Source organism: Quercus suber, unplaced genomic scaffold, assembly GCF_002906115.3.
Source record: "Quercus suber isolate HL8 unplaced genomic scaffold, Cork oak 2.0 scaffold_756, whole genome shotgun sequence".
NCBI lineage: Eukaryota > Viridiplantae > Streptophyta > Magnoliopsida > Fagales > Fagaceae > Quercus > Quercus suber.
In genome coordinates, this window is record NW_027070192.1 from 2978 (window position 1) to 74708 (window position 71731).

The 71731-nt window shown below is 34.0% G+C and overlaps 7 protein-coding genes across 12 annotated transcripts in view; 4 read left to right on the top strand and 3 right to left on the bottom strand.

Annotated features, from left to right (window-relative positions):
* Positions 1-1975: 1975 nt before the first annotated feature.
* On the top strand, positions 1976-9793 carry LOC112001493 (autophagy-related protein 18g). Its single transcript, XM_024033651.2, has 9 exons — positions 1976-2636; positions 3797-4255; positions 4724-5161; positions 5652-5897; positions 6016-6846; positions 6926-7083; positions 7978-8111; positions 8353-8877; positions 9164-9793. The coding sequence occupies exons 1-9, from the start codon at positions 2445-2447 to the stop codon at positions 9166-9168; spliced, it is 2988 nt and encodes a 995-aa protein (XP_023889419.1). The 5' UTR covers positions 1976-2444; the 3' UTR covers positions 9169-9793.
* A 3093-nt stretch (positions 9794-12886) lies between these two features.
* On the top strand, positions 12887-16226 carry LOC112001499 (histidine-containing phosphotransfer protein 1). Its single transcript, XM_024033658.2, has 6 exons — positions 12887-13183; positions 13488-13618; positions 13739-13807; positions 14675-14746; positions 15526-15598; positions 15982-16226. The coding sequence occupies exons 1-6, from the start codon at positions 13121-13123 to the stop codon at positions 16012-16014; spliced, it is 441 nt and encodes a 146-aa protein (XP_023889426.1). The 5' UTR covers positions 12887-13120; the 3' UTR covers positions 16015-16226.
* An 8744-nt stretch (positions 16227-24970) lies between these two features.
* LOC112001573 (receptor-like protein 31) lies at positions 24971-27473 on the top strand. Its single transcript, XM_024033753.2, has one exon. The coding sequence runs from the start codon at positions 25423-25425 to the stop codon at positions 26620-26622; it is 1200 nt and encodes a 399-aa protein (XP_023889521.1). The 5' UTR covers positions 24971-25422; the 3' UTR covers positions 26623-27473.
* Positions 27474-31500: 4027 nt separating this feature from the next.
* LOC112001500 (LEC14B protein) lies at positions 31501-40612 on the bottom strand. Of its 6 annotated transcripts, XM_024033663.2 has the most exons (12): positions 40346-40612; positions 39812-39868; positions 39028-39088; positions 38531-38939; positions 38084-38203; positions 36358-36435; positions 35247-35429; positions 34178-34255; positions 33807-33982; positions 32777-32938; positions 32448-32508; positions 31501-32003 (listed from the first exon to the last, which is right to left on the bottom strand). In XM_024033663.2, exons 4-12 carry the CDS (start codon positions 38921-38923, stop codon positions 31815-31817), a joined length of 1440 nt encoding a protein of 479 aa, XP_023889431.1. In that variant the 5' UTR covers positions 38924-38939; positions 39028-39088; positions 39812-39868; positions 40346-40612; the 3' UTR covers positions 31501-31814. The 6 variants fall into 6 exon arrangements, with proteins under 6 accessions (XP_023889431.1, XP_023889430.1, XP_023889428.1 ...); XM_024033662.2 differs by lacking the exon at positions 39812-39868; XM_024033660.2 differs by having other exon boundaries at positions 38531-39088; positions 40346-40611.
* Positions 40613-44269: 3657 nt separating this feature from the next.
* On the top strand, positions 44270-49700 carry LOC112001480 (pentatricopeptide repeat-containing protein At2g30780). Its single transcript, XM_024033634.2, has 3 exons — positions 44270-44879; positions 45808-47049; positions 49213-49700. Exons 1-2 carry the CDS (start codon positions 44448-44450, stop codon positions 46930-46932), a joined length of 1557 nt encoding a protein of 518 aa, XP_023889402.1. The 5' UTR covers positions 44270-44447; the 3' UTR covers positions 46933-47049; positions 49213-49700.
* An 8073-nt stretch (positions 49701-57773) lies between these two features.
* LOC112001486 (gibberellin receptor GID1B) lies at positions 57774-60629 on the bottom strand. Its single transcript, XM_024033643.2, is given in 3 exon segments — positions 57774-59094; positions 59097-59304; positions 60008-60629. Coding segments are annotated over 3 exon segments (1032 nt in total). The 5' UTR covers positions 60047-60629; the 3' UTR covers positions 57774-58309.
* A 10831-nt stretch (positions 60630-71460) lies between these two features.
* The window catches only part of LOC112001520 (protein SICKLE), a gene marked incomplete at its 5' end in the record, with an annotated part of 1011 nt that continues 740 nt past the window's right edge, over positions 71461-71731 (bottom strand). The window contains 1 exon segment of the mRNA XM_065766925.1: positions 71461-71731. This exon segment is cut by the window's right edge and continues 475 nt beyond it.

The following is a 71731-nucleotide window of genomic DNA, read 5'->3' on the forward strand; positions in this document are numbered from 1 at the left end:
TGGTCATAGGGGCTCATAAGGGTGGTCCGAGGATAAATGCCTCATCGGCTAACCAAAGCCGAGGTTCGAAGGGGTGGTCTGCCATCCAAGGGAATGTTCTAAGAAATTTTGTTGATATGGATAAGCATAATAGAAACCAAGGATAGAGGGAAGTCCTAAAAATATCTAAGGAAAAAGCTGCTACCACCGCATTGAACGCTCTGTAGCTAACCCTCTGACCGCATTAATGAGGAACTGATACCTAAACAATGGTTTTCAGCTTTACAGCTACTACTCAAAGACTTCATGAATGTGCTGATAGGATAAGTATCAACACCAATAATCTGACCTGCACATGGAGGGTAAAGATGCAAGGGGAAGATAGTATAAAATAGAAGGGATACCCTGAGAGAGGAGGATCAAGAAATTAAAAGAAAAACACTATAGCAATCAAGAATTGAACTTGTAATCAAACTTGAAAGAAATATAAAAGAACTGATCTCCTTAGACTGTGCCAAAGACGATTTTTTTTAGACTAAACCAGTTTATATTCATTTTCTTGTCACCTGAATCTACTTTACTTGTTATTTAATTCATTAAAGCCCATTTTTCCAACCCATTCTCTGTAAATTCATTGTATTGGGCTTTTTGGGCCTAAGTTCATTCATCCTTTGGGATAGAGACCCAAATTGCATCCTTACAATTACAATCTACATAATATACTTAAATTATATTTCAAATTCATCAAAATATAAATATCAATCAAACTAAAAATTAAAATAAGACTATATAAGTAAAAAAAAAATAAACTTATATACATGGTGGGATAAGTTAGATTGAAAAAAATTATCAACCGAACTCAAGATTCAAAATAAAATTCCAACCTACTGACCTATGAAAATCATTGGGTTGGTGGGTTTAATGCATACCCTTACATCTATGGATGTTTTGACCAAAACCAATCACAAATCTTTGGCTTGGAGCTTGTTTTAGCTTAACAAAATAAGGTTTGGATCCTTTGGGACATAATAACTTCAATGAAAATTATGATTAAAGACTTCTCAGTTATCTACGAATTACTTTATGGTTTAAGAATTTGTTTTTTTCTTTCGTTGTTGGTAAGTATGGTTAATAAGTTATAGCCAAATATGGTATGAAAATAATCTAAATTGTCTGGAACTCTGGATTATAGTTGAAGACATTTGGTTACTTAAAACACCCAACAACAAAACATAAATACCAACAATTACATTGTAATAATGACACCATTTTGTCCCTCAGTTGAATCAAACAGCCACATGCCAAAAATGACACCATTTTTGTCTCTTTTAGGATCTTATTTACGAAGAAAATTAGGTCATTATGAATTCATTCATTGACACACATTAAGAACAAAATTCTTCGAATACAAAAATGATCAAAAACTTCAACAATTCCACGTTAGGGTATGTAACATAGTCTCTCAAGTAGAGCAATTTCCAACCCAAAAATGGCGTCACCTTGACCCAAAGTTTGGGCAAAGTGGACACAAATGATATCATTCTGATAATTCATCACTAAATTAGCCCTGTATTCTAAACTAAAATTAAGGCAAAAAGTAGTGATTAATTACTGTATTCTAAACTAATACACCTGCCAATGACTGAACAGCCCAATCACAGCCCACACGGCCACACCTTCCACCAATATCATTATCAACTATCATCGGTGTAGGCCCATTTGTGAACTATAAAATATAAAAATTAAAACAAAAAATAAAAAGCATTATAAATCCAATTGTCCCATCGCAATAAATGAAAAGAAATTAGCCTTATCTACGATCTCATATTACAATTAAAGTATCAAAATCCTTATATATATTTATATATGTATATAATACTATTTTTATTAAAAAATAAAAAAAAGATATTCTTTTTTAAGCGCCGTTGTATTTAACTCCAACACCACCATTTTCCTTAATCTCCGGCATTTGAAAAAGAAAAAAAGAAAAAACAAAAACAAAAACAAAAACAAATTAAGCAAAAAATATAAATTGAAATTAAAAAATAATGATGAAAACAAAGAGTTAAATTTTCAGTGAAGAGAGAGAGATAGAGAAAGAGAGCGAAAGAAAGCGAGAGAAAGTACAATGAACTTAGATTGAAAAAAACTCTCACAGAGAGAGGGAGAGTTTTGGTTTCGAAGTCAAACCGAAAAGAAACGGAGAAGAAAATTTTTGTTTGTTTGTGTATGTGTGTGTGTTTGTTTGTGTTGCGATATTTTTTTCTGTCTCGCTGAAGTAATCGGATGAGATATCCGATCGTCAGCGGCGATCGGAGGAGATGTTCATCGTCGGCGGAGACAGAAGTGGAATTAGTTTTACCGTCGGAGGCGGTGGTGGAGGTGGCGGAAGGAGGCGGAGGACCGAGTAGCTCCGGCGAGTCGGTGGTAGTTGTTGTTGTTGTTGTAACTGTAACCGTTACTGTATGGTTGTGGTGAAGATGAAGAAAGTAAAGGCAAAGAACAACGGTTTGTTACCGAACTCACTCAGAATCATATCGTCGTGCCTCAAAACAGTTTCCACCAACGCCAGCACCGTCGCTTCCACGGTTCGCTCCGCCGGAGCTTCGGTCGCCGCTTCCATTTCCTCATCTTCTTCCGAGGATCACAAAGATCAGGTTCATATCTCTTTGAATTTTCGTTTTCTGTGTGTAAATTTTAGTCTTAATTTGATATAAGCCTCAAAGTTTGGTTCTGAATTAGTTAGATTATAGTGTTTCTGTGTATTTCTATGTTTAATTGTATCACAGAAATTTATTTTTAGTTTAGAACTGAAATTTTCATGATATGAACTTAGAGCAGTTGTGTTTAATTGTTAATACTGAGCTTCTTAGTAATGCTTAGGTATTTGACTCAGCTATATAGTGCTAGATATGAAAATCAAGGCGCCGAGTGAATTTTCTTTTATGTTTGGTGATGGTTTACTGGAAAGATTGGTGAAATGTGAGGAAATGAAAGTCATTGGATTGGTTTTTTGAAGTTGATTGTATCATTGTGTGTTTCGGTTAGCTCAACTAGTAAGTATAGTCTTGTTTTGTCAAATGAGGGACTTGGGATTGAATCTTGCCTGCACAATAAAGAAGTGGATTGTGAAGTCTCGCGTTGTCAAATGAGGGACTTGGGATCAAATTCTGCCTACCCAATCATCATTGAATGGTCGCTATAGGTTCAAATATGTGGATTATTTGGAGGAAGCATAATAGTCGCATTTTTTAGGATCAGGAGCATTTGGTGGATCAGCTCATAGCATTATTTACAGGGACACTGTTTGACTGGTCTCGTTCTTGGGGATTCACTTCTAGTGATTTCATTCCATTGTTCTTAGCTTCTCTTCTTTTTTGTACATAGTTTGCTTTCTTTCTTGTTTGTTTGAATATATTTTTGCTACTTCATTCTCCTTGTATGAAGTAGCCTTGATTAATAAAATTTTTCTTACCTATAAAAAAAAATTTGTTTGAACTGGGTTTGAGATATAATCTTACTTTGTGAAAGAAAAACTATTTGTAAACGTTTCTCCTGCAATTCTCTGGACTTCTAATTTTATATGATGGTGTTTGGTACTTTCTTTTGTTTTGCATTGTATCAATAATAGTACACAGTGCTTTATGATGTGTGTTTCCCCTGGCTTATGTGGACTGGATTTAAACTTGTTAAATGTCTTGATTCTGAAGACATTTTGTGGTGTTCAATTCTTGAGTCTAACTTTATGGCATATGCATCTGCTCCCCTTTTACTAAGATTGTGTTTATGAGAATGTGTTTCTTTTTTGGGTGAACAGGTAACCTGGGCTGGCTTTGATAGGCTTGAGCTTGGTCCGTCTGTCTTCAAACAGGTTCTCTTGCTTGGTTATCAGAATGGGTTTCAAGTCCTTGATGTGGAGGATGCCTCTAACTTCAGTGAACTTGTTTCGAAGCGTGATGGCCCAGTTTCATTCTTACAGATTCAGCCCTTCCCTGCATTGAATGATGGTCATGAAGGATTCAAGACATCACATCCTTTATTGCTGGTTGTTGCGGGTGAAGAAACCAATGGTTCAAACCTTGGTCAAAATCGTAGCCATTTGGGTGGCAGAGATGGTAATATGGAGTCCCGATCTGTAAACTCGGCCAACTGTCCTACTGCTGTCCGGTTTTACTCCCTTAGGTCTCATTGCTACGTTCATGTCCTGAGATTCCGGTCTGCTGTGTGTATGGTTAGATGCAGTCCTCGAATAGTAGCTGTTGGTCTGGCAACGCAAGTAAGATGGCTTAATCCTTGACATTTGGTTGACTACACAAGTCTAGAAGTACAGATATCTCAGTCAAAAGATATTTAACCATCCAATATATTTTAAATTTTGTATCTAGCTATTTATATCTGTCTTCAAATTCCCAACATATCTAACTGTGGTTGAGTTTGAAGTGAGAACCCCCATACATTTATCATGAGTCTGCAATCTGAATTTATTTTTCTGCATAATTCTGCTGCTGTTAAGGATATAGGTTCAGGCTGTTAATGAAGTGATGCATTTCAGTCAGTTCTTACTAGTTGGTTTATATTTTCTGAGTCCTTTGTGGTAGTCAGGACTTATGAAGATGAAGTAGATTTTTACTCTGTAGGTGTGTTGCACTATCATGATATCACTCTATTGAAGGCAGCATCCTTTGTAATATAAGGATTATTTTTACCACTTAATTGACTAAATCTTTTTTATATTTGGTGGCAGATTTACTGCTTTGACGCGCTCACTCTTGAGAACAAATTCAGTGTTCTCACTTATCCTGTTCCTCAGTTGTCAGGACAGGGGAGCAGTGGGGTTAATGTTGGTTATGGTCCGATGGCTGTAGGTCCAAGGTGGTTAGCTTATGCTTCCAACAACCCACTGGTGTCTAGCACTGGTCGCTTAAGCCCACAAACCCTCACTCCTTCTCCAGGAGTTAGTCCTTCAACATCACCTGGCAGTGGTAGTTTGGTGGCTCGCTATGCAATGGAGTCTAGTAAACAGTTGGCTGCTGGAATTATCAACCTGGGGGACATGGGATACAAAACTTTTTCCAAATACTATCAAGAACTGCTTCCTGATGGATCTAACTCTCCAGTATCACCAAATTCAGGCTGGAAAGTTGGTAGGCATGCAGGAGCAGATATGGATAACGCAGGGACGGTTAGTATTTCACTCGGGATATGAAGTATTTTAAGTATTTCATCTTATTTTATGAACATCATTGATCTCTATGTTAGGGCCCTAATAGTACAGTGAGATAGTATAGTGGAAATATTGTTTTCCATCCTCGTTGTTTTTGGTGCTTGCATCATGCTGGATTTCCTATATGATGATATAAAACTTATGTCAAATGCTGGAAACCAACAGTCTGTTTTACTTCAGGGATGTAACTTTTTGGTTTTTTGTCTAAACGTATTGGTTCTTCCTTATCATATTATGCAAAATTTTCATGATATTGTTGACCAGAATTTAAAATTTAAATTTGGAGTGAAAACTACCAGGAGAGAATGACTAATGTTAACTTCTTTCTTATTACAAGAAGTAGAACCCTAATGATTCATTTAATCTATAAACATGACAATGTCAAAAGGAGAAGAAAAGGAAGAAGTTTCATGACTATGTGAAATTCAGTTACAATGTTTGATTGCAGGTTGTTGTGAAGGATTTTGTTTCCCGAGCTGTCATATCACAATTTAAAGCGCATACCAGTCCAATATCTGCACTATGTTTTGACCCTAGTGGGACCCTTCTGGTTACTGCCTCAGTCTATGGGAATAACATAAATATATTCCGGATAATGCCATCTTGCACACGCAGTGGATCAGGTGCTCAAACTTATGAATGGGGTTCTTCTCATGTGCATCTTTACCAACTGCATCGTGGAATAACATCAGCTGTTAGTATACATTCAATTTAAAGATGATTATTGGTATCTAAGATTTGATTTTCTTGTAAGGCCCAGATTCTTGTGAGTATTTATTATATTCCTTTTCTTGTGTTTATTTATTATGCAGATCATCCAGGACATTTGCTTTAGTCATTATAGTCAGTGGGTTGCTGTTGTTTCATCGAAGGGTACTTGTCATGTTTTTGTTTTGTCTCCTTTTGGTGGCGATGCGGGTTTTAGAATGCTTAGTTCGCAAGGTGAAGAGCCCTCCCTCTTTCCTGCTGTGTCTGTACCTTGGTGGTCTACTTCATCTTGCATCACCAATCAGCAATCTTTTCCACCGCCACCACCTGTTGCCCTCTCGGTAGTGAGCAGAATAAAATATAGTAGTTTCGGATGGCTTAATACAGTTAGCAATACTACTGCTGCAACAGGGAAGGTTTTTGTGCCATCTGGTGCTGTTGCTGCTGTTTTTCATAATTCATTATCTCAAAGCCTTCAGAATTCTAACTCAAGGGCCAATACCTTGGAGCGTCTGTTAGTTTATACTCCATCAGGTTATGTAGTTCAACACGAACTTCTGCCATCAGTTGGGATCGAAGGATGTGACAGTGGTTCAAGGACCCAGTCAGCTTCATGGAGTATGCAGGAGGATGAGTTAAGAGTAAAAGTTGAACCTATTCAATGGTGGGACGTATGCAGAAGGTCTGATTGGCCAGAGAGAGAGGACTCTGTTTCTGGTACCAATTTTCATGGACCAGATGCTACTGATATTCAAAATAAATCAGGTTCTGGAGATAACTATGGAGTGGATTTTCTTTACATAAATGATGGCATCAGGGGGAAAAGTATGGCGAGGACTTATTCCGGAAAGCCTCATGAAAAATCTCACTGGTACCTGTCTAATGCAGAGGTGCAAATAAGCTCCGGCAGGTTACCAATATGGCAAAAATCTAAGGTATTGCTTGTGTTAAAGTTGCAATGCTCATTATCTTCTTCTATATTTTGGATGTCATTTCTTTATTTCATTGTTATAGATCTGTTTTTACACAATGGATTCTCCAAGAATTGATACAGTTGCCGGTGGAGAGTTTGAAATTGAAAAGGTCTCCATTCATGAAGTTGAAATAAAGCAGAAGGAATTATTGCCTGTTTTTGATCATTTCCTTAGCATAAAATCAGACTGGAATGGCAGGTAATGATCATTTATTCCATACTTCCTTTCTGGTTTTGGTTCCTCTTTATTAATTGGTTTTTTTATTCTAGCCATAAAATTTTGGTCTTTGTATCTTTGTAAAACATTCTGATTAAAATTGTTTTTGAGTTTTGAGCCTGTCTAGTGTTGGAAGTGTGTGATACTTCACTGTAATGTTAATTGAAAAAGGCATGTTATTGTAACCTTTTCCGAACTTCTATTAAACAGTTTTATTGTTGTGTTGATGTTGTGATTGCAAGAGAGGAATGGGTGTGGGATAAATTTTACTTTTACATTGAACTTGTAGGTCTAGGTGTCACTTTGTTGGTCCATATTTTCATTGATACCAAACTACTTGAGTTTTTTTTTTTCCTGCTGGAGTTAATTTTATATCGATAATTATTTTTGTAGCTACAACCATGCTTTTCCGTACAATATTACATCATAAACATTATGGCTTGGATGCTACAATTTACAGTAATTTGGTGATGTAAATCTGTGACCCTCATCTTGGGTTCGATCCCCACTAGGAGTTCCCTTGGATTATCTTATACACCAGTTCTGGCAGGTGGGGTCATGTATCCGTGGTTTTACTCCCTAGAGGTGGGTCCAAACTCCAAAGGGCCCTGCCTTGGTGAGGTTCCACTTCATCCAAAATAATAATAAAAAGTAAATGTGTGATCTTAGGGTCTAGAGGCATTTGCCAAGAAGGGTTCCATGTCATGTTGACTCTGATGTAGCATAGAATTATGATATGTCAGATGCTATCAGAATATGTCTAACGTCATAAAAGTCTTATCATTTTTCTGACTTCTGCTGAGACTGTCTGTGTCTGTTATCTTATGCTGATTGTTTGTGTTATTTATGGAGTAATTACTTGGTTGTTTGATTCAGAGGCCTTTCCAGTGGAGGATATCCTAATTCTACATCTGCAGAGCATCATCCAGGTGAAGGCAAGATCACAGAAGAAACTGTCATCTGTCACTCAAAGCCAGCATCACTTAGTTCGACCGAAAGCTCGGATGGGGGTAAGAAAGAAGGGCTTTTTTTTTTTTTTTCCTTGAAAGATAAAATGATATTTAGACTTCATCCATCAATATTGTGCTTGATTGAAAACAATCTATGTCAAACCACTGAAATGTAATGCATGATGTGCAATTCCTTAAATAGCATAGCCAACATGCAGTTCTGATTTTGTCTTTTACTTCAACAATTGAAGTCCACTTGAATACATATTTATTTAATTTTTATGAACAAAATTCCTGTCAGGTTCATCAAGAAGAATTGAGAATTTTCCTGACTTTGATCAAATAAATAGTGAGAAGTCGTATGCATACAGTTGTCAAACTTTGAATGAGATTTACCCGGAAAGAAGACCCCTTTTTGAACCTTCTGTACTGAAGCAGAATTCATCGGATATTGCATCTGCTCCGTCTGAACATCCAAAACCTGTTGGTTCTCAAGTTGACAGTTGTGTAACAAGAGATGCCCCATCTCCAAACACTGGTGGGATTGGGATCAGTGAAGTCTTAGTTTCAGGATCGGACCAACATGCTTCTAATCTGAATATTCTTGAAGAAGGGCATACAACTGTGCACTATCCTGCTGTAGATTTTGGACCATTAATTCAGGTGGGGCACTTTGAGGTAATGCAGGACAATGGGTGTGATGGGTTAACTGAGGTTGGTACTGGTGATGTTGATAGCAGCAGTAACCACTGTGAGAGGGAAAAGCCAGGGGAGGATGGGGAAGATGATGAAATGCTTGGTGGCATATTTGCCTTTTCTGAAGAAGGTAGAAACCTGAAACTATAGTCTCTCTGATTGTTTCTTTTTTGATAGATATGCGATAGAATTTAAAATCTATGGCATTCGTTCTATGATAATTGTTCTTTATCATAAGGACAAAACACCAATGGGTTTATATTTGGTGTAGGTAGGATTTGAAGTTTAAATCAAAATCTCTTATTCAACTATAAGAGCCTTTACTGGTTTAGCTAACCAGAACTCACTTAGATTTTATGACTACTAATTATGTGCAATCGTTTTCTTTTTCATTTTTTAATCATATATTTTTGCAGGTTGATGCATAAATTATGGAAAGCTTCTGGGATTGCACCGTTTTACAGAGTCATCTCATTAAGATGAAGAGAAAGTTCCAATAAGGCCTTCTAGAGTGGGGATGGTGTAGAATCTTTTCACAACCAAAGTGTAATGCAGTGTAAATAAGGAGTGACATGTTGGCAACACATTAAGCAGAAGTGTTGGCAGCGTATGTGATTAATCTCTCTCTCGCTCTCCCTCTATCTCTCTTTCTCATGTACATTCTGTAGATGGAAATTCATAAATTTGTGCAGGGTGCTAGTTTCTTTCAAGGGGGGTGAGTTTAAAAACTCTTTGGTAGAGTTTAATTCGGTCTTGAAGTTTCAGGGTAGACCGTATGTACAGCCGAATTGGTGTGAACAGGTTCTCTCCAGCTGTATAACTTTTTAAATTTTCTTCTGGAGGTAACAAAGTATGGAAAAATGAAAGCAACATCGATTAATGGACATTGTATTTATAGATGTTTTAATATTTCTTCTTAATAGCCGGTGGAAATTGCATACCACGGCCATTAGAATGTGTCGGAATTTTTTGTGCTCGAAGGAAGACCCTTAAATTAAAGTGGTGGGTATGAGGAATATATCTAATGTTCTGTGTTTATTTTGCTAGGAATTTGGCTTTCTTTTGCAGGCCTATATGTTGAAGCCGTTTAATTAAAATAGATATAATAGTATTAGTCAATATTTGTTGTTACAAAATCTAATCACCTTTTTTTTTTTTGGGTGGAAATCTGGTCACTTATTTAGAGAAGGATGGATAATATTTTAAGCTCTATAGTGGAGCCATTCTTTCTAATGAGAACTTTTTTGGATTTGGGGGGAAAACATGCGGAAGCTTTGGCTACAAAAACCCATACAATGCACTGAAGCTAAATTTGTCTCCTCTCTCTCTCTCTCTCACAAAAAAATAAATAAATAAATAAATTTGTCTCTCATGATGTGAGCCATTTAGCTCAACTAATTGATACATTTTTTTTTTTTTGTCTCCCATGGCCTTAATTGAAAATTAATATGATAAATACGAGTGAACAATGGCGAGGCTAAGAAATGTAATAAGAAAGATGGCGTGTTTCACACTTTCACGTTGAGGAAAAATGCAATCAAAGGGGAAAGTCCAATATGAAACACGCCATCTAGCTGGCTCTTACCTCTTGGAGGCCTTTTTGTGGTCTACTCCCAAGAGTTTTTAGGATCACATATTGGGTTCTTATGTTTTGTGGATTGTCCAATCCTTCGTGTGGATTGTGATGTGCAGCATCTTCCAACCAAAGAATTGCCTCAATTACTTTATTTAAGTTATCACCAAGCATAGGCAAAAATATCAAGGATGGCGACAGGGCAAGAAAAATAAAGATTGGAGGTATTTTGTCATTTAAAATGAAGCGGTTTCAAATTTCAACATTAATAAGTCAGTTGATTGAAGGCATTTTGCCATTTGTAATGAAGTGATTTCAATTTCAAATCTGATATAAATAATAAGGTAGAGTTGAAAGAGAAAGGAAGCCTGGTAGAGAGAGAGAGAGAGAGAGAGAGAGAGAGAGAGATTTGTAATTATAATAGAATGGTATAAAAATAATAATTTATAAATAGGATTGTATAAAAGAATATAACATGTAAGGCAAGATGGGTCAAGTAGAACTAGAATATAACATTTTTATCATCTCTAATCATATTGGCACCCAAAAAGGAAAAAAAAAATATCTTTCACAGTCACATTACTAAATACTAGGAAAATAAGGTATAACTAACTAGTGTTCAACAAAAAAGGTATGATTAACTATTTTAGTTCCATTGCTTCTTCTTTCAGATTTCTTGGAACAACTCTGTGAAAGATAAGATACCAATTAGAGTATAAACTTTGATTAGATGAGATTAGAATATTACTTTATCTTAATGCTTGCTACTTCTGCTAGAATTTATGCTATCAAACAAAGAATATCCCCCCTTTTTCTGTAACTACAACTTCTCTACGGATTTTAATAGACTTTGTAAAAGACTTACTACTTATATTAGAATTTATGTTAGCAAACAAAAAGATCTTTATGGTTCTTTTTATCATTATAAAAAAATTGTTGTTCTTTTTATCTAAATGGAAATCCATATTATTTTTATATAATAAAAAGCTCGCTAAATCATGTTACATGGAATATAAAATTATGGACTTCCTTCTTTTGAAAAATTAAGACGTTTTCATTTCAGCGTAAATTTATAGATATGAAAAAAAAAACATATTTATCTATTTATTTATTACTTTTATAATAATTTATTTGGGATTAGTGGAATTTTAAAATTACGAAACCAACTAGTTTCACACTAGAGGAACAACATTAATTGTTATAATAAGTGGAGAGTGAGATTTTCCTTATAAAGGAGAATAGGTAATTGCCTACTCATTTATTAGTTAGAACACTTCTACGATTAAAAACATTTAAGTAAATCAACCAAATGTATAAAATCAAAAGAAAAACGAAAATTTCACTTATAAATTTCAACTGTAGAATAATAAATAGAAACCACTTGTGTAATTTTTAGTGTTTTACTCTATGTTTTACCATGAATAGTATGTTATGTATAATTTTTTTTTCCCTCCAAGTGTGAACACGTCAACTTTTACTTTATATTTAAAATATATATATCATTTGCAGATTTGGCTGTTAAATTATTATTTTTTGGGGGGAGAAGATTTTTGGTTGTCAAAACTTAAAATTTTTGATTAGCAATTAGAAAATCCAACTAAAGAAAATATCCACGCTGTTATCTCCCAATTCATGCATGTCTTTCGGTTTTATTTGGAAACTAGTAAAATGAATTATGGTTTGGTCAGAAAGGATGATCTCAAAATTCTTATCACGAGTATAAGAAACATAAACAAAAGAAAATTGATGATGAAGTTAAAAGAAATTGTCAAATTACGGAAAATAGAGACAAAGAAGGTTAAAAGAGGAGATTAAGAGAGGTCTTATTAGGAGTTCGGAACTTCAAAAATTGAATAAAAATAACAAGTATATAAATGAACAGTTGATAAGTGATGGTGACAAAGTCAAAAAGATATTCGAGGAGACAAAATATTTTATTGAATTTTTTTTTTTAATTCTTCCAAAAAATTTAAAAAGTGGAGTATATCTTTAGAAGGGTATTTTTATTTTCTTCATAAATATGCTTATGTGAGACAGCAAAAAGTTGTGACTTTATCTTGTGAATTATAAAGGAATAAATATTATTTAATTTATTAGCTTATTATGGCCTTATTTTTTCTAAAATCACATAATTAAATTTAGTTAGAAAATTTAAAGCAAAACACCTAAAAAGTTATGTTTAAGTTGTACTTAACTAGTGTTAACTATTAAGTTATAAATTTTTTATGAAAAATGTTAACGAATATCTTGGGACATTGGTTTAGAAACTACTTTTAAGAATATTTTATGAAAAAAAAATGATATAGCAATTACTTTTTCTGAATTTTTTTTATATTTTTCATAAAAGTATTAATAAATTTGTTTTAATATAATTTATTAACAATTGTTCTAAAGGAACTAGTTAACCTAAACCGTTTTTTATTTATGTTTTTTAAAAAGAAAGAAAAAACTGTAACTTGTAATGTGAATAAAAAATAAAAAAAAATGAAATAGTAGTGAATAGGTTTCAAGTATCAGAAACCAAAATAGGTAAGTTCTGAATTACTGTCATTTACTCATATGAGATAAATCCCCATATATGGCAAGTCATTTACTAAATTTCCCAAAAATCTCTTTGAACGTTTTCCACGGGAACAGTCCTTATCTCAACATCGCTGACCACTGTTTTACTGTATCTATTTAGCCAAAACTCAGAGATTATAATAAGATCTGCTTCATCTCCACACTTTGTTTTCTGGGTCAGTCTCTATTGAGTATTGAGTGGGAAAGCTCAAAGCTTTGAGCAACAAAAGAAGCCATCATGGATGTTATGACACAATTGCAGAGACAGTGGCGTGAACACACAGCTTATCTACGTAAGGAGGTCAGTTTTTTTTTTTTTTGGATGTTTGTTATTGGAAATTGTTCAAGATATGATTGTGTGAAATTGATCTCTAGGTGGGTTTGTTCTGTTTAAGCCTAATTATTTGTTTCTTGGGAAAGTTTTGTTTTTTTCTTTGAAAGGATAAGTTTTGATATATCAGATGTTACCCAGAAGATAATTGAAGACATGCCGTGTTGAAAGACTTAATATTGATCAGAATATATATTTACTAGTTTCTTTATGTGTTTCTTTATCTATTTGGGTTGGTAGAGGAAATCTGATGGGTTTTGTTGGTGATGAAAAGGGATATTTGGATGACCAGTTTGAACAACTTCAGAAATTGCAAGATGAGAACAGTCCAGATTTTGTTGCTGAGGTTGTGTCTATTTTCTTTGATGATTCTGAGAAGCTCCTCAACAATATGGCCAGAGCTCTGTGAGTACTTGTTATCTATGTGGTTGATTTTGGAAAAAGTTTGTTTATTACCTTTTTTTAGGTAAAAGGAAATATTTCACTAATAGAAAAAAGGTTTTTATTTTTTTATTGCGTTTGTAGAGAACAGAAAGTTGTGGATTTTAAACAGGTAGATGCCCATGTTCATCAGTTCAAGGGTAGCAGTGCCAGGTATTTGCGAGTTTTTCTCTTTTACTCTCTATTTGTTTATTGCTGCATCAGTGTTACTCTCTTTTTGTTTATTGCTGCATCACTATTAATATTATGGTTCTTGGAAGAAACTGAAACTGGACCTGTTTATGTTTGGAAATTAAGGTTAATTCATGTAGAAAATATGGTTTTGTAACCCCTTTACTAGAGGTAGCAATTTGTGTTCACGTGTCAAGTTCGTGTCGTGTTAAGTCATGAATATTCGACTATATAGGTCAATACTAATCCGATATGTTTATTAAACGGGACAAGATTCCTCAACCCTAACACGACCCATTTATTAAACGGGTCAGTCGTGTCGACCTGTTATCATATTTTATCAAAATGAAAAGAAAAAAAAAAAATATATATATATATATATATATATATATATGAAAAACAAACAAATAAATATTTTTAATATAAAATTTAGAATTAACGAGTAGTTGCATCACAAATAATCATTCAAAACTAAAGCATTTCTCAATATCACAAATAACCAATCACAATATGTCAAAGAAAATAAATCACAACAACTAATAAGTATATACTTAGAGTTTGAAGGGTATATTAGTAAAATGTCATTTAATTAACTGGGTCAGTCAAGTCAAACAGGTTCTATGAGTTCAACACTAACCCAACCCCTTTATTAAACGGGTCAGCCGTGTCAACCCGAATATGACACGAACCCGTTAAGTCTTAACCCATAACCTACTAATTTCATGTCGTGTCGTGTCAGGTTCACTGGTCATGTCAAATTTTGTCACCTGCTTTACTTATATATTTTTCTTTTATGTTTTATGTTTTGAAGTGTTTGATTTAAACATTTGTCTTTCCTATGTCTAACAGCATAGGTGCAATGAGAGTAAAAAACTTGTGCATTGAGTTCAGAAATCATTGCGAGGCCCAGAGCCTTGAAGAGTGAGTTCATCTTCATTCTTTTTTCTCCCCCATCTGATGTAATGTTTCAGAGTTAAACCAATTTCTATTTTATGATTGTCTACACAAAACAGATGGTTCTGTACATCTTGACTCAATTATGTTCAAAATCCTAAATTCCTCGATGTGGCTCTAGCAAATTTTTATATGAAAGAATCTTGGAAGTTTTAAATGAAGAATATAAATCTAGTAAACAAGATGTCCAAATTTATGTAACACACTTGCTATCATAATTTCATTAGAGAATAGCTAAAATGATCCAAAAATTCAATATTAAGTAGGTCTTTAAGAAATTCTTTTAGTCTTCTAACTCTATTTGTTTAAGTCTTCAAATAAGGAGATTTTTATTTTGGTTTATCCAATATTTGGACTAGACTTAAGCATTCAGTTTTTCTGACATTAATTGGCATTGACTTCTCACTTGAAATCATGAGGGGCCATTTTCATATGAACCTTAGAGATGCTCTTTGATGGAAATAAATGGAAGTAAACTGTAAGATATTTTGTATATGATTTAGTTATTCTTGAATGTTGTCATGATTTCATATCCCTTTACTTTTGTTTGTATTTCCGGTTTGATTTAAACCAATAGCATTTGTTCCATATAATTGTAAATAATTACTAGGCTAAGATACCTATGGGCTTCACATTCCATTTTATAGATAAAAGGATCACTTACACAAATCCTAAACATGATGAAAGAGGCTGTGACCATGATTATTGCACCAAAGTGTGAATGACTCAAGATTGTTTTGGTGCAGGTGTGTGAGATGTTTGCGAAAACTGCAATATGAGTACTCTGTACTGAAAAACCAGCTTGAATATTTATTCAGGGTAAGTATTAAGTATTAACTTCCATTCAAGTGAAGTGGTGTGTGTTGCCAGAATGATTTTTATCATAAAGTGTCAATGCTTGCTTCATGGGGAAGATAGCCTTATATGTTTAAAATAAGCATTCAAAATTTCAAATTATCATCTATGTTGAAACTCCACTTTTTGGCCTTCTACAACCCCTTTTTTTTGTTGGACATCTAATATGTTTCTCCTCACAATGGGAGATAGCTTTGAATGCTTCCTTCTATTGGATGCTCAATAACATCTTTGAGCAGTAGCTTTGGCTAATTATCTAGTTTGTTTAACCATTAGCTTGTCAGTTTTGGTGGTAATAGTGTTTTTATTGTAAAATCTTATTATTTCCCTTTTGTTGGTCACTGTAGCTCGAGCAACAGATACGAGCCGCTGGTGTGTAATGGTGATGTCATCGCCTATAGGCAGAAACGAGGGGATATGAAGGATTGATGCTATAGATAATCTATATTGAGTTTTTGTGATGTTGAAATTAATCCTTCTAGACTTTCTGGAGGATTTCTCTAGTTTTATGTCTAGAGCTTACATAACTGGAAAGTGCTAATGTGAATAAATATTCTACCTTCTTTATACAGAACATACAGTTTCCTTTTGCTGTTCCTGTTCACTAGTTGAAATTTTTGTATTGGTTGTTTAGATGGTTGAAATTTCTGGTGGTTATTTTTGCTATCTATTAATGCTAATGGTTAATTTTGTATTTCTTTCTTTGATGGGTTAATATGAAGTTTAAACAAGCCTCCAAAAGTTATAGGATCATGTTGGCAGTTTAATTTTACATAACCGCAAAATTCTATGAAGGTGATTGTAACAATTTCTCTGTTGGTTCCTTGCTAGGATAGTGAGTCAATTACCTCAGATTCTTGGATATAATGATTGACCTCTAGTTTTAAGGTCCAAAAGAATGGAGATTTGATTCAGAAAATTCTCTAGAAGCTATTTTGGTGCATTCTTTTTATAAAAGCTATACACAAGTTATGAGATATAAAATATATTTGGTTTTGGATTGGTCTTTGGTTGGCAAATAAAGTAGAGAACCCAGCATAGCCTACAGACGGCTTTGGTGAGCAAATGGAATGGAGAGCCCAACAACTAAGGTTCGAAATCACACCTAAACTTATGGATCAGGCAAAGGTGGAGTCTGGTTCTACTATTTGTGCAATTCAACTTGGGTTACCCCTAATGTGCTACCTTTCTTGCGTCAATTTTCACACAATGACAATGTAATCTAGCAACCACGAGCCAATAGGCATCCTAAATTGTTTATGGTACAGTAAATATTGGTCATCAAGCTAGTAGAGTAATTGTGCAACACTACTATTCTTTTAAATGGAGTAAACAAAACTTCAAAGAAATAAAATTTCAACCGTGCCATAGATTCCTTTCCATTTCACTGTCTTATCTTATCTTTCTTTTTTGGAAAATAAAGCCCACCTGAAAATCGATCTGTATTTGATTGCTACATTACTTAGGTACAACATGGTACAGGGTGGTCCACACTTGAAACCCAAAATTAATAACTAGTGCAGCTAGCTCTGAGCCCTCCTGACATTTGCAGTCGAAAAATCTGTATAGAAAAATAAAATACTATAGCGGCAAGCAAAATCCAAACAACATAATTTATGTCAAAGATAAGATGATTTGAAAGTGATATGTATTATGTAGCATTCTCTCAAAACATTACTCTGAAAACATTTAATTTACTAAGGCTTTATGTGGAAGCCTTCTCTGCAGCCTGCAGTATTGTATTTAATTTAATTTACTAAGTTGTATTTGTATTTATTTTTGAGGCTGCTTTCATTATTGAACGTGGAGAAATGATGTTATATGGGCATGGGATTTTAATCATCAGCCTCACTATTTGGTTTCATGCTACCCGGAGGTCTCATACTAATATGGTCCAAGGATTACTTACAAGTCACAACTTAGCATCCTTGTAGATGACTCCAAATTTTTTGCCGAAGTGAAATGACTATTAGATTAGGGATACACAAAATATTGATTTTGATAATCTAAAACTATGCTTTAAATTTATTCATCTACGTTATAAATATGCTTTGTATCTATCGTCTATGATACACTAGTTAGTTTCACCTAACAATGCTCATGATTTCACTGTGTGGTCTGAAACAATAACCCAAATTTTTGAGCAATTGAACTTGGGACAAAATTGCTAAATGCCCTATTTGAGCAAAAATAGCGGCTGTTTACCCCTTTCCCAAACTAAATAGAGAAATGCCCCTGTTTTGTAACTCGACAATACCAAAGTCGAGTTTTGTAAATAACTTGCTCATATAATAGTTGAGTTATCCTCAGCTTTGTCCCTCGCTGGCATGCCAGTGTGGCATTTATTTTTTAATAATCCCTAAATAACTCGATTATTGGAAAATCGAGTTATGTTAAATTCAGACTAATTTATTCAAAATGGAGCAATGTTAAAGCTATTTTCAGACTGTGTGGTGTTAGGTGTACGGATTCAGTTGTATTAACGTAACTCGATTACTGGCATGGCGAGTTATAAAGAAAACTCGAACTCCTTAAAATCGAGTTATAGTTGTATAATTACAACTCATCCCCTCCCATTCACAGTGTCTTGCTTTCGTCTGAAGTTCTACTCTGCTCCACAGGTCCACAGCTGCTTTCGATCATCAAACTGAAATTTATATTACCTTAGGTAAAAAACTCACACCATAAGGCAATTGTACTTTCAGTTGATATTGTACTGAATTTTTATTGTTTTGGTAGAGTGAGTGTGAAGTTAGTACATTGGTATAATTTTGGTTGTTTGTTATAGTAAACGTTAGTCACAAGGGAATGAAATATTTACTATAGCAACATTTTGTATTGCACATAATCATCATTGGTCTGACATTAACAACAAAATTTTGTATTGCACACAATGTGTAGACATTAACAACAACATCTACTGTTTATGGTCAAATGTTAGTGTTAGTATTTCATTTTTAGCATGTAATATAGTACACAAATTTATATAGCATTACATTATTTACCAACAGTTGATGCACACTGTTAACTTGATCATTTAATATTATTGTATTCAGCGTCAATGTCTGGTTCTGGCAACCCGCTACTGTATAGGCCTCATGATGTGTTCACTGCCATAGGTCGTTGCTGGGTATTAGAAGATGAGTTTAGCTATCCAATCAATCCGAATCTGCGAAATAGTGCTTACGTTCACAATACCATGAGACAAGAGTGGGTTTGGTTATTTCGTGAATAGCAAATGTTTTATGATGAGTTGGTTGGTTATAAGTTGCCAGTGCCTCGGCGACTCGCATCGCAAATGCCTAGAGACACGATCGACGAACTTCGTAAAGCATTGAACCGCATAAGAAAAGAAAATAATCGAATGAAGATACGTCTTAATCGATATCGGACCCAAATCAAGATTCAAGAGTCAATGGAGGGAGTGTGGTATAAGCATGCATAATTCATGCAATCACTTCAAGTAATCGGGGCGTGGTGTAATTAGACTCCATTGCAATCAATGCTTAACTATGTTTTATATGTACGTGTGTCACTATTGTTGCATTTGTATTATGTAAACCTTATTATTGATTATGAGGAGCATGCATGTTATTCGCAATCTAGATTATTCCCACATAATGTATAAAAATTTAATATTTCCACATATGATGTTTTTCAATAAGCACCTACGACACAAAAAACATAAAATAACTTACACGATGTCTCCAATATGCATTCATTGCATATTGAACACTAACGCTACTACCATTATTAATTTAACCCGTAGACATAAGACACACACCACATAAGCATTCATTTTGACAAGTAGTCCTCGTAGTTAAGGACATTGTTACGTTCCGCAGAAGTGAGTTGCCTATTCGTTGCAGCGGCCAGCTCTTCCGCCAATTGTAGCATGTGATACCTGGACCTACACAGTATCATCAGATTGTTTTCTTTTTTTTTTTTTTTTTTTTTGTCACTGCACACTCATATTGGTGCATGTTTTGTCGTGGCTGTATGAGTGAGATACAGTCCACAAAAGGCGCTCCGAGTCGCACGAGATCATCGTGCAGAGCATTGGACTCGTTCACGCAAAAGTCCCACTCCCGCCATAGTCCGGCATAGTATTTCCTCTCGTCAGAATCTCTCTCCCTCTTATAGTTATCTGGAAAACGAGGAAGCATCCAATTGTGCATTGACATTGGAAAATGTGACTCTAGATCGGTATGTGTAGATGTTTTGTAAGGGTAGATGTAAATGAGACTTCGGTATGTGTAGATGTTTTGCAAAGGTAGATGTAAATGTATAGTTGTAAATGAGATTTTATATAGGGTGAGGGAAAGTGTAGAGGGAGAGTGAGACTAACGGAGAGTGAGACGTTGAGGTAGAGTACATGAGTGTACATGAGAGAGTGATGGCAGAGCGAGGGAGAGTATACAAGAGAGAGTGAACAGTTTCTGAGACGTTGGGGTTTGAAATAGTTAAGGAAAACAGGTTCAGAAAACTCGATTTACAAGTTACCGAGTTATATATGTATACATAATTGGAAAAAGCTACGTCTGTTTTGCCAGCGTGGCACAAAGTTCATACCAAACTCGATTATAGTAACATCGAGTTTTTCAATAGATATCGACTTCTCTATTGTCGAGTTACAAAACAGTGACATTTTTCTAAATAATTTGAGAAATGGGGTAAAAAGCCACTATTTTTGTCCAAATAGGGCATTTAGCAATTTTGTCCGTTGAACTTGATACAAGCAGACTTTTGTACTGAAAATATATAGCACAATTTAATAAAAATCTTTACCCCAAGGAGTTCTCTTTTTTCAAAAAACAATGTTCATGATGTGCTTTTTTTTTTTTTTTGGGGGTATTTTTTTCATCATAATTGATTCATTTCTAACGTTAATCAATGGGTATTAAAAAATATTGAAAAACCTCAGCAAATGAGAAATGACACATTCCGTCATTTTGCTATTTAAGGTTATACTAAATTCTGCATAATTGCAAAAGCAATTCAGTACGCGTTTTTTCTTTTTTGGAAAAACTTGAACTACCCTGAATTGCCAACTCATTCTTGTATGTTTTTGGCTTCTTTTTTGGCATTAAGTGTGGTGACACTGTCTTATCCAACGCAGTTTAGAATTATAATTTGTGAATAAATTATAGTTGGTAGAACATAAAGTTGGACATATGATTTTTATTTGTAATTTGTTGCATCAAAAAGGATAGTAATTTGTTTAAAAATTTTCAAGAAAATAAGATGTAATTTATCCTTAATAATTAAGCTTTTTTTTTTTTTTTTGTTTGAGAGATAATTACAATATGCTGCTATCTCCACAGTTTGAACCCTTTCTCCCCTAAATCTCCAAGCACTTTGTGCATGGGGAGGTGTCAATTCAACTACAAAGCCTTTTGGCTTAAAAATTAAGTTTAGAATAATGCTACAAGCACAATAATTTTATAATTTTTTTTCATAATTTTTGAATTAGTAAAAATTTAGCTACAAAATTAGTTGTAACATAAGACTACAACTTTACTCAATATCATTAAAATTATTACATATTTTGAAAATTTAACCGTTGAATTGCATGTTTTTTATGTTCTTAATACACATGTCAAATTTTGTGCCAATCAAATATTATTTACTATATGATCTAAAGATTATATTTTATGCATAATTTTGAACTACAAAAACTTGCAATTTAAACAATTTATTGATAAGATAGCTATTGATCTTTAATTCTCTAGAAATTTTGCAAGTATAAATGATATAATAAGAAAGTGTAATCTAATGGCAGCTTTGTCGAAATTCACCTCTAATAAAAAAATATTGTGTAAAGTTGTAATTTTAGGCTACAACTAATTTTATAACTAAATTTTGTCCATTAATTTTTACATGAATCCACCACCGGATCAATTATTATTTTCCACCAATTAAGAACTTATCCACACAAAAAAAGGTCCTCAACTGTTGTGAAAAAAAAATATAAATTAATTTTAAGGATAATTAATAACAAATCCATAAATAAAATGTAATTTTTATTTTTTCTTTGTATAAAAGCCATACAATGTAATTGGAACTAAATTATGTGCTCTAAAAGGAGGTTCGTTGTAAAGAAGGTAGCTTAGGTGGATGAAAAAGACAGCCCACCCAAATTACATAAATTCACATGTTGGTCCTAGTCTCATAGAAGAAGAGAGTGTAAATCCATACATAAAACTCCATAATAGTAGATGCAAGGACATGGCCATGGACCAGAAAATCCCTATAATGGGTGAGTATTGTGGTTGTTGGGGTTGGTGCAATCTTCACGCATGCCCATGCAAAGTTGAACATGGTGGGGCATATGATATAAAATGAGGGGGTTGAAGTTGCTGATCTGAATTACCGGCAAAGTTGTACAAGCTGGTTATATATTTTTTATGTGATTTTTGAACTAAACCTTGAAACGTTTTCTTATGAACTTATACAAGTGTTACTGTTAGACTTATGATTAGGTGATTAAATTTACCATAACAGTTTAAACTTTTGGGATAATCGGTAATTTAACATGGTATCAGAGCAGGAGATTCTGAGTTTGATCCCTGGCTTTACTCTATCTCCTATTTAAAATGTTTAAATCCCACTTGTTAGGCCCCCACTTATTAAGAGAAAATTTAAGCCCACAAGTGAGAGAGAGTGTTAGACTTATAGTTAAATGATTAAATTTACTATTTCCTAACAACTTAAGCTTTTAGGACAATCGGTAGTTTAACAATTATATAAATGCTTTTGACTTTTTTGTTTTATGTTTTGACATATTGTGTTATCAATTGTGATTCTAGGTGGTCTTATATAATTATGTGCAGAGACTTTTTCTTCTCTCCAAATCATGTTTCATTTTCTTTATGAATTCCTTTCCACCACATCCCTATTATGTATTTGTCCTGTTATAGTTGTCTGGTCTATCTTGTCTAGAAATAGCTTCTCTCATTGTACATTACCTTTTGCTTTAATGATTAACCACATTTTTTTGATGAGGCTCATTTGAAGATTAGAGTACAAGATACAATTTAATTTGTCCAACAAACTCCCTAAAAATTATAATAGTTAAGTGTAGTTTTACTGTTTAGTCTCTATTGCTTTTGTTGAGATAAGTACATATCGTGTGGTTTAACAAATAACAACCAATCTTGTGATCCAAGAAAGAAATCTGCCAAGTTCTACTAGCCATTGACATTTGACACCCTTAAGCCAATTACAGTAATAAAGCCTAATGTGTACTAAAAGAAAAGAAGAGCAAGTTCCTCAAAGGTCATTTGTCTCATTTTAGACTCTATCACACGGCAGAGCTTGTTAGGTTCTTCAGAGGGGATAGGTACCTTTTTGACCTTTTGCGAATTTAAGTTTAAATGTAGAGTGGACTCTGGACTTTTTTTTTTTGATAAGGGACTGTGGACAATTAGCATTAGAAGAATGTGCTACAGAAACTGACTTTTACGGTTCTTTGATTACTTTTACTAGTATAGCAGCTGTATGTAAATTTATTGCTTGGTACTAATGTGTATGTTCTTTCTTTGGGTCCAAGAAAGGGATGTGCCAGATGGCAACAGAATACTGAAAATTTGACTTTTACCAAGTTTTTTTACTCCACCTGATACCACAACAGTCCATTGTGGAAAAACTGTGAACAATTTAGTACTCTGGGTCTAAAGTTATGCCCTTTCAAGAGACTTAATAGTTACTATTAGTTAAATTAAAGAGCTCTAGGATTTCAATGTACAATGTACTGATATTTTCGAACACCTCTTTTAGATTCTGTTTTTTTTTTTTTTTTTTTTTAATCTGTTTATGATAATGTTATTATATCCGTTCTTCAAATGGTTGAGCACAGTTGGTGCATTTTGGATTTGGGTCAATGATTTGGTGGCCAACATACCCCCAGAAAAAGGCCAGAACCATCAGTGTCGATGGAAATATGGAAAAATCTAGCCGCATAATGTAACATCAACTTCTTTGCACTGAAAACTTTAGTTTTAAAATTACGTGAGCTGATGACTAATGTTTGCATAGACTTTCTCTTTTATTTTAGTTGTCCATTTCATCATGAACTTTCCATTTGCATGAGGTCCCCCAAAAAAAAGCTGAGTAGCTTTTTCAAACAATGGATGGATTGTAGTAAGGTGCATTTTCGGTTTTTAAATAACATTACACGTATTTTACACACTTTTTCATCCACACATATTTTAAAAATACAAACAACGTTACCAAATGACTCCAATTTTCTTGTCTTTTTATCACCTTTGATTTGTGTTAAAGGAAAAGTGGCCTCAAGTAGCTATTAATCATTCCTACCCAAAGAAGGAAAATTAAACCTGTAACTGTGGGCCTGTGGCCAACACCAAATTACAACCCAATTATATGATATACACCTTCTTTTTGGCAGAATTTCCTAGTTCTTCTTTTGCTAATCAGGTGTTTGAACTCCTAATGTATCCTACTAATTTTTTAGCAAATATCAAATAATCATCGAGATGAATCCTTTGAGTAATCACAAAGGCATTTGAAACATCCAGTAAGTCGCCCATGATCCAACAATGCATAGGAATTGATGTGGTATAGCATCAATTGGGAGTGGGACTTTTAAAAAACAAAAGGTACAAAAGGAACTTCATTCAACACTAAAAAGCATATAAACATAATGGTTAACAGCAAAAACAAGTTTGTTTGGGTACACATTGTCCATGTCTAAATCAACAACTATAGAACATCAGAACTACATTCATTCACATCTCAGAATACATCAGTGGTTTGTATCAGTTGTGACATTTAACTCACAGGTTACTTGGGCAATTATGGTCAGCTGGCTAGATAAATCATTAGAGTGAGTGATCACAAACACAAACAAAAGGGTATTGAAGTTTCAATTAAGAGACTTTCAATTCAACGAGAAACCACTTTTGATTTGCTTGCCCCCAACCCCACATTACCAAAATTGCACAAGTACCTTGTGAGTTTTACAGCTTACAACTTACAAGTACAAGTAAAGCAAACGAAACGACAACTAGTAGTATCACTTTCATGAAATACGAGACAACACTAAACAGTAAACACTTAATGCTTAGCTGGCACCACCTCACAGTCCTGCTCTCGTGTCACCCCATCACAGGGCAGTGACATTTAATCTGTATCACCTTCAGTCATCTTTATCACAGTCACGTGATCCCCGTCCTGAGTGTCCTGACCACCTCCTCCCGAACCTGATGACATGGCACCACAAACCTCAGGCTCGGACAACCGTTTGCACCCGAACCTCTTCCCAATAAAGAAACCAAATACTACCAAGAATCCACATGGAAAAAAAACCAAAAAAATTAATAAAAATAAAAAAATGATTTCTGACCGTGTTTCCTTCACAGTAATGAGTAAACCAAATACACACACTCGCAATAACAGTTCATTGCGTCTTCTCTCAGAAGCCACAATAATGAAAAAGCAAAGCTGTTGAGAGTAGTAAGTAGTAGAGCAACTAAAAAGAAGCTTCGTCATTGAAAGTTTTCAAGTATAGCTTGTTTTCCAAGCCACCCAATTTTCTCTTTCACTCTCTCTCTCCCTCTCTCTATCTCTTTTTTTCTTTTTGATGCTGAAAGTTCCGCCATTAATAAAAGCTCTCACCTTCTCACGCCGTTTCCCACGAGAAACCGGTCGGTTCCTTTCACGGAAAAGCATTCTCATTTCACTCACATTATCATTCTCACTCTGCTATAAAAATCCAATCTTTGACAAAACCCATATCACAAACTCACTCCCCCATCTCTTCTTCCATGGCCAGCCCAAGAGACTTCAGGCTTTTGGGTCTTCTGGGTCTGTGTTTTTTTCAGCACAATCTATTAGTGTTAGCGATTCTAAACCCAGTTGATTTTCTAGCTCTGCAATCGATTCGAAAGGCTTTGGAAGACTTGCCCGGATCGAATTTCTTTGCTTCATGGGATTTCACCTCCGACCCATGCAACTTCGCCGGAGTTTATTGCGATTCCGATAAGGTAATCTCTCTCAATCTTGGCGACCCGAGAGCTGGCTCTCCCGGGTTATCGGGTCGGATTGATCCTGCAATTGGAAAGCTCTCTTCTTTAGCTGAACTCTCCGTCGTTCCGGGTCGGATCTTCGGAGCTCTGCCCCAAACACTATCTCAACTGAAGAACCTCCGGTTTCTAGCAATCAGCCGGAACTACCTCTCCGGCCAAATTCCGGCGAGTCTCGGCGAGCTCCGGAATCTCCGAACACTCGATCTCAGCTTCAACCAGCTCGCCGGAGAGATACCCCGTACCATCGGAAACTTACCGGAATTAACAAACGTCATCCTCGGCCACAACCGGTTCACCGGTCCGGTCCCTCTGTTTCTCTCCCAAACCCTAACCCGGCTCGACCTTAAACACAACGACCTCTCCGGTTCAATCGGACCGGATTTACTACCTCCCTCTCTACAATACCTCTCAATCTCCTGGAACCGGTTCACCGGCCCAGTAGACCGGGTCTTAACTCAGATGAACCGGCTAAACTACCTAGACCTGAGCAAGAATCAATTCAGCGGTCCAATCCCGGGCCGAATCTTCACCTTCCCAATCAACAACCTCCAATTGCAAAGAAACCAGTTTTCCGGCCCGGTTCAACCGGCTGATCAGGTAACAATCCAGACCGTTGATCTGAGCTACAATAGGCTGTCCGGTCAAATCCCACCCACGTTCTCGACCGTACAGAATCTTTACCTGAACAACAACCGGTTTACCGGTCAGGTTCCGGGTAGCTTTGTGGACCAGTTACTAGCTGCTAGTATACAGACACTGTACTTACAGCACAATTATCTAACTGGGATTCAGATCAATCCAACGGCTGAGATTCCTTTGAGTAGTTCGTTGTGTTTGCAGTACAATTGTATGGTCCCACCCGTACAGACACCGTGTCCGTTGAAGTCAGGGAAACAGAAAACGAGGCCTACCGAGCAATGTAACGAGTGGAAAGGGTAAACTTGGAATTTCAAGCCTATATCTCAGGGGCAGAATGGGAAAAGATAAGAAAAAAGATAAGATTTTTATCATATTTTTGTTGTGGGGTTTGGGAGGGTTTTTGATTTATTTATTACTTTTGTGATATGAGTGGAAAGGGTAAACTTGGAATTTCAAGCCTATATCTCAGGGGCAGAATGGGAAAAGACAAGAAAAAAGATAAGATTTTTATCATATTTTTGTTGTGGGGTTTGGGAGGGTTTTTGATTTATTTATTACTTTTGTGATATAGAATAGTGGGTAAAAGTTTTAGGAATAAGGAGAGATTGTGGATAAAAAGAAAAAAAAAATGTTTTGCTCTACAAAAGAAAGTTTTTAATCTATATAGTGTAAGCTATTGAACTGAGTTATTTATTGTTATTGATTTATAGAAAGTAAAGTATTATTATATATTATGTTGTTGGCATTTATTATGTTTCAAGACCTGTTTTTTTAAACTAAGACATCAATTCAATAGGTTGTTTGATGTAGATGGGGATTTGATTACAGAAAGAGTTAATTTGTTGAGCTAGCTATGGTTCACACTACTGACTTTGAATGCGAATTGTCAGCACTTAAATGATATCTTACAATTGGGACCAGCCAATGGTTGAGGCAGCTTAAATTAAAGTTACGCTCAGATTATGCTTCCGCCTAGCACATTCTAGTTATTGAACTGACCATGACAGATTGTCCTTTAGCATTCATGTAGCCCACAGTAAACGGGGCATATCCTTTATTTGGCCCAAAGTGATTTGTAAAACACTTGTCTTCTGTAACTGTAAGCTAGCCGTTTCTTTGTAATTTCTAGGAAGAATCTTATCTGTTGGGAATGTTTGTGTTTTTTTGTTTTGAGTTAGCAGCCTGCTACTGTGTCTTCTTGTAAAAATATGTACAGGGCATGGGCTGATTTTGGTGATTTAGACTGATCTATTCATATTGGATAAAAGTGCAGTTATGTTTTAAGAAGAAAAAAAGAGTTTTCAAAAAGCTATAAACAAATAAGCTAATAAATTTCATAAAACGATCAAACCAAACTCACTTTCCTTTCATTAATATAAGCATCTGAATCTGATTCATTCATTCAAAAAAAAAAAAACTAGCTTTTTTTAACAGAAAACCAAGCTTAAATCAGTTCATTGCAGTTTAAAACCAAAGCATATAAGCTAGGCTCTTGTGCTTGTGCTTTGATTTATAATTTCTAAATGAAACTAGCTATTTCTAACAGAAAACCAAGCTTAAATCAGTTCATTGCAGTTCAAAACCAAGCATATACGCTAGGCTCTTGTGCTTGTGCTTGATTTATAATTGCCAAATGAAATTGTACTCGCACTGGCAGCTGGCATAGCACCTTTCGATATAAATTATCACATATGGGCTCCCAAAGTTGTTTTTGTTTGTTTCTAGAGTTTCCTTTCTTTTCCTGAGAAGAACTAAAAAAAAAAAAAAAACTGAAGAAAGTTTGTGGGGAAACTTTCATTGCTGGACCTATGCTTTTCAGCTTTTTTGATGCACGGCTTTTGTGTGAATGAATACCATCATTGAGGCCAGCTAGATGAGTGAACTAACATTCATATGCCACTTCTATTTTATGTGCCTTGTAAGCTTGTAAACTAGATAGTCCACTTGATCATATAAAAACGAGTTTTATTTTTTATAATTTAAAAAAGATTGATATATGCTAAGAAAAGCTAAATAACTAAATCACAAAAGAGACTGAATGATATTTCCAGATTTTGACCGACCTTTACAAGGTAAAGGGTCATATTGTGTAGCCAAAAACTTGGATCATCTATCTCTTTCTTATGTCCTGAGAGAAGGACATGAGATTAGGTGGGGTTAGATAATTATTTGGTGAGTTTGGGGCCTGTGGCATATAGAAGTGAGCAAATACTAGCAATCGCAAAAGGTCAAATAACTAAGCACATGCCAAAAGGTGTAAAAACGCATTCCCCATGAGTCCATGATGACTTCTTTTGGAACTGAAGGTCAAACCCAATTTTTTTTTTCAAGATTCTAGGTCTTTTATAATGCTTTTGGGAACTATGTAATCTTATATTTCTCAGAGTTTCTTTGGCTAGGAAACAGATTAATTCCCAGATCAAGGACTTAAGTTTCTGATTTAAGAAAATGAATTCCATGCAAATTATATAGCGAAAGTGTTTGCAAGAATACATAATGGTTGAAAATTGAGTATGAAAATGAGAAACATAATTAGCTTGTGCAGAAAGGCAGTGTGGGTTTAAAGATTATGAGTAATAATTTAATCACTAGTAAGCCACTGAGATATTGTTTGAAGCTTCTTTTTAAGTGAGGGCCCTTCCCTTTTATGTTCCCTCGTTATCCTAATATGGACTTTTAACTACTCCATGTTGTTACTTCCCTAGTAGGAATCGTCATTGATTATTATGTTAATTTATTTGTGTTGCTTCTTTGAAAATCTTTGACTATCACCTGAAGTAGGGTCCCTCTCATTGTTTATGTTCCCTCATCATGTTAAGCACCCCCTCCCCCGGTTAATCTATGTTGCTGAGCTTCCATCATAATTATCACACAATTGAGCCAGTCAAAATGGTGAATCCATTTGTAATCATTTAAAAAAATTTATTTCAGCTTAAATCTAATTTACAAAATTCTCCTTCCTAAATGTTTGATGAACCAACCACTCCTAAGGAGTGCCCCTGATTGGTCTTGGCCTTCTAGGACTTTAATGATTCAGCCTTCTTTTGGCTTGATAAAAAGAAACTACCATGTGTAATAAGCACTGTAATTTGCCCAAAGGGTAACATACTAAACCCATCTCCTTGAGGGAAGATTATCACTGTTTCTGGAAGAAAAGATAATATTAAGAAAAATGCCTTGAATTACCATACAAGAGATGCTAATCTATATTCTATACTACTAGCCAAATGGTAGAGATTTTTCTTCTTGTGTTTTTAATCAATAATTTTGTGGGATCAAAATTTTGGGATTACACCGTTGATGGTCTAGGACTTGAAGGAGAAAATTGAACAATTAAGATCAATACATGGTGCCAACTGCCAACAATCTTTTTAAGTCAAATGATATTTTATAGTGTCTTCAACGGAAACGTTCAAAGTTTGAAGGGTATGAATTACCATTCTCACTTAAAATATATCCAAAAAATATTAGTACTCAATTTGATATTCTATTTTATTTAATACCTGAAAATACAAAACATTTTAGTGACAGTTTAATGAGTTGGGCTTATAGGTTACATTACTCAGGCTAAACCCCTCTTTATCCCTTAAACATTGAGCCTCCAGTGAAATAAAATCATAATTTTTTTTATAGAGATTTTAGCAGGTAGAAAAAAAAAAGGCTAAAAAAAAAGGGGGGGGGGGGGGGAGTGGTGAAGGAGAGGGAAAAAGAGGAGTTATGATGAGAATTGTTTTGTAAGGTATCGAATGCGGCACATGATTGCTTAGTTTCTTTCTTTATTTATTTTTTTATTTTTTATTTTATCATATATGATTGCTTAAATATACTTTGGTTTTCATTAGAATGCAAATCCAGCACAAGCTAGGCATGCGAAAGCATTTAGTTTTACATCAATAATTGCTTAATAACTAGGGCACTCAAACATTCGTAGTAGACCAGGAAAAATAGAAGGACTGAAGCTTTTCTTATGTTGATTCGTACCAGTATTAGATTTAGAGCTTGTGGGTCATTTGTGTTCCATGGAATACAATTCCTTCTTCCAACTTTTTTTTTTTTGTTTTTGTTTTTTACTTTTTTCTGTACACCGAAAATATTATGGTTATTATTGGAGTGGCCCTACCATCGAATCAAATAATGAGATATTAATATTAGTCATGTAACGTTTTCTTTTCTTTCTTTTCTTTCTTTTTTTCTTTTTTTCCCATCCAAAATTCACACCTTCACTCACATAGCACCTTGGAGTCACCAACACAAAATAATAATAATAATAATAATAATAAAATGACCACAATTAATTTACACTCATTTTCACAATTATCTGGTATAGTTAACTATGAGTAGTAAAAAAAAAGTGATCGATCCATATAAAAGTAACAGGCAACCAATTACAGTTTGCCATATAAAATAGTTATGAAAATTGGTATGAAATTGGTTGTGATGTTAATAACACAAAAAGTAGGGGCTTGTGAGTAAAAGTGTAACACAAAATGCTGGGTTTGAAAAACAATTCTTCTAAGACTATAAACTTTATCACACACTTTATCATAACTTATATACATGTAAACTTATGATTTAATTACATGATTTACACATGAACCCACATGTGATTTAATTATATGATTTACATGAATCAACCGCTGCTATTTGGTGAACACGTGCAAGTTGTGAGAAAAGGCGAAGTGTGTATCCCAAGATTCTTCCTTGGAATATTGAACTTTTAATTGAAAAGTAATCTCTCTCTCTCTCTCCAAAAAAAAAAAAAAATTTGAAAAGTAATTAAAAGCCCAAAGGTACCAGCCCATCTCAATGAAAAGAGAGAAGTGAGATGGGGATGGGGATGGGCCCGTGGGCATTACAGGCTGCAATGGAATGGGCGAAAGAATTGGGCCTCTCCGGAGGCAGAGCAAAAAGAACCATAATGATGGAGCAAAAAGAACCATTTGATTTGAATCATACCTTACCACCATTTGCAAAAAGACCCAAAAAAATAAAATAAAATGAGGGAGCACAGCTTTCATGCCTCCATTCCATGGGAGTCCAGTGACTTCAGTCCATCATCCTGACAATGGGATTCAATTGGACGGCTGTGATCTTGCCACACCACTCATAGATATAAACACATGCCATTAGATTAAAAAAATGGTCAAATGTTTTGACCGATGTGGGATAGGCTACCCATTTCTCAAAACTTGTTAGAAAGAATTCTATTTCATTTTTTATTAAAATACAGAAAAGCACACATTTGGCTGTGTATTTGCATTAATACATATGCAGTACCATCATCCATGACTTTTACACAAAATATGAAGATCGCAATCCACACTTGTAGTGGTATTTTACGTACAACTTAACATGGCGAATATGAGAATTTTTTTGTAGTTCATATTGCTCATCAGTTGCACCTTATTTGATAGTGAAAAATGTAGCTTGAACCATATACAAATATTTACCAAACAGTATCATAAATATCTTGCACAAATAACAAGCGGTCTTCAATAAAAAGATCTCCGAACTCTCTTCTTGATCACAGGTGCTGGTGCTTCGCCACTCCCAGGAAACTCCCATTTGACAATATCCCCATCCCAAGATGAGCTAAGAAGCATAGGGTAATAAGGGTGCCAACTACAGTCTCTAACAGGTGATTTATGATGCTTGAGTGTTGCAACTTGGGCTCCACTCACCTACGAACAATTATCAAGTTACCGTCAATCAATTTAATTGTGCAAGGCTAAATGCTTGGCATTCAGCTTCAAATGTGGACACAACAATGACAGTTTGGCAAGTTATTTGAGATCTTCAGATTACTTTCTACTTTCATATTTAATTTTGTGGACATCATGCAAACATAGTGTGTATTGAACGATAAATTGTAGCTTTTTATATGTGAAAAGACACTGATGATTTTATCATCCAAATAAGAGTACATCTAACAAGTACCAACCAATGTATTGTATGAGTCCCAACAACTGGTTGAGTTTCAATCTCTCTTCAAACAAGGCATAAAAAAAGGTCAAGAGGATTGCAACCCCTCATCCTCCCAGCCTCATCTGAGTAACTCTATTTCAGAATTACCAACAGAAAATAAAGCATGCAGATAACGAGAAAAGCAGTATTTGATTACGTACCAAATCATAAATATAAACACATGAATTGTGAGATCCAGTGTATATGTACTTTTGACCAGTGCTGCAAAATGTCAAGAAATTGATGTTAAAATTTTGGACAATCGTCAGTACTGTACAAAAGGAATTTAATCCCAAAAAAAATGACGACAAAGAAGAAGAAGAAATCTTGCAGGAAACCAAGAGTAAAAACTTTGCTACATCTTAATTCAACCTTGGGCCCCTTGGGAAGTCAAAGTAAAAGTAGATTAACCAGATCAACATAGAATGAGAGCTCTATTGATTCAGGTTGACCAAAAATAATATCATCAAATAAACAGCTTGGTGCTTACCTATATTCTGGGGAGAAGTAGCAGCGAATAAGAGTACGCAAGACCGAATGACCTCTATATGTAGCCACTGATAGATCACGCGGGTGTTTCACATCTTTTGCCTGTGGTGGGTAGTCCATCCATCTATAGTCCCATTCATAAGTCCTGAAGTTTTCTTGACTGCTGACATGAAGAAGAAAAAGATTTGTTATATAAGTGTACACAAGCACAGCAGAATTCAAGCAGAAAAAGACTTTATAGACCTTTTTATTTATTTTATTTATTATTATTTTTATATAAGTGAAAAATTATGTTTAGACATAATGGGAGTCCTTAGTTTGATGCAAACAAACCTTTGGTAGACTATAATAGATTCTATCTAAATTCAACCTTTCCATAATCATGCTGACTTCAATCCAGAAGTGAATAAAAATAAAGTTTGGCTGTACAACCCATTCATGCATCTCTTCACACACTCCTCTAATTATATACCTCAGATCCTCTGGCTAACTTGTTTTCCTTTATACTTTAATCAATTTCTTTTAGCTCCATTATTGTGCACAATATTTTAGTAGTCAAGGGAAAGAAACTTTGTTTTAATAGAAATACTATGCCAAATAAATGACATATTGCAAAAATGAGAGGAAATAATTTAACAGAGAAGATCTAACAAATAAATGGACTAACGTGAAAGTTTTAATGGCCAAAACTTATGAAATTGATTTCTGAAATAATTTCATAAATTTATTTCACCTCTGATACAAATGAGGAGCCTTCCAATCTCACAACATACCTAAGCCATATATAAAAAAATAAATAACCTCTGCATCACTCTTTTCTTTTCTTTTTTCTTTTTCAATATCCCATAACTTCTGCATCACAAACAAGAAAGAGGAAACCTAGAAAGCCATAATATGATTGAGATCACAACCTCATAAACAAAAGACTGTTTTCAAAAGCAATACGAAGCCATCATATGATCAAGATCATTACTTCATAAAGGAAGGACAAATATTAAAAGGCACCATGGGAAGCCAGAAAGTGATCATACCAAGTAGCTTCTGAGGACATTTTCCGGATATCCCATAGTTTTATGGCCTGATCTTTACCATTTGAAATGAAATAACGACCATCTCCACGGCTGTCAATAAATGTAATGCCTTCTAGGTGTCCCATCAAGACCCCTGCTGGCTTATCTCTAGCATTTAAGCAACGTCTGTCCCACACCTACATAAAGTTATCTATCATTCAAAATTACATGTGTATATTATATTAGAAGGCAGGGGCAATTTGCCAGAGGCTGCCAACGTGAAGTGTAGATGGTCAAATTTTGTAGTTGATGGGAGAAAGTGTAATCATCCCCTTAGATTAGTGGAAAAGAGAAATCAATCCCAAATACAAATACCATATATGTAAAATTACCTTACAGTAAGTATCATCACTCCCAGAATAAATGAGATGGCCACTTTCATCAGCAAAACATACAGTGTTCACATCAGACTGCAACACAAAATGCAAAACCTTTAAAAATCTGTAGTCCCATTCAATCAAAGTAGCCATTTTGCATAAAATTGTTCTTCCAAAAAGGGAATAAAAAATAAAAAAATTAATTTACACAAACTATTAGGATAACTCAATATGGCTCTATTGAAGGTTACACACACCACTACCTTTCTGTAGTTCTGAGTCTTCTGTTTTTATTCAAGTCATGTTGTGCTAATAAAAACTTGGTGAGAGAATTAGATTTTCTTTTTTTATAAGTAATTACTGCTTCATCAAATAAGAAAAAAAGTTACAGAAAGGACCAGAGCACACAGGCAACGTGCTAAGGGCCAACAAAAAAAAAAAAAATTATAAAGCAAGAAAATTACAGCTATCGAGTAAATCAGCCAAAGAGTTAAAAGTAAAAACACCCAAAGCATTTGTCCACTCAAATAAAAAGTCCAGAAGAATAGCAGCTTCAAATCATGAATCAATCCCTCACTTCCTTCAAAAGTGCAAGTATTCCTTTCCCACTAAATACTCAACGAGGGATCATGCCCACAGAACTCTGAAGAGAGAAAACACCAAATTCCACAATTTTCTAGCAACAGGGCAGTGCATAAGTAAATGATCAATAGTCTCCCCATCTCTTTTTTACACATGCAACACCAATCGAACCCACTAAAGAGTATTTTGAGGATAACAAAGTAAATACACTATTTGGAAAGGCCAGTTATTCAAGTGAGGCTTAAAGCTGTGCATAGAACCTCTTTAGCAACTCAGTGCAGTAAAATGTAGGTCATGCAGATGAAGTTTAGATACAGGAATAAATAGTGAGAAGTGCTAAAGAATTGAGATAGAGAGATGAAGAAAAGTTTTTAATCAAGAGCCATAATCTTTGTATTTTCGTGCAAGAGGAGAAAGATAGAAACACAATAATCACACAAACAACCTGCAAATCAAATCAAGAAACACATAATAGAGGTGTTTATGCAAATGGTAACGATACCGAGTGTGCTGAAATTTGGAGGGAAGGCTTATTTGCTTCAAGATCGTAAACATATATAGAATCATCACTACTTCCAGCAACAACTTCTCGTCCATCAGTTGAGAATTTCACAGAAAAGATTCCGAAAGAGTATCCTCGATCCTCATCACCAGCAGAAGAAAAATCCAAACCATCATGGATCTCCTGTATAACATATAGGCTCCAAAAGTCATGCAAGAATACAGTGGAGAGAGAATAAAAATTCAGTTTTCAAAAGAAAATTCAGATACCAACATCATTTCTGGCCAGAAGGGTACAATCATAAACATAAAAGGGTGACCAACATTTGGCACAAAGGGTTGCAATACATATTATTAGTTTTATTTTTTTAATTTTTGGTTGTTCTTTCAGGGAAAATTTTCAAGCCATAGTGAGCATGCAACAAAAAAACTATATTTTCCTAGTTATCATTTTTTTTTTTTGGGTTGCAATCTAAAGATAGCGATAAAACAGTCAGGCGGAAGAAAGTCCATGATACAGTCCTCCAAATTTGTGACCAGGAGATTCCCAAGTGAGAGTGTCAAACAAAGCATGCAGTGATCCAAAACATTGTTTTATTCCCTATTAGATAGCCACAGTGGCATTCCCAATAGTGCCTGCACATGTGGGTTGCTCTCGAAAACATTTGGTTTTACAGCCTAGTAGATTTCTATATTCAAATGGAGCTTGCATTGCACATGAACCAAATGTGTTTCATCCACACATTCCTATTTTCAATGTCCTACCCTTATACTTAAATTGTTAAAATATCTTTAACCCTATGAATCTTTTTGTGCTTCACCGCAAGATTCCAAATAGCCAAGATTTTTTTTTTTTCTTTACTTTCAGATACAGATTTCCAAGCTATTGGGGTAGGCAACAATGCAAGTGTGAAAATAGTTTCATGGAAAGTTGATGTAAAAGAACTGAGTTGTCATGCTATACTTTTATTCCATACATGCATTAAGTAAATTGCAAAACCTACTGAAATGGAAAAGCTAGCATTTTCTTTTTCTTCTTTTTTTTTTTTTGGGGGGGGTGGTGTGGGGGTGGGGTTGGGGGTGTTTATAAGTGGACACTAACAACTTCATACCGTAACATTTGCCAGAGATTCTGTTTCAGCAGAACCAACATTAACAATATGGACGATAGGTGACATGCTGGCATAAACCTGCAATAGCAAAATTACCAATATTAACCAAAAACAACAATGTGAAGAAAACGAATTATAAGCTTCAGGCCCTTGAGAGAGTGTCCCTTTAAATCAACTTATATAAAACGAAATTAATGGAGTGACAAAATACACAAGAAAAGAACAAGAATATACAAGATTCCCACTCAAATCAACCAAGACTTAAACCAAATTAAATTGAGGGCTGTCAGATAGCCGTGTGACCATCCTAGCCAGATCAGACCAACTGGGAAGTCCCATTCAATTTGAGTACACTTGTCAAGATGAGTTTGATAGGAATTTTCTATCTTTACTACTATATACAATGTATAGGTGTGCAAGGGAGCAACTAGAAAGTCTGAGTTAGGACATGTTTCAATCTTGCTCACTGTATTGTCAGAGACATTTCAAACATTAAAGAATATTTGCCAGTTTCTTAGATCTTTTACTTAATAAAAACATGAAATCTTCAAGGTTTATATAAAACACACCATGCAAAGTGCAAGCATACATCTTTCCTTTGCTCCTACCTCACAGATTTCCAGCAGCTAGAAAGAAGATAAAAGAATGTTCTAGTTCTATCTTTGTAAAGCAGTCCTTGTCAAACCATGCTACTTTATATAAAATCATCCACTCTTGCTAAGTAACTTCCAAGTGGGTACAGGACAAAGAACTGAATATCCAAATACATTTGTATATCATATGAAACCACAGTTACTTTTTGAGTGAGTTTGCCAGGGCAGGGGAGTAGGAGTTAAGCAACCACTATTCCAATCTAAATGAAGGTAAACACTAGGACAGTCACAGATAAAACTTCCAATAGGGAATGCAATATTCATTCAACCATAATGATTTGAAATGGCATAGTTTGCCTACCTCTAGTCATAGAATGAAAAACATAGGGATTCAGGGCTTCTCCCTTCGCCCTTTCCCCTTTCCCCATTCTAATGTAATTAAAGCACAGCCTTTCATGGCATCTACCTAATTATGGTAACTATTTGCCTTATTTGAATTTTTTTTTTTTTTGGGTTAGTCATTTGCCTTATTTGATAACTTCAACATTTTCATTTTATTGGCTAAAAACTCATAACTGATTTAGAATATCACTAAGCATTCTCAAAATCACCAATAGAAGACAAAGTAAAATGGATACGTTTCATTATTTTCATTTACAGTTAGAAATTCATTTCCAGTGGTTGATATTCTCCTTTATAGTACCCTGCTTTTTCGTATCCGAGAGGACCTCAGTTTTAGTAGGGTACACATGTTAAGTAGAATGGTTTTTTTACCCCAGTTTTAGTAGGGTACACAGGTTAAGTAGAATGGTTTTTTTACCCCACATGCTCGTCAGTTAAGAAATAAAGATAGTTCCTATCAGAAACAAATTCCTTATACATCACGCTTTGGATAAGTTCAAAAAATTTTATATGCAAAATATAAGAACAAGGGAATATCATTTACATGCAACTAAGTTTAATGATCTGTTTGGATTGAGGGGGAGTAGAGTAAAGTAGAGTAGAGTAGATTTAGCACAAAATTAGCTTATTTTTAGCCAACTATACTCTACTCCCCTCCACTCCCCCTCCTTCCCCCTCCATCCAAACAGGCCATAAAGTGTGTGTATATATATATATATATAGGAACTCACAAGATGGCGCTGATCTGGAGAAAGAGATGTATCAGTAATTGTCCATCGCAAACATTTGGCAAGAATATTTTTCTGAACTTTCCACCCTTCATCAACATTGTATATTCTAATGTGGCTTCCCTGCAACAGGTGATCAAAATCTATTGTAACTGAAAATTATGACATATATGATTATCCTGTGATTTGTTTAACAACAAAGGACACGCAAGAAAGAAAAAATTAAATTAAAAACTTTAGGGCTCACACCTTTAATAGTTCTGAACCAAGAAAACAACTTAAAACATGCCTAGTAAAAAACATATGTTTCATTTGAGGCAACCCTTCATTACTCTAGAGAAAAATGAGATTTTTCATTTTCTCTTCTTTGACTCAGTTTTATCAGCAACAAGATGAATTTCTATTGAGAAGGGGTTCTACATCCCTATTTCCAAGTCAGCTATTATCTACCTGAAATCCAGCAACAAAAAGAGAACCATCGGCAGAAAACTGCGAGACATAGGCTCGGCTGTTCATTTCATCAATAAGCCAGGGACCATTTACCGGAAGATATCTACTAAGAACATGACAACAATCTGCTGATGAGAACCTCCCCCTTCCTGAAAAATTACATTCTCGACCAGCCAACATTTTCACTGTAGAAACAGGTAACCCCCGCCTTCCAGGTGCAATTTGGCTCAGCATTTGATGGGGTCCTGATTTTAACTTTGTAAGCTGGGCAATTTCATTGTCTAAATAATTCAATGGCTTGTTGGATCTTTGACTGTCACTGACTCCATGGACAACCTCCATGCCGTCACAATGGTCTGGTTCTATCTCCAGCCTACTCATTGCATAACCCATTTCATCTATTGCAGCCCTGTTGTGTGTAACATACATTTTAGTTTAAGACCACTGCCAACAATTTGTTGTGCAGAAACATATATAATACTGTTGCAGCTTCATACCACCCCCATACAATGTCAGTCCAGCCAAGGAAAAAAAATGTTTCACTTTTAGACTCCAAACCTACAAACAAGAGACATTCTATTAATCAATCATCTCCTACTTTTCATGTACATGTAGTATAAGGAAAAGATAATAATCAATCCCAATATTCATTGAGTGAAATCTGTTTGGTTATTTTGGACTACATCAAAATTTCAATATCCCATTATAAGTTTTACACTTTTCTTCAGTCTATTCAAGGATCATTCCACCAGCTTTCTTTTGATCTCAGTTCTTCAAACTCTATTCATTCTATGTTTTGAGTTCAAAATCTCCATCTAATTTATCATATAGCACCATCAAGTTTTTAACAAAATCTTATCACATCAGATCATTTACTTCCCAGAGAAAAAAAAAAAAACTATATATATATATATCTATTTTTTTTATGACATAAGAGAACTTCTATCATTTACTTCCCAGAGAAAAAAAAAAAAACTATATATATATATATCTATTTTTTTTATGACATAAGAGAACTTCACTCAGATTAGTTGCACGTCGCAAAATATATTGTACAACAATTCTCACTATTGATCAAACTCTTATGGGCAACTGACTCCACCCGCCATAACCAGTTATCGGGTAATCTAAGAACTTTTTACCCTGACGGGCTAAGCAATTTATCCTCATACCTAGGAGGCAAAAGAAAAAAAAAAAAAAAAACTATATATATATACACACACACACACACCAATCTACACCAGAAACTAACTCTAACTTGTCATATTTCTTTCTACTTACCACAAAATAAGAAAGCCAGCCCAAATAAGCTTTGATCCCAACAAATTTTTTTTCCCCCTGAAATGTAATTCCAACAAATTGGGTCTTACCAAAAAGAAAAGGGAAAAATTTTTTTCCACATGAAATTTTCCAGAACCATAATATAATTTCCAACTTCTAATTCATGTAAAACCCACAATCTTTCTATCCCACCACTAAATTAAACAATTTCTCAACAGAAAAAGATTGAAAGAGTCAAACTTTACTGCATATGCAACCACCATATTCAGCTCAGTCACTGCAAAGTGAAACCATTTCCAATACCCAACATCCACAAACCACCACAAAACCCAATCTTTCTTTGGGCTCTTAAAGTATGATGCATAATGAACTATGACAAAAGTATTTAACAAAACAGATCCCTGGAAATTAAAGCAGAAACCCCATAATGATCAACAATAAAACAAAAATGACAAAAAATAAATAAATCGAAACAAAAGTTCTTTTTTTCATTTCTGGGTCAGCAAAAAAATGCAACAATTATGGAAATCTGACCTGTAGGCTTTGGGTCTGACGGGAAGAATCGTGTGTGGATTTGAGGTAATATACCTTATAAAGAAAAAGTTGGATAATGTTTATATATATATATATATATAAATAAATATTTTGGTTTCTACTTTCTACGAAACTAAAAAGGTTGTTGAATGTGTTTTTTCATTTTTGGATTGGAGTGGTACAAGGATGGAGTCTTTTTTGTCTTTGGCTTGGTTTGGGTTTCAGTGTTGAGCTGAGAATTCGAGTCGTGTCGTGTCGTGTCTCACGTAAGAGTTAGTGGTCGGATCTGGTGCAAGTAGAGGATTGCATGGTGCATACAAACTGGGCGTTCTCTGACGTACACGTTGCCACTTTTGGGATCTTTTGTAAATACTAGTAAATTGGGTACAAATACAATATGACCAAAATCAATGATGGTCATTTATTTTTTGTCACGGTTCACTGTTACAACGGGTTTAGTGCATAAAAAAGTGTTGGACTTAGGCTAAAGTCCTTGTCAGAACAATATTTTTTTATTTATTTTTTATGTTTGAGATTGATGAAAGGATTTTATTTTTAGTAAATGAAAAACAAGTGCAATAAAAGGGGAAGTAAAAAAAAAAAAAATCTTAGAACACAATTTTTCTATAATTTGTTAAAAGTGGTCAATCGTCCACTTCAACAAACCGTGAACAAAATTATAGTAAAAATTATATCCCAAGAGTTATTCAAATGAAAAATTGGTAATATTACATAATTAATGATTGAAGTGCAGAACAATTTGTTGGTGGTGATATTATTGTTTTAAAATTTGTGATACCCAATTTTTAAAAAATAACCCTCCACTCTAAATAATCAAAACAATTGACACTCTAGAGTTAACTTTTTTTTTTTTTTTTTTTGTGGATAAAAACAATAGAATTTCAATTTACAATGAAATATGTAACAATTGAACTAACTAGAAGTGAGTTAAAACTATAAGCGAGTTGAAATTAGTATTATTGAAGTTATGAAATATGTAACAATCATCGGAGTAAAATAAATAAATAGAAGAAAAGTTCCACACTTAACAACTCAAGCATCATAAATAAATTATTAAAAGAAAAAGAAAAAAAAAAAAAGAGGTGTTTAATAGAAATTTACCCAAAAATCACCAAAGTCCAAAACTGGTGTCAAGATGAGATTGAAGTTGTCAAAATCGTTGTAGGCCAAGTAATACACCATCACCCAATAAGGATTTAACTAGACGTCCTAATCTCATTCATGAACCGAATTGAACCTAAAAAATAGATCTACCTCCTTTAATTAGTCCAATTTCTCACAAGTTTATGCGATTCCACCAATTCCACGGTTTAAATATAGATCTCACTATAATCTTAAAAACAAAATATTTTGACAATTCCAAAAATCATATAATTATAATAGTTTATACTTTTTTTTTTTTGGGAACAAATAATAGTTTATACCATTATACTCCCCAATAGCCTTATTAATCAACTAGTTAGGACTTTTTAATATTTTCAACGAAAATATCCAATATTTAAATCTCCTGTATTATAGCTAAAAAAATAAAAAAATGGGAAGGTTATACTTAATTCAATAGAGCCAAGAGTTTTTGTACCTCAACTGATTGCTACTTTTTAATATATTCGTGACATCAACAGTTCAAATTTCTCTTGTAACTATTAAATCATGGCAAAAATACACTTTTGGTCCCTACATTTTAGGCCAATTCCCATTTTAGTCCAAAAATTGATTTCGTTCCTAATGTAATCCCTAAAAAAAAAGAAAATCAATTTTATTTTGATCCCTGCCATCAGCCCACTAACGGAATTCTCCTACATGGCAAACGGAACACCCTCCTAGTTGGCATGGCGTTGATGTAGCAATTAAAATATTATTTTAAAAAAAAATTTAAAAGCCATGCCAGAAAATTTAAACCAAAAAAGAAAATAACTTTAAAAAAAAACTTTTTTTTTTTTTTTACTTTCAGTATTTTTTTCGTAAGACCTAAAGTTGTTCTTCGAGTTCTTCCTAAATCCATTAAATAAACCAATCTCCAGCAAACCCCAAATCCTAATCCAACAACCAAATCTACTCCATCAAATCCAAAAAAGAAGAAATAAATCCAAGAAACCAAACCAAACCAAACCATAAATAAATCAAAGAAATAAACCCATACACCCAGTAACCAATTCAATCTCTAGCAAACCTATAAACCCATAATTTTTCTTCGAAAACAAACACATAAAAAACCCATAAAAACAAACAACTCCACGTTCTCTCCAAAAAAACAAAAACACAAACAAACCCAGAACAAGAGCAAGGATACCCAAATCTGAACAAACTTAGTCACACAAGTCTCAAACAAACCCAGATACCCACTCATGATTAATGGATTCTCTTCTTTATACATGCTGTGGCCACCACTGACGATGTTCCCATTTTCCATCCAAACCTCCAACAAATCAAACCCATAAACCCATAAAAATCATCAAAGCCACATAAAAAATTTTTTTTAAAAAAAAAAAAATCCAGAAATTTAAAACAAACCAACACCTGCATGGGAAAACAAACCCAGGTCAAAGAGATCACGACCAATACCAACCGATCTATGACCTACATGCCTCGATTCGCCGACAGAGCTCTGCGCACAGTGACACTGATCCTGAGGTAACAGGATTAGACCTCTAGTGATTGGAGCAGTGGAGCGAAGAAGGACGCTGAGAGAGAGTTGGAGAAACTGATTCAGCACGATGAATTAGAGAGAGTGAGATCATGAAGATAAAGGTTCAGAGAAAAACCACAGTTGGTCTGTGGAATAGCTCAGAGAGAGAGAGAGAGAGAGGAGAAGAGAAATTGATTTGATCTGAGATTTGGGAAGCTCCAGCTTAATTTTGTGTTTGGTTAAGAACAAATAAAATGCACGAAAATATGAGAATTGAGAAATTAAATTTTCAGTTTAAATCAAATTTGTATTTTTAGTTTAAATTAAAATTAAGAAATTAAAGGTTTGTTTTTTAGTTAGATTTTTTATTTTTGAAACTGTTTTTTAATTAGATTTAAGTTTTTTTTTTAAATTTTTTTTTCTTTTTTGGTTTCAATTTTCTGACATGGCTTTTTAAAAAATTAAAAAATTAAAATGCTAACGTGGCATATAAAAATGCCAAATAATATTTTTTTAATAATATTTTAATCGCCATATTAGTGCCACATTAGCTAGTAGGGTGTTCTGTTTGCCATGTAGGAGATTTCTGTCAGTGCGTTGACGGTAGGAATCAAAATAAAATTGATTTTCTTTTTTTAGGGATTACTTTAGGAATGAAATCAATATTTGGACCAAAATGAGAATCGGTCCAAAATGTAAAAACCAAAAGTATATTTTCGCCTTAAATCATTTATAAAAAAAAAAAATCAAAATGTTTTTATACTCAAATAAGGAAATGGGAAATTGAAGTCTAATCCCACCACACTAAAAAAGGAATTCATTTGTATCTTAGTCGGATAATAATAACTAATTTGTCATAAAAATAGACTATAGTTTGCAAAATAAAGATCCTATCACACGTATCATTTTAAAAACTATCAAATTTGCTGTATCACTTTTTTAGATTTAATTTATTGAATCTTTTTTTTTTTTTTTTTTTTTCTTGTTGGTAACATAATTTGTTGAATCTAACAATATAAACAATATCACATTACTTAAAATTTTAAATAACATGTCAAACTATAGTATACAACCATAAATTTATATAAAATAGAATATGAAAAATGGACGAGATTGACAAATTTTGAAAATAAAAAGGATAAGCAAAGCAAAAAAAAATAAATAAATAAATAAATAAAGAGGATAAGATCCTAGTATCCTACTATATCTATCTCACACAAATGCGAGATTAGTAGGAAGGTTATAATTAAATAAAATAATAATTAATCTTTCAGCAAAAAATTAATCCAGTTGTGTTTATCACTGCACCCAAACACAACCAAATCCTCAGCCACTGATTCACAATCAATCACAGCCGTCTCTCTCTCTCAAAGAGTCAAAGTCTCAGTCTCTGCGTAAACCCTCTCTAAACCCTAAAATGCCCGTTAGAAGAATCAACACCACAAGAAGAAGACTATGAAGCGGGTCTGGAAAATCACAGACGCGGCGGCCCAAGCCGAGTTTTTTTGTTTCACTAAACCCAAAACCCTAGCTTCTTCTTCTTCTTCCTCCTCTCCTTTCAACTTTACCCTCACCAAGTCCCCTAATTACGGCTTCGCCTCTCGCGACCTCAATCCCCACCATTCCAGCAAATCCACCTTTCCGACCAACATTCTCAGCTTGTTCGTCGACAAGCTTGCACCTTCCGATTCGCCGGCTAAAGAGGATCTGAGGAACAAGGTGACGAGGTTGAAGGAGGAGCTGGTTCTGAGTTTCGAGGATTCCGAGGATTATGTTTTTAGGGTTTTGGAGGAGAAAGGGGCGTCTTTGATTCGGAGCTATTCGGATGGGTCCGCTTTTATTGAGCTTTTGAAGCAGCTCAGTTCATGGCCTCACTTAGCACTAGAGGTGTTTTTCCCATTTTTACATGTTTTAGTGTGTGTGCGTGCGTTTTTATGATAAAGTTGAATTGCATTTTGTTTTTATTAGATGTTTGATGTGGGATTTATTTGGGTCATTGGTTGTTTCCCTTGTTGGTTGTTGCATTTAAAAAAGGAAAAAAAAAAGTGGATTTGTGTGTTTTTAATGATAAAAGTGTATTGCATTTCTGCTTATTTAATGGCATTTGGTTTAGTTTGATGTGGGATTTATGCGGGTTATTGGTTGTTTCACTTGTTGATTGGTGCTAAAAAAATGTTGATTTGTGTGTGTTATATGATAAAACTGTATTGCATTTTGTTTTTATTGAATGGAATTTGGTTATGGTTGAAGTGGGAGTTATTTGGGTTACTGGTTGTTTTACTTCTTGATTGGTGCTTTATAAAAAATAGAGAAAGAGAGTTGTGGTGAGTAATTATGGAGCTTATGATTTATTTGGAAATTCATGGAAATATTGTTTTTTTTTGGGGGTGCTTTTTGTAGGATGTATAGGTTTACTTTTGTTTCTTGGAAAGAGGAGTGGAACATGGACGTGTTGAGATTTTGATGAATGAGCCTTTCTTTTTTGGGTGTGGAGTTTGTGCCTTTGTGGTGATATAGATTCTTTATGCGCTAAATGTTATAAAATTCTGTGCAATGTAAGTACAACAAAAGTTTTGGCTATTGATTTATGGCAGTTGGAGTCTGTTGTTAGGGTCTTCTCTTAGTGAACGGTTTTGAATTGCATCTATCTTAGACAGAATGCACTGCTTCGGTTTTCTTGGGATGTCTGACTGCCTCTTACTATGTTAGAGTGTATAAAAATTATAACAAACAACTAGATATGCAAATTGTTGGGGGCAAATGATCTTTAATCCTATTTAACATGTCTTAGATGGTGTTGTCTATTGACATTCAGGTTTTCAATTGGAGGAGAAAACAGGCAGAGTATGGCATTCTTATGACACCTGAGGAGTATTCCAAGGGCATTACAATTGCTGGTAGAATTAAGAATGTTGATCTTGCAGTGGAGCTGTTTACTGAGGCTGCTAACAAGCGAATCAGGACAATATCTACTTATAATGCACTGATGGGTGCTTATATGTGCAATGGTCTGGGTGATAAATGCCAGTCATTGTTTCAGGACCTGAAGAAGGAAGCAATTTGTAGTCCTACAGTTGTAACATATAACATTCTTATTTCTGTTTTTGGTCGCTTGATGCTAGTTGATCACATGGAAACAGCTTTTCGGGAGATAAATGATTTGAATCTCTCCCCTAATATAAGCACATACAACAATTTAATTGCTGGATATGTCACAGCTTGGATGTGGGATAGTATGGAAAATACTTATCAGATGATGAATACAGGCCCTGTTAGGCCTGACATTAACACCTTCTTGCTAATGCTTCGGGGATATGCACATTCAGGTAATTTAGAAAAAATGGAGGAGATGTATGAATTGGTAAAGCACCATGTTAATGATAAGGAAATTCCATTGATCAGATCCATGATATGTGCATATTGTAGGAGTTCTGCAACAGATAGAGTTAAAAAGATTGAGGCACTAATGAAGCATATTCCAGAGAAGGATTATAGACCATGGTTGAATGTGATGTTGATTAGGGTTTTTGCTCAAGAGGATTGGTTAGAAAAGATGGAGAACTCAATAAATGATGCATTTGAGCACAACACCTCTGTTATTTCAGTGAGTGTGATGCGGTCCATAATTGCAAGTTATTTCCGGTGCAAGGCAGTGGACAAGCTTGCTAACTTTGTGAGGCGTGCAGAATGTGCTGGGTGGAGAATCTGCCGGTCCCTGTATCACTGTAAGATGGTCATGTATGCGTCACAGAGGCGCTTGCATGAAATGGAGAGCGTCCTAGATGAGATGGAGAACTTTAACTTGGATCGCACAAAAAAGACATTTTGGATAATGTATAAGGCGTACTCTACGTGTGGTCAAAGGCACAAGGTTGAGCAAGTATTTGGATTGATGTGTAAGCATGGGTATGGAATTCCTTTGGATGCATTACCATCATAATTTACCCTTTCATTAACAGCATATTGGATGGCAGAATTTGCAAACAGCAGTCAGCTAATTATTGTGAGAAGTTCACTGCATCTGTTTGACAGGATTGGAGTTTCAAATAATTGAAAGGTACACACATCTTGTCTCATAATTTTCATGAAAAATCTTATCTGTTCCCCCCCCCCCCCCCCCTCCGGGGGACCTTTTTATTTTCAGGTCCTCAGTAGTTCAAAACCCATGATGATCAGTTATTGACGTTGCTTACCATTGCCTATTACGATGTGCAATGATTGTTGAAAACCCCATTGTTTATTTTTTAAAATATTTTATGACAAGTCACTCTGGTCCTTCTAGTTTAACTAATTATGCCTGGCTGTTGTGTTGACCATTGATGCTTAAAATGATGGAAGGTGCCCATTTTTATATATCTCTTTGGTCTTTTGTAGGAAGTATGTATTCTCTGAAGCTTTTTTTCCATTACATAATAAGTATGTTTCCGTATTGATGCACTTATAATTAAACAATTGTGTACTGTTTTATTTTAATAATTTCCATTCGAAACCTATGTTAAAAAAATCCAATGCTATGCCCCTTCATGAATTGCAATCTTTTATTAGAACTGGATTTAGGACCTCAATTAACTGGGATTGGCTTTATGAAAAGAAGTATGATTCCTTAAAGTGTAGAGCTGGATGACCAACTTGCAAATTGATGCCAAATTGCCAACCTTAACTAGGTTGATCCTGATTCTTGAAAGGATAGCCGATGCTGGAGATTGTTTGCAATGATGCTTTGGTTAGGACAGTTAATACTTGCTAGGTCGCGAAACTTGCTCTATTTGCATAGTTTAATAATCATAGAGAAAAGGAGGAATCTTCAATTTTGTAGTGTAGCCGTGTAGGAAAAGTATCGATGGAGAAGTTAGAATGTTGATGCACAGAAGCCTTGGTAAGCTTCAGTGTCTTGGCCATCTTGCAAATTAAAGCCAATAGGAGAATTGTAGATGAGAGTTTCAGGGATAAAACCGTAACAATGAATTATTTCATTATTTAGAGAGGAAAAATAATATAAAGCACTTGAGAGAGAGAGAGAGAGAGGTAGGTCATCTATGAGTCATCTTAGTCTTGTATGGAATAAGCATTGATGCTTTTTGTTTCCTATCTGGATTCAGAGAATTATCTTCCTCCCTTTCACATCTTGAGAGATTGTTCTGAGGTTGGATGGAATAAGCATTGAGGCTTTTTGTTTCCTATCTGGATGCAGAGAATTATCTTCCTCCCTTTCACATCTTTAGAGATTGTAATGAGGCTGGCATGTAATAACATTTTGAGACGAATAACACTTGTGAAAAAGAAATTTGAAGTGAATAATAAACAAAGCTCAATACTTTGAGATACAATGTGCTAAGTGGGTGCCATCCCAACCAATGTTAGGACATAGGAGTATTAAATTATGACTTTTTTAATTGAAATGACAACAGATAACAATCATTGGCAGCATCATATTATTGTCAAGGGAAACAATCTGAGTCTCACATGTTTCAAGCTGATTTCAGAAGTATATGAGATGGTTCAGACCACCACTATGAAGCAATTTCTTGTGGTCTAGAGAAATGTATCAAGAGCAATAGTGGTGGGATGGCCAGAGGCTATCCATACTGATAGAATCAAATGTGATTAGAGATCAATTCTGAGCATGGTTTTAACCGTGTTAAAACATTGACAGTCTTGTGTGATGTCTAAGACAATGCCATTGACAGATCGACTCCTTTTTATATTCTCACTGTGAAAACATATTCGCTCTTTTGGAATTTATAAAAATTATGTTTTAGATGTCTCTGTCATGGACATTAGTGTATCTGATAATTGGGTGACCTTGGTGGCACTCATGTTCTATGGATTGTTTTGTAGTTTTCAGAAAGCTCTGAGTGCTTGAAAGGTTCTACTTTTAAGCTTCGATGTCAGAAAATTCTGGTATGAAGTATCTGAACTCAAAATTCATGTTCTTTGCTGTTGCCAGAGTCTCATCAGGTTCAGATTAGCTTTAACTATCTCTAGAAGTTGTGAAATTCATTCAAGTTCCTGGAGCACATGATTATGTTGGCCCTGTTTTTATTTATGAAAATGATTAAATAAGATTACACTGGCTGTAAAAAGTTCTGAATATGCATGTAGTTTCTCTATGTGATGGCATTTAATTTTTCATTCTTGAAACCATATGAGGAAATTTTCAATTACTCTTGTAAATATTTTTTACTTGCACCTGTGTTAATCAACTGCATATGATTTGCAGAAACTGCTGAAAAGTACAGTGTTTAATGGACCAAGGCCACCAAAGTGCTGAATGCTTACTAATATTGAAATCAATTCCCTCCAATACACGAAAGATAGTGTGTTTTTCTGCACAAATTCCCAGCTCACTGCTTGCAATGTGACTTAATTAACTGACTTTGTAGAATACTACCAGGACAGAGAAGAGAGACTATTGATCTTATATTCAGGGAGTGTAAAAATTTCTTGTATAATTCTGCAAGTGGTATGCTGAAGATGTGTCAAATGACTCATTATACTTGAAACAAGAGCAAGACCAATATTTGGAAGATAGGATTTAGCCTCTCAATCAATGGCCTTTAACCTCAAGGCTGATTTTTGGATTTTGCAGTGTAAAGTATCTCAGACAGTATGAATTCAATCTTCTTGTAATACCAATTGAAAATTTAACATTTTTCTAAAAAAATAAAAATTCGAATAAAATCCATCTATGGTCCATTGGTGTGCAAAGTGCTTTCCTCAATACATGTCCGTTTTGCGGATTTTCAATAGAAGTTGTAATGTGTCTTTTGAGTTTGGGATTTCAATAGAAGTTGTAACTTGTAAGATGTCTTTGAGTATGGGAAAATAAAATAATATTATTTTTCTAAATGTCCTCTATTGCCTTTTTGCTTACCATTGGAGGGCTTATACTGCTACCCTGTTTTTCTGTGAACAAAAGCAGCTCAATACTTTGTTACCTAGTTGCTAATGATGGTTATTTTTCTTAATGCAGTATGGGTAATCCATCAATGCATCTTAAAAACATTGATGACTTTATTCCTGTGCCAGAAGTCTTTGGTTTGTGGATGAGATTACCATTCACCACAATAAAGATGTTGATATCAAGATTCAAAACCTATTTGCTGGTGTTGTATTGCATAATTTTTCTTCTAAGGTTCTTATTTTGATTTCTTTTGCAAGTGAAAAATGGTCTAAATTTAACATAACCTGCATTATTCAATTCATGTGTAAAGTATAAGATTGATAATAAGGTCGGCTGCGCTATGAATAAGTTGGATCTATTGCTATTCACAGGATAATGAGTTTCCATCAGAATTGGTTTCTAAGACATTTCATTGAAGTGATTGAATGGATCGGAGGATCACAAAGTAGCCAGGCTAATCGGGTGACCTACCCAATTTGTTGGGGCAAGTGACAATCTTCATTCAAGGACTAGGAGAAAATTGAGTTGGGTTATTCTGGAATGTTATGTTTACGTGCATTTCTGTACTTGTAAATTAGCATTTTCTTTTTGGGCCCCAGTTCTCAGTTCTTGGCTACTGCATATAACAAAAAATTATATTAGATGTGCTTTCATCTATGTCATTCTTTAATAATAAAACACATATTAAGAGTTTTGTAATTTAGTAGTACTATTAGATTCTCAATAAAACATATGTTAAAGAATTTTGTAATTCAACGGTATTACTTGATTTTTAATCCAACACATGGTAAGAGTTTTATAATTCAATGAGACTGCTATCTGATTCTCCAATAAAAATGAATTTGGATTTGAATCTCTCTTCCAAAACTTAACAAAAAAAAAAAAAAAACAAATAAAATACCACACCCATATATTATTTTATAATTTCCTGCCATTATTGGAATCTTGATGGGGGTATATACAAGTGGATCTAGAGTATTTAGTTTGAGATTTGGAATAACTAATAAATCCAGATTCATGAAATGCGGTCTGGCCAAGTGTGAATAAATCATAATTACCATTACTCTGGTTCCCTACTAAGGGAAAACATTTCTTGGTAAAACCCCCATTTTTGTAACCCATGTGACACCCAGGGAAAACAACTGAACAAGACTGCTACACATGCTGGAGGAGCCTGGGGGCAGATTAAAGAGCAAATGAGTTTGTACAGGAATGATTCAGAAACATGGGGAAACATCTGTACTTGTGTCTACGTATTGTTCCACACTCACTTTTTCCTACAAATCCTTGTCATTTACCTACTTGCTTTCCTCCATATATTATTTATTTCTTTTTTCTTTTTTCTTTTTTCTGGGTTCCTCCATTATATTCTAGTTCCTGCATTACTTCCTACTCCATATCTCTATTGTTGTTTTTCGCATTTTAATTCCTTTTCCATGGGCTTGTTGAGTTTGGTTAGACTTTAAGGTTAAGCAACCAGGGCAACAGTGAAATGGTGGTGGTAGTTTTAGTCATTTACTAATGCCAGAAAAACTGTGGACCATGCATATGCACCTCAACCAAAAGCTAGAGCAGACACCTACTACTAGACCATAAAGGAGAAAATTACAAAACCTAAAAGAAAAAGGGATGCTTACTGTTCCTTGACTACCAAGTAAAAACAAACTTTTCTGTTTAAGCTCTGTCTTTTATGGTGGTTGGACTATAAGTTTTCAACTATAAATATGTCTTGTTTTTCATGTTCCAGAGAATTCCCTATATGCATGTGAAGTTAACTATTCCAGAATGAAAACATCGAATAAGTTCGAATTTTTTTGCTCAAATGTATGACCTTGACTAAATGAAAAGTAAGTTGCTGGTTTTGTTTGTAATGTAAAAGGTGTAAAACTCCATTTTTAATGTTGAAGAGTAGTAATTTGTAAAGGATATGTATATATTGTTGGCCCTTAAATAGAAGTGACAGTGAAAGCTTATAGCTTCTTTTTTTTTTTTTTTTTTTTTACAAGATAGAATTCTACTTTAGCCTAATGTAAGTGTATATGTATGTAAAACTCCCTCTTGGAAACTTAAATTCCGGTCTTTGCTCCTCACACTCCACAAACACTTATACTTACAGAGTGACCATTACACTAAAAATGTGTGGTAGTTTTGACTTATGATTGAGAATGTAAGATAAAAGAAAGGATGCTAGAAACTTGTAAATGAAAGCAAGTTAAAAGAAAGGACGCTGAGGATAAAACATCACATTGACGGAGATCCAGACAAAATATATTTTGCATCTTATTCAACAAGCTAAGCATATAGATATTTTAATTATTATTACAATAAATATATTCAGCATGTGAGAAGAATGTGCTCATGTTATGTTGTTAGTGTGCTTTTTAATATGATGGTAATAGAATGGGCAAATTTCCTTCAATAATTTGTTATTGTTTTTATGTAAATATCAAAAAGTTACATCACAAAAAAAAAAAAAAAAATTATGGGGGTTTTAAAATTAATATTTTAGATTTCTTAACCCAATTTGACATTCTTAGTCACATTTATTCTAAGAGCGATGTTATGTCATAACATCTTTATAACTATTTCATAACAAATTTTTTTTTTTTGAAAAAGTCATAATAAATTTTAAGTGACAAATAATTAATAGTTTTGAATAAGCTAATTACTAATATTATTTTTTTATAAGATTTTTTGTAAAATTATTGTAATTGTACCTTATTCTTTATTCCAAGGCATGCGATTTGACACAACATACTTGTTAAGGAGAGAAAAAACATCTTTACAACTTAGAGTCGACCTCTAATAAAGGAGCTATGGTAATGCGTTTATTATGTTATATACTTATGTTACTAATAAATGCTTAGTAAAGGCGAGAGCGCCGACATATCAGCAGTGGCCACGAAAATTATTTAAAAAAATTTCTGACATTTTTTATTTTTATTTTTCTTCGCAGAGGCAATGGCTGATATTTGCTTTGTGCATGACAACTTTCTTTACCTTTTCAATTTCACTTAAATAGCATGGAGCAAAAAATATAAAATGGATGGTCTTACAAGGAGAGGAGACCCACTTTTATTAGAGCATTTTCGTCAAGAGATTGTAAAAATATTAGCATTTAGCATTTAAAAAACCAACTTTATAACATTTAATACATCACTTTACAATACAACATAATCAAAACTTCTATTTTTTTACCACTTCATTTAAATATTCTTTCTTTGTTATTTTTTTATTCTTTCTCTCTCTCCCTTTGTCTCTTCCACCCAACAGATTTAGAACCTTCTCCCTCTCTTTGATCTTCTACTCTCAAACCCGTGCTCCATGGCTGGCCACCAAGCTCCGTCTCTGAACATCAACGCCACCACTCCACGGTGGTTCGACCCTAAGTCTCACCCTTTCTATATTCTCGGCCTAAAACCCTTCTCATCCCTTCGAGCCCTCCCTCCTAAACTGAGCTCTCGTTCTAAACCTCCATGGCTAGAGCTTTTCAAGCTCATCACCTCCAACCACGCACCATTGCCAAAACCCAGCCAAAATCAAATCATAACAAAGACCTAGAAGCCCACCAATCAAATCACAAAATCACGAACCACATCCACCGAAATCACAACCCACAAAACCACAAAATCACAAATCAAAGAACCACAAAATCACAATAAAGACCCAAATCACAAATCAAATCACACCCACTGAAATCAAAGCACAAAACCCACAAAACAACCAAAATCACAAAATCAAAACAACCCACCCTCAGTGAAAAGCGACGAGCAAACCTCGATCAACCCAGCCACCCGGAGCATCTCATGTTTAGCGTGGCACTGGCAATGGAAGCCACGCTCAGGGAACACGTCCACAACACCTTTGACGAGGCCCTCGAAAAAACAGCGACGGCGGCGCCATCCTCGTCGTTGCATCACTCACCGTTGTTGAAGTGGAGATCAAGAGAGAGAGAGAGAGAGAGAGAGAAGCGGTGGAGAAGATAGGCACAGCACAAGAGAAACTGAGCGAGAGAGAAAAAGAAAAAATATATATATTAAAAAACTCTACATCTTGCTACAGTAGGGTGTCAAAGATGAGATTCCACTGTAACTCAATGCTAAATTTTTTAGGATTTAGCATATTTGATGTAGGTGTGTTTTTATCACTTGAGGTGCTAAAAAAGCTAAAAAATAGCATTTAACATTTTTAGCACCTTTGATAAGAGTGCTCTTAGAGCATTCTCATTAAGAATGCTATAAAATATAGCATTTAGCATCTTAAAAATTACTTTATTCATTTTAACAACTCACTTTATTATACACCAAACATCAAAGGTTCTATTATTTTACCACTTCATTTAAATATATTTTTTAATTCTTTATTCATTTAAATTAGTACTTACATCCATTGTTGCTACAGTGTTTCTTTAAACAAACAATTTTTTTTTTTTTTAACATCTTGTTACTGTGGGTTGCTAGAGATAGCAACCCACTATAGTTAGATGTCAAAATTAATAACATGTAGCACCTTTGATGGAGGGTGATTTTTTAAAATTTGATGTTAAATTATAGCATTTATAGCATTTGACACCTTTGCTAAGAATGCTTTTAGTAAGCCAAAAAAAAAAAATCCTAGGGGGAAAAAGGTGTCTCTAATGATGGAAATTTTAGTACAAAGTTAAACTATTCCATGATGTTAATTAAAAACTAGTTTGATACATTTTGGTCAGTTATATGTCTCATTTGTCCCATTTTATTGTCAAATCGAGAAAAAATCTCATGAGACTATCTTATCTCTCTTATTTTTTGTTGAGCTTTGCACACTTTTGAGATGTAAATATTGTGACCAGGGAGAGAGATTGTCTATAAAATAAGTTTTTGCTCAATCATAGAAGTTAGGCCTATAAAATAACCTTAAAATTTTTTTAACTTTTCTATTAAAGTACACTGACTAGAGACTTCTAGATGGTAGATTCTTTTCTTTTATTTATTTTTGGCTAAGAAATTGGCTATCCTATCATTCCCACCCTTTTTTCGTGCAATTATAGTGTCAGTCATTTTTGTATTTTCTCTTGTTTTATTGTTGTACATTCTCTTCACTCTTTCTGTACCACGACCTTTTTGTTTTTTTTCATGTTTTATTACACAGGCAACCGTTTTTGTATTTTCTCATGCTTTATTACTGATCTCTCTCATAGGTGACAAAATAATAAAAACAAAAGGGTAACATTTATTTATTAATTTATTTTTGGTTAATTTTTTTATTTTATTTTTTAAAAATCTCTCTACCTTTTTTTGTAGGCCATTATTAATTTATCATCTATTCTCTCCCTTATATATATATATATATATATAAACTCAAACAAATAAAAATTACCAGCCAAGAAAAAGAAACGTGGCTCTGAAAAACGTTTTATGAGATTGTCAAAAAAAAAAAAAAAAAAAAAAAAAAAACCTATCATGGAATTATCTCACAAATCAGCACACAGTTGCTTAATTTGCACCCATAATGGGGACAACATTAGACGCAAGTCACTTTTGCTTTCTCTTTTATTGGAAAAGCAAAACCAATCAAATTGGTCTTGGATCTCTTATGACCAGGAACAAATCAAAATCTTAAAAGAAGAGTATACATGAGATATTCCGTTAAGACGTTATAATTATCCGATTTCACAATAAGCAGAGGAGAAGAGATTTCAATCCAAGTTCTTCCTATTCGAGAGACTGGATAATATCATTAAGTAATAAAACTCTTTTTACTGTTCTTAACTTATCACAAGTTCATTCATATAAAATTTACTTTTGCATAAAGTATGTCTAACAAGTCAATCATGTAGATAATGGTATTTTAAGTTTATTCATTTGAATTTATTGCAAAAATCTGTTATCATTCCTTTATAAACTCTTAAACATAGCGTAAGTTGGACAGGAATTTACCATGTATGTTCCATTTGCTGTTCATGTATAGTATTATTATTCTAATCTTAACTTTAATTAAATTTGCAGAAGAATTTTCTACAGAAAATAAAAGGGTTATTAAAGAAGCAATCAATTTGACATGGTCCTTGAAGGGGATAAATCCTTTTTTTTTTTTTTTTGAGATAAACCTAGTAATACCAAATTGGTCTGAAAGAGTCCAGAATCAACTAGGGTAAACTATGGGTTTTTCATTAATATAATATTAGATTAAACCACTAAAGACATGTTATTGGGATAATCATGGTGCAAACACACAAACCGTAAAAGGTTGACCCACCAAAATAGATTAATCATAAAAAGTAAGCTACTGACCAAACAAAATTAAGGTTTTTGTCCATAATCTCCAATAAAGAAAAGGCATTTGTTGACAATGACTTTATTATGTCGTATTAGGGGTATACTTTCAAAACATAAACAGCTAATTTACAAGGGACAGTTCATAATAAGACATGATAAAGCTAAGACAATCTGAACAAGAAAGGTGAAAAACAAAATTAAAAATATAAAAGTCCAATACCAAAGTGAATAAATTTTGGTGATTGACAGATGCAAACTTAAGCATATATTCTAAGCAAAATGCCAGGAAAGTCAATTTGAAGACAGGGTTCCATGTCCTTGTCCAAGCTTAGCTGTTCCTACCACTTAGTGTCCACTAAAACAATTTGAAGCAATCCCAATTCCCAACAGGGTTAAATTCTTTTATTTTTAAAGGGCTTGGCTTGGCTTTCCTCTCTTCTTTTCTTTTGTTTTTGTTTATATTTTTTTGGTGGGTTTTCAAATGTGGTCCCTTAGAGTACTTCCAAAATTCCCAACCACTGCTAGATGGGTTTCCCCCCATCAAAACAAAGCTAATTCCTGAATTTGCTGTTATCCCAAACTCCAAATAACCCATCTAGAATTAATCAAATTGATGTAGAAAGATTGAGAAATCCATGATTTAGACTCATATCCAATCAATTTTTTTTTCCTCACAAGAATTTGAAGCTTTCTTTTGGTGGATGGGGTTTGTCTTTGGCTTTGTGAATACATTAGGATGGTCCGCCACGCCTTTGCCAAATTACGAGTAGATGACTATGGAAACACTTTCATTTCCTCCTTTTTCTTTTCACATTTGTCATTGACTTTATGAAGCCAAATTGAGGTTTAATCCTTAATGGGATGCAAAGAGAGAGGAAAACATCAAAGTGGCATTCAACTACTTACCCTATTTATGAATCATGCTTAACCTATTTCACCATCATGCGCTATAAAAAATTTCCCCCACCAAATGATTCCAAAGATGGAAGTGGCCTTTAAGACCCGTGTGATTGGAAATTTATTCATAAGTTATAGATAAGAATCTTAGATTATGAAATTTCTATTAGCATGGATGATTTTAAAATATGATTTTCGAGCACCTGGTTCAAATAACCGAGACTACACAATACTTTTTCATAACTTCTTGTGGATCCAGATGAAAGTAATTTTGTTCCAATCACAAATATTATGATGTCAGCCGTTGTGAAAATATTGGGTCTTAACATTAGTTGATTTATAATAAGTCTTAAGTGTGTAATCCAACATGTGCAAAGGCATTGAGTTCATGAATCTCGCACTGGATGTTGAAGAAGCCACAAAATTTGCTGTCTAGATACAAGTAACTTTCCCATCCAGAGCTTAACATTTGTAAAATCCAGGATTAACTTTGTTATACAGTTCCAACTGAAAACTAGAAAGCCTTGCTCTATATGCCTATACAAGTTAATTGGCTTTAAACTTGTCGCTACCTCCAGAAGAGAAGGCAACATTCTGAGCCATATATCAACAAGTTGCACTTGAATTACGGTCACAACTAGCCAAGCTTAGATTTTCATCGGTGAAAAAATGACAGGACAAAAGAAACAATACACGGATTAGCTCTATCAGAAATGACACCTATTTTGAAGGCTAAAGAGCAAACAAAATCTTTATATAAGAACACTAGTATAACATACATGACTCATTACATGATGGATACATTCCAGTCCATGTCCTGAAATTAGTGCTTATAATGATATATCCATTTACTAGAACAGATAGATTAACCACCAAACATTACCCCTATACTTCTCTCTCTATTTGCAGCTGGAAGTTAACCAGGGTAAGTTTATATCTGGTGGTTCAGCCAAATCTCACAAATCAAATGAGTGAGTTCTGATACTTCTGAGCTTTTGATAGTGGCTTTCCCTGATAGAATACATATATGTACCTAAAAACATAGGCAGTAATCTTCCAGATCAAGAACAAACAAACCCCCATAGTTGCAGAACTCTCTTTATCACCATGAATGGCAATGGAGTAAGAAGTAATACTACACAATCATATATAGGTATATAACTACACACCATAACTGCAAAGGGGGGAAAAAAAAGAACCCAAGTGAAGTGTCAAGCTTCTGTTATGTATGGCTGCTGTAGGTGAGGTTAAGTAGTGTATTAACAATTAGGATTCACGAAGTTGTTTATCTCCTCCATTAGGCAATAGAAGTGGTCATTATTTGGCAAGAAGTAGAACCCAATGGTGGCCTCCTTTAAGTAAAGAAGTTTTACCTCTTGGTCAGCTTTCTGGAGCCCTTCCACATAAGCCAATTGCCAATCTTGTACAAGATCCAAACCAGCAACCACAACAAGACTTTTAGGAAACTTGAGTCCTTCAATACTCATTCCCCTGGGGCCAAATGGATTACATGCCGGATGGTCTCTATCTTCACCTTCAGGAAGATAAGCCCTCCAATACCAATCGCGGTCTTGAATTGTAACGAAGTATTTACCATCCAATCTTTTCTCTGATTCAGTTCTAATTTTGCCAGCAAACATTGGATGAAGAAGGATGTTACCCAATACCTCAACTTCTGCTTCGGCCGCCTTCACTGCTACATGGTGAGCAATGTTTCCACCAGAACTATCTCCAGCCAAATATACATGAACCTTGGAATCTTTCCCACTCTGAAGCCATGTTCTTGATTTGACCCACTTAAGAGCAGTCCAACCATCATCATATGCACAGGGGTATCTATGTTCAGGTGCTCTGCGGTAATTTACAGAAACCACAACAGCCTTGCAGATGCTCACAAGCCGGCGGCAAAAAGTGTCATAAATAGCACTATTGGCTGAAGAATGTGCGAAGCTTCCACCATGGAAGAAAATTATGACAGGTACAATCTTGGTAGTGCTCAAGGGCTTCTCAAGCTCTAATATGCCCCATTGAGCCTCATTTGCCGGGCCGGTTGGTAAACCCGGTTAAGAAGTCCGGTGACTCTATCAACATGATCAAAGGAAAAAACTCCATCAACTGGGATTGTATTGGCAGGGACTTTGCGGTCAAGAAACTCGGCCAATTCACGGTTGAATGTCCCATCAGAACGGCGAAGGATATTGTAAGCTAGCTTGAAATTGGAGATGAGTACCCATGTATTGAGTGGCACAACCCTCTACACGAAAAGAAAAAAGAAAAAAGAAAGAGTTCAAAGATTGAAAGGATAAAAACTAATATGCCATTTTCAGTTTACAGAACCTTAATAGAGCCTAAGTAGCAACAACCAAATTGATCATATGCATACGACAAACTCTTAAAATACCCAGAACAGAAAAATAATGAAAATGTCTTAGGCAACGGCGAAAAACACACAAAATTTTAAGCAGTGAGGAGAAGAAGCAGTAGAAAATAAATACTAAACATGAAACAAAAAGAGGAAACCATTTAACATGGTGATAAATTACCACTTTTGCACCAAATTAAACTCGAATTTCTCAAAGTTGGATTTTCCAGAACAACAAAATTTCTTCAAGAAATAGAAAGAAGAAAGAGACTCAAACACCATCCATGATCCATACCATCACATCTACAACTCATTGCACCATCCTAAAAGCCATTACAGACATGGGAACAATTCAAAGTTCAAAAAAGCACAAATGGCACCTGAAACAATTCAACCCCTTCAAAATGAAAGGCAACAAAATCGAAACTCCAGCCCCAAAACCCAAACACCAACATGGAAGAATATACAAAATCAAACAAACCATCAACCAAATGATCATACAAGCTCCAAACTTTAAGAACATAACACCACCAATAGGACCAATACACTGGAAGCGGGAAAGTACAACAAGCCCAAGATATGAAGCTAAAAATACCTTGGATTCATTGAGGTTGACTTCATTACTACCAGCCATGACACTCCAAAAGATTCAAAACCAACAAGAAGTTCTAAGAGTCTAAAAAAGAAAGAAAAAAAACCCAACAAGCCCTTTAATTTTTCATAACCAAAAACAAAGGTTTTTTCTTTTTTTGTACAGAGGAAGTGAGAGGTGAGGTGAGGTGAGGTGAGGTGAAAGTAGAGAAAAGAAGAAGGCAATGAAAGACTAATAATAAAGGGCGTGTGTTGTTTTCATTGGTGGCTTTGGCGTTTGAGGACACTGATAGATTCCTCGTTTTTGGGTTTATGCTGAAATATGAAGAGAAGAGACACTTGTATTTCTGAGATATTAAGAACAGGGAACAGAAAGCGTTCAGAGAGACAACAGATAAAGAGAGAGAAATGAAAGATGTTAGGAAAGAAAAGGATAGAGAGAAAAAGAAAAGTACACACACAATTACACTCTCTCTCAAAGATAAAGAAAGAGAAAGAAGGTGATGGGTGAGAAAGATAAGAGAGACACGCAGAGAGAGAGAGAGAGAGAGTCAAACGCAAAGGAACGACGGTGATGGACGGAGACGACAGAGACGACAAAGCGGGCGGCCGAATTAAACTGTTTATTGGGTCCTACCATTCTTATTCTATATGTTTTTTTTGTTTTTTTATTTACTTGTGTTTTGTTTTCTTTATTTATATATAGGACTAGTTTAATTTCTACTCGGTTTTCTTTTTTTATTATTTATTTGTTTTTTGGGGGTGTGATCTGGAAATTAAAGAAAAAGTTGGCACTTGCCAATTTGGCATGGCTGGCTATTGGCAGGCCTGGTTTGGCTTTTGTTTGTTTATTGTTTATTGTTATTATTTATGCAATATTTCAAGCAACCCTTTTTTGTCTCACCCTAGAATACAACCATTATTTGCATGAGATGTACCTTAAGGCTATTAATTATTGATTAGTTATTGGGCTCAAGGAAGAAAGTAACATTTTTTGTATTACATTAATTAATGCAATTATATACATTTTTTTTTATAAATATGATATAATTTTAATTTATGGGCTCTATTTCTTGAAGAATGTTTTTTTATTGTCAAGTTAAGATGGTAATTAGTTTTTATTTAAAAAAAGAAAAGAAAAGAAAAAGATGCTAATTGGTTTTTGTTTTAAGAGAGAATGAGGGATTGAAATCCAAATTTATTATTCAATGACAAGATACTTTACTAGTTGAACTATTTAAATTAATTAAAAAACCTAAAATAAAAAACGTACAAAGATTTACTTTCTTTGTATTTTATTATATTTATTTTGATAAAAAATGTAAACGAATCAAACACTTTTTTATATGGTTAATAGAAAATACATGCAATAAAGTGAAAAACATTTTCAATGGTAACCTTTCTCTTCTCACCCCATTCTGCAAGGGGCTAACAAATAGAAAATAATTTCTTATTTGGTATCTAATTTGTGAATGAAAATTTGTGTTAATGTACTTTTTTGAAATTACAATAAATATTAATAATTTTTCATCTAAGCCAAACAAATTTTTGTTTTACTCACTTTCATATGGTTACAATCAAATACAAGAAAACAAGTTGATATTTTTCTTTAAAAAAAGTTTTATATTAAAAAAAATGACGCATACAATAGGAATAATTTCTTTGCACATTTATAGTCATCACTTGAGATTCCTCTTTGAGGGTCTGTTTCATTCAACTTTCGAGTATTGATTCTTTAGTGGATATGAGATATTGTGATCATATCTAAATAAAGTAACCACAATTAGTTGCCTCCATTAGATGAGAATAATTTCTTTTGGAGTTCTATACCTTTTTTTTTAATTGCTTTTCTTCTAGTTATCCTTCACCTTTTTTTTTAATGACATTTGTAGTGAACATTATTGATGTAATGGGTGTAAATTTAAATGAGAGTAATCATGAAAAATATCTTATTTAATGTAAAGTAATGATTGTGGGGGGGGGGGGGGGGGAAGTGTTTCTTTACATGCTTCATGTTAGATTTATGTTTTAGTTTATATTAAAAATTTATATAAAAAAAAATAAGGGGAGAGGAAGATGTACACTATCATAGGAGTTTGTGCTTAATGACGAGAGAAGTTTAGTGCTTTTCTCCCTTAGGAAAAAGTATTAGTTAAAAACTTCATTACAACTAGCTCAAAGATTGATATTCAACTAAGACTTTTACTTTAGACCACTTTCCATTTGTTAGTACTTGTTTAGACTAATGAATATTATATTCTGGTTTAAAAAAGAAAAACGGAGAGAGTACTAAATTGGGGAAAAAAATAGGTTTGTTAGACATCTAATAAAAATGAGTATCAATTTTTTTTTTTTGGATTCAATTCAACAAATATTTTTTTTTTTTTTTTGAGAAGGTCAATTCAACAAATATGATAACTTGTTATCAAAACTATCCTAATGGATAGCTTAAAACATAATCAATATCATAAAGTTTTTTGTTGTTGAATAATGAATTTAGAATCGAATTCCATCTACACTAAAAAAGAAAAATTGATACTACAACTTAATGGTAAGGAATAATTATAATAGAGCAAACATATTATAGTTTCAAAACTTAACAACTCTACATATTTTTAGGGAGGGGGGAGGGAGGGAGGCAAGAATTGTTTGATCAACCCTTGCAATATAGTGATGTTTCTATTATACTTTTTTTTTTTCTTTCCATAAAATAGAATGGTCAGATTTGATTCATAATTATAGTAAAATTTATGAAAAAAAAGTTAAAATACTATTGATTATGTAATTTAACTGATTACCCTCAACAATTACTATAATATTAATGTGCCCCTTTTGTCAACGTCCATTAATCTCATTGTTAATCTTAATCCACCTAAAAATTATGTTATTTTAAAACAAAAATATAAAAAAATAATATCATTTATAGATGAGTTAACTCACAAAAATTTATCAAACCATAACATAATGACCACATTAACATGGTTAGAACAATCAAGTCCGTAACTGCAAGTTTTGAAAGTTGATAAACAAATTTAGTCTTGCTCTAAACTTTAAGAGTATGTAAATTACATTTTAATTTTTTATTAAGTTTGAAAAGTATTATCTGACATCTTAATATAGTTGAAGGACAAAGATAATAGTAATTAATAAATTTTTGTTACAATTATCACAGATACAGGGAGTGTTTGGTAAAGTAGTTTAAAAATTGTTGTTTATAATTTTTTGAAATACGTGTTGGTAAAAAAATGTGTTGAAATATGTGAAATGCTGTTTAAAAACTAAAAAATGTTGTTTGAAATGACAAACCAACGGGGTCACAGTCATGGTCAATAATATTTCATCCAGATTTTTCAAATCTAATAGCTAGATTTCAAAGAAAAATATATACATTTTAAAAAAAATTAGGAGAAGTAAATAACTACTCCAAAAGGTTCTGGAACTAGTCAAAAACTGCTCTGGCAAAAGCCGTACGAATTTAGAGAAAAAAAAAAAAGGTTTGGAGAGAAAAAAACAAAATAATCAAAAGAAGCAGACAAAGAGTTTTTCTGCGTGCGGCCGACGCCAAGGCACGTGGCGACAAAGGGTTCCATCTCAACTCTCTTTTAGCCAATCCAATTATCCAATTCCCCAAAATACCCTCCACATGACCAGGAAATAACGAAACCTGCCACTCGACCACGACTACGTGTTTTGTCCTCTAGCGCAAAGCGCGTGACGGCATGTTTTTTGTCAGAGCTTGAGGAGAGCTTTCCTTTTAATAATTTTGTTTTTTTCCCAAACACAAAGAAATAAAAAAATAAAAAGAAAGAAAAATGTGGGCTTTGGATTTTGTCGTATTCTATAGAGACTGTTTCCATATCACCATCTTCTTGTGGGTAATGGACACGTGTCAAGGACACATAACTCACGTTTTTAAGTCATGGGTCCTACCCTCTAAAGTCTTTTTATTCTTGAAACAACTTGATACGATGATCAAAAACTCAATTAGTGGGACCCTCCTTTAAAAAAAAAGAAAAGAAAAGAAAAGACCCACCTGTGATTTGCATTGTGGAATATGGGTTTGCCACGTCTTATGGTTTTGGAGCTTTGCTTTGTTTTGTGGTTGTGTTTGTGTTTGTGTTGTGTTTGTGTGATTGATTAGATTTTTTGTTCTTATGAAAAAATTGATGTGGGACCTAATAAAGGATCTCCGCCGTTGGTTTTGTTTGATGGAAAAGGTCCAAGCTATGATGGGTGTGCGATAAAGTTTGACAAAACAAACAAGAAATCAAAAGTATTGGGTGTTGGACGCTTTGGTTATTTGTACTTTAAGCTAATCTTGACCGTTCATTTTTTTAATTTTTTTATTTGATGGGAAAACGTTTTACAATTCCAATACAAGTAAGCCAAAGAGTCTTTTATCCATGAAAATGAAATCCTTATCAAGGTAGCTTTCCGACTCTTATCAATTTTATTGCTCCTAATAAGTTTCTTCGAGGTTTATTGAGGTGGGTTTGATATGACTGAGTCTTTTGTCTTTAGTCCTAGTATAAGAAATTAACGGATCAAAAAAATCAAGATATTCAAACTTATCGTAAAGATGACATAATACAATTGTATTTTCCTAGCTAAGCTAATTCGTAGGGGTGACATTTTCGATTAAGAAAAATACATACTTTTTAGAGAAGATGATACGATATTTTAGGATAGTTTTTGCATAATTTTAACATTCATACACCTATGAAAATATGTTTTATATTTATTTATTCTTCTCTTTTTTTTTTTCAATGTGAAGCACATGCTATCATTCTTACAAACATGAGACTCCAAAAACCCTAGGTACGTCAGCCAAACCAGAAGATGATAAATTGTCACAAACCTTACAACTATGCACCATCTAATACCAAAAGAAAAAAGTAATGATAATAAAGGCAAAGAAAGCATAGACTTTGAAATCTTAGAACAACTCCAACGCCCACCTATAGAGAAAGTTTCCCGTAGTTTCTTTTAATAAAAACTTCTTGGTCTCCATGAGAGCATCATTGTTCACATGTAACAACATAAATATAAAGTGTCTTAAGTTATTATTACGTGACTTTTTCTTAAACTCGGGTAAATATTAGCGCACACCGATTATTACACACAGCCGTATATACACATTATACACTAAAATTGTGATTTCGGGTTGTTGCACACACACTTTTTACACAAAAATAATTGTATACAACAATTAGTGTGAAATAAATACTACTGCCGACTCGTAATATTTTTGGTTTCATATAATTAACATTGACAATAAAAGATAAAGACAAAACGTATAAAACCAAAGTTGATGTAAAAGAAAAAAAAGAAGAGTAAAATAATAGCACGCTAGTGCTTGTATATTTGGATGCATATGTTGTCCTTATATGAAGGTTTGGCTAAGCATGTGCCACACACATACAAACCATACCAAACATCTTTGCCGTGTTGCTTACTACACCTTTTCTTTTCTTTTTTCCTCTTCAGCTTCACTTTCTTTCCTTTTTCTATTAGCATGCGCTCTTTCTCTCTCTTTATTCAATAGGCTATCTGTATCTTTTGGGAGTTATTTATTTATTTTTTTCCTTTTCTCTAATAACGTGCGGCCCACTATGAGTTTTGGCCTTTTCTGCATTAGGTCAACAACTAGGAATAGCTTTCGGCCTCTTGTGCCAATTGGGTCAATTCCACCAAGTGGAAAATGATTTTTTGATGTATAATGTCTTTTTTTTCTTTTCTTTAACTTACCCAAAAATTTAGATCAGATGGGTCAGTGTCGACACCAAAAAAAAACCTCTTTCCTTCTCTTTTCTTTTTGCTAAGATGGTACAGAAAGAAATTAGATTTGATGTATTGCCAGTTTGCCATAGGTTGTTGTTGTTTTTTTTTTTTCTTCTTCTTCTTTAGAGTTTCAATCTCAGTTCCTAATGATAGTTCTTTATTATTAAGTAAAGATATCAATTAACTTTTGGTGTAGACAAAGATTGAACCTTAGATCTTTTATTCAACTATTTAAGACTTTACTAATTGAGTTGTTATTCTTTATTATAGAAACAAAGAGATCAGAGCAATTGGGTTCTTCTCCCTTTCTTTTTTCCTAAATATATATAGAAAGAAATAGGTTATATAATAGCCATCAATCCCATCATATTCATTGCATCTACTATAGGGCTGGCTTCTAGGTGCAATGGGGCTAGAAAGTTATAACAATTCATATAAAAACAGAGTTCAATTTTTATAACATTTTTTTTACTAGAAACTATCATGAAACAACTAATTTCTGCATATTGTGAATAACAAAAATAATTTTCAATTTCTTTGAGCATCTTCAAATTACTTGCATTTTCAAACATTTTTATTTTTGTACAGAGTATAATTACTTTTATAAATTTTGATAAACTATCATTTATCCAAAAAAAACTTAAAAGGGTTTTAAACAAAAGGTATATTAAAGTATTTAACCACTATTCTGACACATTCAAAATAAAATTATGAAAAGATATATATATATATATATATTGGGCGCATATGGATGGTTGTTCTTTTGTGTTTTCAATTGACATGCATGGGTCTTTTTTTTTTTCTTTTAGGCTGAGAAAGAACAAAAAATGACCTGTGTAAAGACTGATGGATTAATATAAGCATATGTTATGCATTTTAGAACATCTCCATATAGTTCTTTTTCCCCGTGTATATATGTCTTTCTTCTTCTTTTTTCCTTTGTATTTTTTTCCCCAAAGTAGTATTTTAGATTTTCTAGCTGATAACTTGATTTGATCCTAAAGGAAAATTGTAGGAAAAGTCTTATGTCATTGAATAAAATATATGAGATTCGAATCATGTTTTCGTAAAAAAACTAATTTGTATCTTGATCTATTGTAAAACAATTATCATGGAGTAAAAACTATAATTTAAAATTCTACTGTATTTATAAAATAAAATTTAAAAAAAAAATGGAGAAATGGTGAGCAATTGGAGACAATTTTAAAAGAAGAATAGCGAAGAATATTCCCTTTGTGCTTTACTTGTATGGCCCAGCTAATTAAATTTTCACTAATCAAATCTTCCTGTGCTTAACTTTTAAAAATGTTTCTTCATGTGGTACTTTGAACATTCTAGATAAAGAATAGAGGTGATGATGGTAACCAATCATAATAATTCTTTTGTTAATGAATTCTAACCAAGATGACATCTTCTTCCATTATAAGAGTAAAATGAATAGTGAGATCAATGTTCAATATTTATAGGTGAATGTATAACATATAAATAAAGAAAAAGACATAAGAATTCCTTATCTTGTTTTAGCCTAAATAAACACAAGGATGAGAGAGGTTCAAAGTCATTGTTCACTTGCATTACCTACAGCAACAATATTTAAAATATAATGGTCATTATTTAAATGTAATGGCCCTTATATTAATAAAACACTATAGTTAATGTTATGCATCCCTTTAACAAAAATTTAAAATAATATATAATTTTATGTTTTATGTTTTATATTAGGTTGCACAAAATGTTGTCTTTAGGTTTTCCCTTTGCCTCTACTAGGTTAACTTTTTATTGGGTATTTGCAGAAAGAAAGCTATATGCAATGAATGTGTGGTCTTGGGTGATGAAGTCACTCTTGATTAATTAATACAAAAACACCACCAGGCTTGGTTCATTGCATGTGAGGTATTGGGTGATTAATTAGATTCTCCCATTGAGCAAAGAAGTATCACATGCTTGTTTATAATCGTCTTTCACAATATTTTCTCATCACCAAAGCATAAAAAAGTTACATAATAAAAACTGTGCTTTATATATGTTAGGTAAGACCGAATGTTGAAGCAGACATCACTCAAGTATTTTGGTCCAAGATTTTCTATGATGACAATTTTATTGAAAAAAAAAAGTATGCATGACCCATTTGGCTTACCATTAATCCACTTTGTGGTCAAGCTGATTCAACTTTCAATTATGCTTTCCCACGCTTCAAATTAATCAGACAAAATAGGCATGTTTGTCATGTGTTTGCTACACAGTGAACTGCCTAATTTTGGTGTTGAAATATATTGCATTAATCACCCAGATAATCATAGCATAATAGTATAAACCCCATAGTCGGAGAGGAAGAGATTTTGGATTAAATAAATTAAACCATTATTTTCAATTTTCAAATAACAAAAACAATATAGGAAGCACCAAAGTTAAAGTGGAGTCCAAGAATTGGCCTTAAACAAAGAAGATTTCAATCATTGTCTTGGTCACTGAGTCTAGTTACCCTGTGACATATAGTCCATGATATCAAATTGGGTCTATTTGTTTCTTTGTGATGAATAGGAGAGACCAATCAAACCTCGAGACAAACTAAAATGGGTTTGACAACCACCCTCGCGATATATGAAAATTACACTTCCCAACATTTTGAATAATTGAGGCTCTACCCTTTGCTTTATGAAAATTCAATGTTCTCGCTTTAGTTGCAACTTTATAACAATTTGTTTTGTGGGGTCAACTATCTCTCTCTCTCTCTAATGTCGCAGAAAAGGAAAAAAAATGTGAAAGCAATTGGGTTTTAACTAGAGGAATTGTTGGGTATTGGGGAAGAAAAACAATTTTTGCTGATAGGTAACATTATAAATTACAAGGAATTCCAGTACAGTACTACAACAGTTCATTGAATTTCCATGTCAGAGTTCTCTTCTTCTTTTTTGATAGCTCCATGTCAAAGTTAAATGCTTTTTATTTTTTTATTATTTTTTATTGGCAAGTGGTTATTGAATATTATATAGTGAGAAACATCTCTAACTTAATCCTGAAACAATTATTTAATTAATTAGATCATGTGTTAGTTAATTCAATTAGGAACAACTTAGTCCTTAGTGAAAATTTCCAAGAAGCCACAATTCCCCCCACCCCCCCCCCCACAAAGCACAGATTCACTTTTGCAGGAAGGGAGATTCAGTACTTGTTCGGTTTGCTATTGCCTATCAGTAAGGATCTGGACTTACCTCTAGCTAGTCCAACAAATTACAACTAATTTTTTCAAGTTAAATGCAGTTGGGAGGTCCTCGTATCATTTTTTTGATTTGCTTTTGGTTGATCTATTAATATAGTTATTTATTGTTTCTTTATTTGTATAATTAGGAGAAATGATTCTATCAAATGCTTACTGGCCCCTCTGTTTGAAAAAATTAAACAGATAAGTTTTTCAAGTATTAATTGCAGTCAGCTGCTCAACTCTCTGTCCATATGCCTTTAAGAATCCAAAAGAATAAGCCTATTTGGTTCTGTAATATCTATGCTACTAAGTAACCAGCAATTGTCTCATATCAAATACCAATTCGTGGAGCACTATCACAAAGGGTATTGGATAGATTGTGTCAACTATAGAAAATTAGATAAAAAATACTCAGTCAGATAATATTAATGATAATTTAAACTTTCATCTATTAATCATTTGGAGAGTGTCGTGAATACATATTTCATACTATATTTCAAAAATAGACATCCTTGGGGATAAGTTTACCTATCAACCATCTCTCTCAAGATGAAAAAGAAATATCCAATTGGCAAGGTACTCAATTTTTAGAATTTGAAGTCTCACTACATCACTTCATGCAGCTTCAGAATGAAATTATATGATAGTTTTTTTTTTTTTTTTTTTTACGTTGGGCATTCATGTCAACAGTAATAATTGGCATCATAACCATAGTCAATGACTCAATGGAATCATGAAAGTAGACAATTGGATGAGTTTTGAATCTGAAATAATAATTCTCCATTTTGATATGAAGAATTAATATCATTTTCATTTTTTTACACATTTAGATAGTGCATTTGTTTTTCCCTTATGATGTTCGGTTGAAATATTTTCAGCAGCCTGTCGAATTCAATTTGAAGAGTCCACCTCTACCTCAGAGATCATTGTGCTAGAATATGAAGATCATCTGTTAAAATACTTCCTAGGTTGTGGGCTGTGGCATCGCAAGTCTTGCCATGAGTGATTATCCAGACCAACCCATTTTCATTGTATTTAAGCCAGAGAAGAGATTGAAAATAGACCATCTTCATCCTTCAGCTGAATATTTCTGCAAGGTTTCTTTGTTTAGCAGCACTGAGATATTGGGTATTTCAGAAGCTAAATGGGTGACACCTGCATCAGGTGGAAGCTTTCTCACAGCTTTAGAAAGTGGAAAGCAAAACATACAATGATAGCTCAAAATCATTCTTAGTAACAAATTAGCAATCCCTGCAAACCACCCTGCAATTAAAGCTTTGGGCATTGTAGTATGACTTCAACAGGAGCAAGAGTGAGGGGTTTTACAAGCTGCCTCCTTTCATTGAAGCTGCTTCTTTAACAACAGAGAAACGCGGTTCATGTTTTGAGCTTGACTAAACAGCTTATACATACCTTCATGGACAAGATATGCTGCCAACAAAAACTAGTTTCAAGGCATGGTTTTAGCTTTAGGTTGCAGTATTAAATGTTTGTTAGAACATTGATTAAGTGATTTAATCCATCATTTCTCAATAGCTTAAAATTTTGGAATAATTGGTAATTTATCATGATGCTAGAGCTGGTGATTCTAAATTCTAACCCTATAAACTAACTGTAATGAATTGAAAATCTGAGATCAATTCTAAATCCTTCTAATCTTTGGTATCACTAACACTTTCAGAGAGGGCAACCACTGCCTGGAATATTGTGTTTTCAAGACCCTACAAAATGTATTTTGAGTCAGCTTAAAGGCAAGCTAAGGGAGTGTGTTACCCCCATGTTTTTTTTTGTGGGTAATTCAGATTTTTCCAAAGAAACACATTTATGCTAGTAGGTTTCTCAAGATCAGAAGCTCCTAAACGTATAAGGAATTTAGAGACCACTTCTAGTGTCAAGGCTAAGCTCTGGGCCCTTAAAGATGACCTTAACCTAGGTCAGCAGCTGGGAATTAATAATATTAATGTAGAAATGGATATTGAAGTTCTTGTTCATATGTTTATGAAGCCCTCATCTATTAACTTTATGTTGGAATCCCTCTTATCTGACTGCAGGGGCAGTACAACTAGTAGACTTCCTTATTTTGAATGAACCACCACCTGTGGTCGAACCTTTGCTGGCTTTTGATAAAGCCAAGCTATTTTGCAGTAGACTTGTTTGTTGTTAATTAATATTACGGTCTTGTTTAACCAAAAAAAGTATGTGCCTTTTAAATTCCGAATAGTTGGGCAAAAGGAAGTGTAGGATTCCTGTGTGCCCTGAAGAGAAAGGGAAGCAGGAGTAGGGTCCATGAAAATTACCTGCAAGAGATAAGTCCTATAAATAAATACCCAAGGCCCAAGGCAGCACTAATGTGAGGATTAATCAGTTGCCTCTTGCCTTCACTTTCACATGGTCAACATGCACCTTAATTGGTAAGGTGACAAAAATGCAATCATATTGTAAAGATATTCAACTGTAAAGGAAACCTTTGATAGTTGCCATAAGAACTTGCAAAACACAACTATAATTAACTTGCTATGTTATTACTTTGTACAGCATCAGATGCTTGCAACCATCTGATAATTTACTCTGAATTTTAAAAGCGATCATTACATGCAATTGCAAATAGTAACAGTTTCTTCGAAACTCCACAAAGAGATATATGAAATTCTTTTGGTGCCTTCAGGAGTCTAGATATCCACCAAACACCTTTTAAGCCCTCCTGCTTCTCTTTCTGGTTAGAAATCCTATTGAGAAGTGAGAACT

Bases quoted from the DNA above. Each gene is read 5' to 3' on its own strand.
- LOC112001493 (XM_024033651.2), top strand. From the start codon at position 2,445: ATGGTTGTGGTGAAGATGAAGAAAGTAAAGGCAAAGAACAACGGTTTG. The intron at 5,898-6,015 runs GTTAGTATACAT...TTTATTATGCAG, and splicing joins ATCGTGGAATAACATCAGCT to ATCATCCAGGACATTTGCTT. The intron at 7,084-7,977 runs GTAATGATCATT...TGTTTGATTCAG, and splicing joins AAATCAGACTGGAATGGCAG to AGGCCTTTCCAGTGGAGGAT.
- LOC112001499 (XM_024033658.2), top strand. From the start codon at position 13,121: ATGGATGTTATGACACAATTGCAGAGACAGTGGCGTGAACACACAGCT. The intron at 13,184-13,487 runs GTCAGTTTTTTT...GGTGATGAAAAG, and splicing joins CAGCTTATCTACGTAAGGAG to GGATATTTGGATGACCAGTT. The intron at 13,619-13,738 runs GTGAGTACTTGT...TTGCGTTTGTAG, and splicing joins AACAATATGGCCAGAGCTCT to AGAACAGAAAGTTGTGGATT.
- LOC112001573 (XM_024033753.2), top strand. From the start codon at position 25,423: ATGGCCAGCCCAAGAGACTTCAGGCTTTTGGGTCTTCTGGGTCTGTGT.
- LOC112001500 (XM_024033659.2), bottom strand. From the start codon at position 38,959: ATGTATGTTACACACAACAGGGCTGCAATAGATGAAATGGGTTATGCA. The intron at 36,436-38,083 runs GTGAGTTCCTAT...TTGCTATTGCAG, and splicing joins CTCCAGATCAGCGCCATCTT to GTTTATGCCAGCATGTCACC. The intron at 34,256-35,246 runs GTATCGTTACCA...TTTGTGTTGCAG, and splicing joins TCCAAATTTCAGCACACTCG to TCTGATGTGAACACTGTATG.
- LOC112001480 (XM_024033634.2), top strand. From the start codon at position 44,448: ATGAAGCGGGTCTGGAAAATCACAGACGCGGCGGCCCAAGCCGAGTTT. The intron at 44,880-45,807 runs GTGTTTTTCCCA...ATTGACATTCAG, and splicing joins GGCCTCACTTAGCACTAGAG to GTTTTCAATTGGAGGAGAAA.